This window comes from Marmota monax, unplaced genomic scaffold, assembly GCF_021218885.2.
Source record: "Marmota monax isolate L192 unplaced genomic scaffold, Marmota_monax_Labrador192_F-V1.1 WCK01_AAM20220418_F8-fsc00087, whole genome shotgun sequence".
Classification (NCBI taxonomy): Eukaryota; Metazoa; Chordata; class Mammalia; order Rodentia; family Sciuridae; genus Marmota; species Marmota monax.
The window spans coordinates 1-72,089 of record NW_026693476.1 but is presented as its reverse complement, the minus strand read 5'-3'; the positions used below and the strand labels follow the sequence as shown (position 1 = coordinate 72,089).

The window sequence follows — 72,089 nt, the reverse complement described above, 5'->3', positions numbered from 1 at the left end:
TAAGTTTTATTATTTTCTAAATCAATTTTGCATCATCTAAAGGAACAAATTATTTATTTCTCCAAAGATTAGTAGCTATCCGTCTCAGCAGTAACTCAATGATTTTTTTTCAAACCTTCACATCAGAAAGACTTAGATGGGAAGGAATAATTTGAGTCAAATCCAGGATGTACTAGTTGAAGTATGAAAGTTAAAACTTTATGCCATACACAGTAAATCTTTCTCATTAATTTCTTAAACCACCTTTGAATTGGGAGATATAATTGGAGCGATCATATAAAGAAATTTTAATTCCCACTTTCTGATTCTGTGTTTTTCTTTGTTCTTTCCATATTATTGCTTCTCATTAGTGGTATCAACTAGAAATTCTTAAATTATGATGGAAAGTGACCTTATTTCTAAAGCATTTAAAGTTATCACAGGTGAAATCTTTCTCAAGAGCTTTCAGTCTTTCATATACATGGATATATAATCTGAGTCAATAATGAATACTGAACATTAAATTGACCTCAATGATTGGAGCCCAAGTTTTTTTTTCCTCAATTTTGGCAAATTTCTGACATAAAACTTAGAATGTAAGAGTTGAAACAAACTATTAGAATAATGTACAGACTCTGAAAGTGTTTCCAGGTAGCAACATTTTTTTCTTTTCTAAATAAAATGGAAATTTCCAATAATTTTTACTGAAGAATAATTTGGCTTTCTGAATTTGGTAGTTTAAAAAAAAGATAAAATTGTTAGAGGAGCTGTAAGTAATTCAATAAAGGACTGAAGGCAAAACATCATGTGCTTGATAAATTTATGTAAAGTTTCTTCCCTAAGTTCATTCCAGCACCAAGATAAAATAGTCAGGGTCATAGGTTTACATTCTTCATGATTCAGGTAATTTACTTTGACTCTCTTCCTGACAACCATTGGACTAATCCTGCCCAGATATCCTATACATCTCAATACAACAGTGAATGAAACATGAAAGACAGATCAGAGCCAGTGCAGAGGCATCACAGATACAATATCTATAAGTGAATATATTAGTAGTGTGATAATATAGATGCATATTTATATATGCCCACGTTTGTGTGTGTTTATACACACACACACACACACATAGTATCACACATATATACATCTATCTACGTAGTAAAACAATTCTTTACAAAAAGGAGATCTCTGATGAATGACAATTATTTGTTTTCATTTTAGTTTTTAAAGCAGTAAACTTAAACCAGATCAACGTTCTGTTTGATCAGTTGTCAAGTTCACACATTTGTACTTTTATAGGACTATAAAAATGTTTGTTTCGAGGGAGCAAAAGTTTTTGGCAGTTTCCTAAAATGGGCAAAAGTTAAGCCTAAACTCCTCTTACTGTTTGGCAACTTAAGGTGCATTCTAAATTCATAATTTAAAATCTTTATGCTGTTTATCTCTCAGTAACAACAGAAGTGACAGGTTTCCTGTCTGAAATATAAATCATTTACCATTACTAATTCTCCTCTTTTGACTCCCAAGCATAATGCCCTCCCCAAAGCATTCATAGCAAAATGTTTGTTAAGGATATCTAGTCAGTTGTCTGTGGTAGAGGAAAAATGTTCCAAACTCTTGACCTACAATTACAATTTCTGGCAAACTTAAAAAGTACCATCTTTGACATTTATTTAGAATTTATGTCCCTGATTTCTATTGGCTCAGAGACACAACTGTTGATTGAGGACTTGTAAAACAATTTGTTTTGACCTCTGCTCTACTATTTGCCAAATTAATTTAAATTGAGCCAAAAAATTTCTATGTATTTTTATCAGTGCAATAACCAAAATTCTCAATTATCCCATTAGATTTTATTTCATCATTTCTCCCACATTGTGTCCATTAAGTTGTTTAAGATTGTATTGGCAAATTCCTCATTTTCCTGGAGTTTGTACTTGGAAGTTCACCAGGTAAACATGAAATCAATAATACTTAATTAAAAATAAGTACAGGTGCTCTATATATTTCACAATGCTTAATTAATCTCCCCCAATAAAATAGTTCAATTCTATTTTCACAATGGAAATAGTATTATGAGTCTCAAAATATCTTCTGTTGCAGTCAGTTATTAATTATGAAGCAAAACTTCATTCCTATTTCTCCCTTGGTGAGCGATCACACTACCTACTGTTTATCATGGCCTGAATTTTATGCCATGTAAATTGGTTTTATATACTATAATTGCATATAGTTCATGAAAATTCTAAAAGTTTTCCAAGATCTGCCTACACTATTTTTTAAATTATTTTAGAAACCATTTTATTCAAGTTCCTATGTCAAAATTGTCTTCTTAACATTCATGAAGTGGCTTAAGCCCAGACCATTTCTTTTGAGATATAACATGATTGCTAATGTCATTAAATAATATACAAAGACACATTGTGAACACAAGACCACAAAATAAAAGTATAAGAATGGATACAGTCCACACTTAATTCTTTTCAGGTTATCTAAAAATTTGATTTGTCATCATGTTAATTGATTATTTGGAACACTGAATCTAATTGATCTAGTCACTTTACCAAGGAAAGAAGATAGTATTAAACAAGGGCTTTGATAAGATTGCTAGGGAGCACTAAAAATAGATTAATTAGTTTGAGGCATGTTTTAATAAAAGTGGTGCTGTGTAACTTTCATAGATAAAATATATGTTCACATGTAGAACAATGTTTTGCTGACAAACTGTATTTTCAGTTCTTCAAAAAACAATAATCTTTGCATTCAGTGCATTCTAGTTTTGTGTGGATATTGTGCATTATATGTCTATGAGTTCTTCAAAGAAATATGAGAAATTATAAAACTGCCAGAAATCAAATATAGGAAAGTCATACTCAGTCATACAGATTCCTATATAATTCACCTTCTAAACATTAGAAATAATTAAAGTTAATCTAGCTGTTAACTAACCTATGTAAACACATTTTATGGACTTTTCCATGGATGCATATAGGGATGGAAAACCTAGTTAATAACATTAAGAGATTTCAGTGTAAAATCATCAGTGTCTTTTGATTTTAAAATGAGTATTATTAAAAAAATCCCATTGAAAAGCAACTAATTTTACATTTTCATTGGACATAAAACAATTAAATAGTAACACTTCCCCAAAATCTTAAACTAAAGCTTTTCTTTTTTATGAAAGCAAATGCAGATACATAAAATTGTCTTAAAGCAACTTGAGTCCTTTGTTTCCACATCTGTGGCTTCAATCAACTGTAGATCATTTACTGTGTATGTAGTCGGGCCTCTCATGGTTGCAGCTGTACTAAACATGTACAGGCTTATTTGTCATTCCATAAACAATACAGTATGCAAACTCTTTAGTTAACATTTACATTGTATTAGGTTTATGCAGAATCTATAGATGACTGAAAGTACCAGGAAGTGTGTGTGTGTATTATATGGAAATACTATACCATAAGTTTTATGTGTTCTTTCCAATGAGAAATAAAGAGTACACTTCCATTTTAAAAAATATTTATTTATTTTTTTAATTCTAGGTGGACACAACATCTTCACTTCATTTTTATGTGGTACTGAGAATCGAACCCAGTGCCTCATGCATGCTAGGCAAGCACACTACCACTTGACCACATCCCCAGCCCAGTACACTTCCATTTTTAACATCAAAATCTATAAAACAAAATTTGGCTTTAATTCATGTTTGAAAACTAAGTATAAAATATCATTTAAAATATAATACCTGTGTATTTGTGTGTATGTACATGGTCACACAAATGTATAAAGTAAGGGACACTGATTGAGTAATAAATGGAAGAAAGATACTGAATTATTACTTCTAATTTAAGAGCTAATTTCCAACAATTTGCTGTATTTTTCCTGCTCTTATTAGTTTCACCAAGTCTTTTTTTTTTTATGGCTGCAGCCCAAGTTATCCTCTTCAGCTTTAAAGTAACACACTAAACTCACCCATTTATTTGAGAAGCATTTCTTTTTGGGAACTGTCCTATGATGGGCTTCATGAGAGTAGGAATAATCAGCTTCATTAAAGTTTTTAAACTCAGAATCTATATCTACACTCTTGTATGGATAAATTAAGATTGAGATGTATATCTGGTTTATGCATGGTTGGCTGTAGCATATTGGCAGGGATTTCATACCAAGGAACCAGGAAAAAAATGAAAGCTATTCACAATATATAGAGAAAGAATCCTAGAATGCACAAAACCTCTTGGATTCTGCAATGTCTCAAGGGCATTGACTTCTGATATATGTATGAATCGATGCAATTTATAGAAAAGTTGGAGCCACTGTTGTGTTCTCTGTGCTGTGGGTCCTGCTTGTATCAGATAGGGAGCATTGAGAATCCATCTTCCTCAGCTCGTTTTCTTACTCAGTGCATCTTCTTTTATGTCCTGCCATGAAAGCAGCAGCACTCTGCCATTATCCTAGGTGGACCACTTTCTTTCTCTTAGAAGGTAGTTCCCCTGACCTTCTGTGACCACTCCCTTAGGCCTCTTGAGAACCACCTGGGACTCTTGCATCTGAATTTCTTGGTTTAATCATACACTTCATCACACCAGGCTGAAAAAGAGGGACAGGAGGAAAAGGAGGAAGTGGAAGAAGCCCTGAAGGACTCAGTCATGAGGCTCATAAGACATCCTCCATTTACTGTGAACTGCCTGATATCCACCAACCTCCCTGCCCAAGTGTTGACCTGTTGGGTGAGTATGAAGTCTCTACTCTTGATGCAGCTTGGGAGTAGTTCACTAAAAGAGAATTATACTGATATCAGTCATATTTCTGATGGGGTTCAGTGAAAATTCAGGATGGTGAACACAGGAATAACCAGAGTGGGGTGGTTGTGGAGACTGCACCAGTCCCACAGGCACCACTGATCCACGTGTGGAGCAGAGATCTGCATGGTCTCGTTCCTCCAAGCTGTAACAGGTGATCTCTCCTATAATGTCCTTGCTAATTTTTGATCCTGAACAGTAAGTCTACTTTGAGGATTGGTGAGTGTACAAATAGGTTAGTGTTCTTGATTGTATCATGGGAGATATTGTTTGTATGGTCCCTCATGAATGTGTTAGAATTATTCCTGAAGGCCTGGACTGGACCCTGACACACTCCACTCCCTTTAATAGAAATTATCCTGTTTTCTCAGTAGCACAAAAGATCTTTCCTCAAGGAAGGTCTATAGATCCCACACAGCATGTCAGTCCCTGTAAATAATCTCAAAGCTACAAAGAAACATCAGCTTCTGGAGTAAGGTCTGTGTCTTGAAGAAAGTGATCTAGAATCCAGTCTTCAAGTTTTTCTTGATCACTGGGATAATGAATAGTTTCAACTGATCACCAGATTCAGAAAATTGAGTATGATGCTATTAATTGACCAAACAAGGGATATCTGACCAGTGACTAAGGAAATGACACCTTTCCATTTCTCAGAAGATATACTCAAGTGTTCCTTGAGTGTCCTCCTCAGAGTTTCCTTTCATCACATAAAGAAAACACTCACTCTGTGAATAAATTGGTACAGGGTTGGTAACAGGACATAAGGATAAGTTTTTGTTGTGTCTGAATATATTTGCAGAAACTCAAGGCAATCTGAAGCAAAAGAGCCAGTGAACTCCAGGTAACTGTGAAAGTCATGGATAATGAATGTAATGGTGACATCTTGAGATTGCAGATCCCAAGGAAGAGCAAAACTGCAGAATGTACTTATTCCATCCATTCTGATAACCAGGAGGGGATCCTTTGTTTTCCCTGGTGTTTCTTTTCTTGGCTTCTACCTTCCATTAAGTTTTACCTTAGCAACCAAGAGACAGTCTTTTCCCTGGTGTTAAAGTCAAGTTTCCTTCATTCACAGTGAAAACTGCACTCTCCTGTGCAAGGTAGTTAGGAGGAGACACACATCATTTTCTGTGGGTTTGGCCTGAGTTTGTTGGCTTTGTTGAATTCCATAGCAAGAAATGTGACCAAACCACACCAAAGTCATATAAATCAAAATATTAAAGAACAAGGCCTGAATACCCAACATCTTTTGGAATCAATAATGCCTCAGGAACTTTGATTTGTCAGAACTGTTCAAGAAACATGGAGCAGAAGACACTGGGGTTGTACCATCTGTTCTGGCTGTCATCATGGTATGACAAGCCTGAACCACACAGGAAAAGATGAGTCTCCTTCTTCATCAGCAATGTTATCTAACCAGTGAACTGAGAGCACCTAAAGATCTCTCTCACACTCCACCCTCTTTCTTAAACTCCCATTAAAGTCACACTCTATAATCAAAGAGGTTTGATTTGTTCCTGTGCTTTGGAGGGATAACCACTCTGCCTTCTGGACTTTTTTTTTTTTTTGAAGGTTTTAATCAAGACCAGCTGAGTAGTTGTAAAGTCCGATCTTTCATATTTTAGTATTTTGCTTTCCTTACATACAGCTCTCTGCATGGAGCTGCAAGTGGAGGAGGATATGAATGAAGTGCTGATGGACTCATTGAATGAGGTGCTTTTGGCTCATTCCAGGTGTCATGACTTGTCTCACTTCCCTGGCCTCCCAAGCAAGAGTACAGCCTCCCTCCCTGAGGAACATGTGGTTTACTCTACTCTGGATGTGTCCAGTGAGTACACTGCTTCCATGAAAAAGGTGGTGGAATGGGGCTGTAGCTCGGTGGCAGAGTGCTTGGCTATGTGTGTGAGGCACTGGGTTCGATCCTTAGCACTGCATAAAAAACTAAACAGATTAAAGCATACAAATAAAACTGACCATCTACAATTATTTAAAAAAATTAAAAAGAAAAAGGTGGCTCCTGGTGGGTTCCCAGGTAGCCTCCCTATTCTTCAATTTCAACCCTCTGTATGGGTAGAGAGATCTTCCTGCAGGCAGGTCCCATAGTTACTCATTGGTATGAGTCAAACACTAGGACCAGGTCTGAAGTACAGGCATTGGGTGGGTCAGGTAGCTGCACTCTTCCTACTTTTAGCCCTCCTGGCACTCGCTGGCAAATGCAAGTTATGGAACATTGTGGGCAAGGATGAGGAGAGTGAATGTATTCAAAGAATCTCATTCAGTTCTTTAGCATGCAGATGCCTCATCATCTATCCAAAAGACTCTTTTGCAGTGGGTCCTCTTATCTCTCCTCTACTTGTCCTGTTAAAATGTCGATTCTCAGCAGTGTTTTTTGAACATTTGTGGCTATCCAAAAGGACCGCAAAATCGCTTATATGTTTAGAGATGGTACCATGTTTGCTTGGCTCTAAGCTCCAGTCCCAAATGCTCATTGCCCATGTATGACATTTTCCCTGAAGGGAAGGCTTCACCCTGTCACCTGCAAAATCCATTAATAGCCAAGGATACTGTGTCCATGGCACACCAATAACTCTTTCCTTTGTGACAGTTTGCATATTCCATCTAAATCTACTTTCAGTGTCTTTTCTAATCTGAACCAACATGAATCAAAGTGTCCGCTGAGGGAACTTACCCAAATGGGTAAGTTAGAAGGCAGCTAGACACTTTTACCAGAACCTCTCAGGGGAAAAAAAAAGTGCATGCTTGACTTTTTTCCAGAGTTAAGAAACAGGATGTGGGTCAACAATTTATCAGAACAGGACCGCCTACTCACTTGGTCTCCAAAACAAGGCCAGTTTTTATCCTAAGTGCAGGGTACCTACTTTTAAGTTCTCCTTCGGTATTCTTCTTAGGATATCCCAGTGTACCCAGAGAACATTTATATGCTTGTGTTTGCAATGTGTAAAGCAGGAGTGGCGTAATGTGGCTGGTCCAGTCTGGTTTTATTGGCAGGAAATAAATAACATAGTAAGGATGAAGGATAAGAGCCAAATGCCCCCAGGTAATTCTGATCATCCAGGGGTGCTGAGCTAACTAATGTGATGTGTTGATTGTATATCATCTTCCCTCCAGATCCAGGGAAAAATTGGTCTGCTGTATGTTTGTACCTATTGCACAGAGTTTCAAAGTGTGTTTTTAAAGGATATTGCTTGCTTTCTTCAATATTCCTGTATTAAATGCCAAAACTTATTATTTCTGAACTTACTGAAATAGAGTTCAAGTAAACTATGAATGCTCATAGGCTTCTGGCTTTAAATGAGTCAGAATTGCACTGAAGGACTCCTCATGATATCTTCAGAAACACCTCTCTCAAATCCTTATCACTTCTCAATGCTGCATCCATTCTGATGAATTCCTTTCTACCTGCATCAGGAAATTCTTTGTTCTAAGTCATGCTCAGGCTTGAGAGCTGTCACCCAGTTACCCCAGCAGTCACAGGAAGGGAGAGATGCCTAATTGTTCCTCAGTCAACATCTCAAGGACTTCCTCACAAGGAAGACTCTGGCAGTCCCCTGGGGAAGGTCCTCTGAGAGCAAATTGCTGATAGGAACAGGCTGGCACAGCACTTTGTCTCCAAGCTCAACCCAGGTGGAAGGACAGAGAGAAACACGATCATGTACACACAAGCTGCTGATTTTTACCAATTCCATTCACCCAAACAGCAATGCCATTGCCCACATAAGTTTGTTTTCCTTTTGGTACTTGTAGACTTACTCTGAATGAATCAGTCTCGGGATTTCCTGTATCCAGGTCCCATCCACCTTCTCATGTAGAGTCTAAATGCAGGGTTAAATTCAGACTTCCTTCCACATACTTCATCTTTTATAGTAGGGCTCTCAAAGCAAGGAATGCAGTTAGATATATATCTGTACTTATGTATGTTTTTATCTGTACATATGTACATGTGCCTGTGTATACATATACATTTATATGCCTAAATGTATAGATATATACACATGTACAAATGTATTTTTAATAGTATCAAAAGAAAAGTACCAAGAAAGTACATGAAGTACCAATGTTTGGTGTTTACTAGTCTGCAGGAGGTAAACTGGCAAGTGCAAGAATGTATGAACAATTGCTCAGAAAGTACCAGAATATTGGTTTGAAGGCTTCAAAGGGATATTGCCATAGAAATCTCTGTCCAAATCCTACTATCCCATCATTCATTGAGTTCTAGTTATAAATTTCCCCTTGTATCCTACCTTAGGGATTTTAATTTCCTGATTGAATTTCAGGCACCAGAATTGGCCCCCTGAAGCTGCAGGAAGATGAAGATGCTTCTTTTTTCCTCAACAGGCATATCAAGGACCTCCTCACCCAGCATGACCCTGAGGGCCATCGAGAGGAACTGGCTGAAGAGCACAAGTTGGCAGAGCACTTTGTAAGGTGCCCAGAGGCCCTGCTCACAGGAAGCTGCTCCAAGGTGCCCAGCTCATGAGAGATTCCATTAGGCAAGTGATATTGTACCTGCTCTCCTGGTATCTGCATTTTGTGTGTAGTCTTGAATGACGAGGACTGCCTCAGTGGGAGGACAGTAGATTCACCCACTAGGTAGAGGTCATACTATCCCAACTGTTCCTACCTGAACCAGGCATGTGCCTTTTAGATGGCAGGCAGCAACGACCTAGCATACTTTCAGGAAGGAGAGTGTGACAGGTGCAAGTTTGTGAAATTGAAAAGAGCGTGGCCTAAGAAAGAAAACTTTTAAGGAATTTGCAGGCTGATTTAATTGTGGGCCAAGGGAGATTTATCCTTTCTGGTTTATGTTTTCTCTTCTCAAAAATATTGCTTAAAATGCACATGGCATGATAGCTGTAGCATTGAAACAGGGAATGTTTATGAGTTTACTTTTTAAAATCACTCTCAGGGTTTGTTTTAGGGAGTTGAAGTAGTAAAATCTGAGGGTGGGATGTAGGGTACACTGGAATACTTAAGAAGTGACATGGAGAGAATTTTCCCTGGTTAAGTGATAGAAGCAGGCCTGGAGGGTCCTGTGTAGTTCCCAGTTGTATGGAGTATCATAGGACAGGGTTGTCTTTCTTCCCTGAAGAGGAATGAGTATGTTTTCTAGGAAAGTCATATGGGGAAGTAAATCACTGTGCTGGGGAAGCAGCCATGTAGCAGGAGGTAGGTACAGCTGGAGCTTCCCAAAGTTTATCAGTTTTCTCCAGTTTCTGTTCATGAGGGGGAAAAAGACTCTGCCCAGTTAAACAACTAGCATGCTGCTCAGGAGATCCATTTTATGGGGTCCACTTTGTTTCATGGATAAGAATACGTGGGCAGGCCATTTCTTTAAAGAAATGCATGAGATCTTTCTAAATTCATACCAATAATTTCTCTGTGTTTTTAATGGATGAGGAAGAACTGCCTAATGTCTAAAGGGGGTTTAATAAATTTGGTTGCAGGAAATAGCAAAGAGCATCATGATGAAGAAAAAGCATCACTTGAATCACTGGCCCCCAGGGACTCTTCACAGGAGGGTAATTATCAGACAAAAAGAGCACATAAACAGTCCAAAATAGCTGCAAGGGTAAAAACCATGTGCTGGTGTCACTGGTTTACTTTGCTAAACCACTCTGTATTGCCTGTTTTCTGTTGAGCATTTTTGTTATCTGTCTAAGGAGTCTTGGGGACTTTTTCCCTTAAAAAAGTCACTTGTTCCTTTGAAAGAACTAAAATGAGAATGACATGAGTAACTTCTTTCTGAAGTGTTATTCCAAGATCCTGGAGAGTTCCGCTGTAGCAAAAACAGCAGCTACACACACAGCAACATCATATCAAAATATTCTGTAGGTAGAAGGCACAAGTTCTGTGGGACTTTCCACATGCAGGAAGCTATATTCACTTGATAGGAGAGTGTAAAATTCAACTTTGGTTATGCATAAGGTTGACTCACTCCTGTGGTTTTCACTCTGAACTCTTTTCTGTTCCCAAAGCGGCTGTCCTGCTCTTCTCTGTAAGCACCACACTGAAGCAGAGCCAACTCAGTGTCCAAATATTATGAAAATTATCCTTCAAACACACGGTGCTGTTCCTGAAATCACACTTTGCAGGCTGTTTTGCCTTCTCTTCCCAGCTCCCTCAGCTCCACTGCCTCTTTCTCCTGGGAGGCATGGTCTTTTTAAATCACTGGCACATGGACGCTTTTCTAAGACCTATCATTTAGAATAAGAGTAAGTCCACGCGTAAGCCTTTTCTTCAGTCAACCTTTAACTTTCATACAAATTAACAATTTAAAAATTTAATAAAAAAATTTAAAACTGGCAAGAGCCCCAATTACAAACCCTAAAGTGCAATGTGGATTATAGGTGGGAAACAAACTGTTCTTAGGGCAGTTTTCTCTTCTTCACATCTGCAGAGTTATGTGCAGGACTCTGTATGTGGCACTTGTGGACTCATTGAAGGGGACACTAACTAGAAGGCTTCAGATGACACTGTAAAGGGACTTCATTGTAATAACAATGCAACCACTTTTATGCACTCATTGAGTGTATCCTGCCAGGTACCTCAGTGCTTGGTCTTCACTGGAAACTGTGAACACAGAGATGGGTAGAACATTATCTTAGCGTTTACAGAACTGTCATTCTGGTGAACAGCAAGTGAAAGAATTGATAGTGGCTAATTGGTGAATATAGCTAGTGCTGTATCAAAAAATGTTGGTAGTCAGGTTGATCCCCCTACTGGTTGTTTCCAACAGGTCCCAGCATAATGATGGGTGACTTCTCAGACCAACACCTGCTCTCCAGTTTGGCTTATAGAAATCTATACTCTCAAGGTCTGAAGATGATTCTGATGACATCAGTAGCTATTGAGTATGTTCTGGCCAGCTGGAGAAAGAAAGAGGCAAGTTAAGTAAGGCACATCAGTTCATCCTTGAGAAATTTTTCAGGATGTTTTCTCTCGACCTCAGCATTTTCTATCCACATCAAAACAAACTAATATTGGTCATTCCTCAGAGTGCAACTCTTGTTTTTACTCAAACTTCATTTCAAATGCAGAGGAAGAATTGAAGTAATTTTCAGGTTTGCAGTCCAAAGGGAGGAAGGTGGGGCTAAAAGCCTGGCTTTCTGAAGTTCAAGTGGATGACAGTCGATGATTTTTGTGTTCATAGAAGCAGAATAAACTAACTCCCCTGCTTTGCTCCTCAGTTTACCCTGTGATGTGTATAAAATGTAAAGTCTCCACGTATCTTGAGAACTTACATTGTAAGTGAGATAAGCCCAATACATGCATTTGCCGAGCTCCTACAGGTAAAGCATTGGGCTCGTTTCATTGGGGCACGCTAGGAAGGGTATCCAGTCCTTACTGAAAGGAGCTTAAAGTGTCTGCTCCACATTCAGCCATGGTTCTCAGTAGGTGAGAACATGGATAGCACACACCAGTAGCCTGACCTGGTGAAGGGAAGGTTGCCATGAAGAGCAGAGAAGTCACTGGACTTTATCTGCTGAGGACTTAGTAAGAGGGATCTGGGAAATCCCCACCAATGAGTTCCCACAGTTGAGGGTTCACAAATACTTAGCATGGCTCCCCTTCATGTTTCTATTCTCCCTTCCATTTTCCTATTGCCTGAGCCAATAGGAACATAAGTAATGGAAGTGAGGAATTCCTTCAGAGTCTGATACATTAACAGATGTTCCAGTGAGAAAAAAGAGGCCACAGTAAAAATGCAGTATAATAAAATAACATTGATCAAGTGCAGAAAACAATTTCAAACACTCATGGTTTACTTTTTAGTGGTTGAGAGTGCTCTTTGTTCTGTATTTTTAATGGATTTTGAAATAATGGCTGCATATTCAGAGAAGAACATTCTGACTATGTTACATTGGCAGTTTTGCATTGTTCCCTTGAGGAAAAGCCTTATGATCCACTTTAATATTAAGGAAATAATGAGGTGACCCACTGGGTACTCCTGGAGATAATTTTAACTTGTTGGGAAACCATTTTTACTTTGAGGATTCTCAACATATACCCTTAGGAGAAATGTGAAATATAGTACGTTTAGAGGAGGGAACAAAGAGAAGTTGGTAATATTGGCATGAGGGTACACAAGTCCTGAGACTGCCCAATGAGTGGTGGTCTACGTCTGTGGTGACCTTCTGTAGAAACCAGTGGATCAGCCAGCATGAGGCCATCGGAAGGCAGGGGCTCCCCACATTCCATGACATCTCCTAACTTCTGATTCTGTTAGACTGTTACCTAGCGCACTCGGCCCTACCTTCTCACTTCTGTCTTGGGTCTGTGCTTACAAGCTGAATTACAAGAACACAAACTGAATTTCCAAGATCTGGAAGAAAAATTCATCTTATGTCAATCTACCATGTATGCCCTAGCCAGCCAGTTCCAGAAATATCGTAAGTTGCAGGTAGGTTTATGGTCACTAAAGTGGGGTATGATTGTCTGTTTCCCCTCTGAGAAAAAGATTTTCTTCAAAATTTATTCTCCTCTTTTCTTTCATCAAAATGAAATCCATTGTTAGCACATTTCCAGAAGTAAAGATATTGGTATTTTGCCTTCAGTTAACTGGCAAGGGAATAATGAAACACAAAGTCTACACCAGCTTCTAGTTTACAGGGAAGTGTAGGGTGTGAATAGGGTTAATTCCCAGTTACTGATTTCTACTGGAGGCATGGAAATGCCTTTTCATCCTCAAGAATAGCTCAAACCTTTTTATTAGGATCCTGTCTGTACCATATCAGATCCACAGACATATAACAGCCGTGTTGGTAAAGGTCTGGGACTAATGACTCTCCATTCAGTTCAATCTTCCCCTGTGTTTGTAGTGAGTGATGTGACACTACTGATTGACTGACTGGGCATTTCTGAATTTGACATTTCAGGGAGTGGTGCAGAGGAGGAGAGGGGAAAAGAACAGGAATTACTGGCTCCCAGGTAACAATGAGTGTTAAGAGCCTGGAAGAGGGTGGGTTAAATATGAGGAGGGTCCCCGATGAGCAAACCAAGAGGGACAAAGTGTCCACACAATTCACATGCAAAGGAAACACAAGCTGCTGGTATGACTGCATTCCTCAACCAAGGAAGAAGTCCATCTTTTAAGGAGATGTTTTTTTTTTTTTTTTCTCTGTGGTTCCTGTCTGATTCCAACTAGAAGTAATCATACTAAACTTTTTTTACCTCACAGAATCTACATCTCCTGTCTTGTAAGGGTCCATTGAGTATGAGATATAAATCTGGTTTCCCTCTGGTTGATAGGACTTTTGGGCAGAAATGTCATAGCCTTGAATGGGGGGAATACACATACTCACACACATCTACAAATGCGCGTGCACACACTCACACACACACACACATACACACATACACACTTAAAATCCATTCTCTATGTATGCTGTGGGTCATGGTTGTATCACACAGGGAGAGTGGAGTCTCTGTCCTCAGCTCTTGTCTAGTCAGCAGACTGAGCCTCTCCTCCTAATCTCCTGCCATGAAGACATCTGCAACCTGCCCACATTCTATGAGAATCTTTTTCTTTCTCTTTCAAAGGAGTACCCTCTTGCCCTTCTGTGACCACTCCCTAGGCCTCTATTTAGACCACCTGGGACTCATATTTAATACTTCTGGTTTAATTGTACTCTTTATCCCCCCAGTATGAGACAAGCCACACAGGAGAAGAAAGATATCCTGCTGGACATATTGGATGAGGGCTGTAACACTTGCCCCAATCACCCTGAATCATCAGATAGCCACCAGCCCCCCTGATTCAGTGCTGATCTGTTGGGTGAGCATGAAGTCTCCCCTTCTGTAGATGCAGCTCATGACTACCCCATTAAAGCACAAATGCACTCCTAGCAATCATACTTCTGAGGGTGCAGTGACAAGTTCAGGATGGTAAACCTAGTACTAAGAAGAGTGGGGAAGTTGTAGAGGTTGTAACCTATTCACAGGCACCATCGATGCATGTGCATAACAGGCTCTGCATGACCTTATTCTTCCAACCTAGGACAACTGATCTCTCCTACAGGGTTCTTGCTCATGTTTGATCTTTGATTCTAGGCACAAGCCTATAATCCCAGGTGCTCAGGAGGTTGAGGCAGGAGGATCTCGAGTTTAAAGCCAGCCTCAGGAAAAAACAAGGTGCTAAACAACTCAGACCCCTATCTCTAAATAAAATATAAACTGTGATGCTGGATAACTTTGTGGGGCCAGGAATGAGGACTTTGAATGCAAGATGGGAGTTGGAATTATTCACGGGGATGTAGGAATACAGTTTTCACAAGCAGAATGGGAACATGTTGAGAGTAGGGCATTGAGTGAGAAGGCTAGTGAGGCTGGGCTCAGCAGCACACACAAGTGGTCCCAGCAGGAGGTTCTCTCATGGCCAGGAGTGTGAGGCCAGCGTAACACTGTGCAGCTTTATCTTAACAAAAGTGAACCTGAGGAGACAGTTGATCTTTGGGGAATTTCACAACCAGAGAAGGTAATGAGGAGAGTGGATGAATCTATAGACACCAGTGATGAGGGTCTGATGTGGTGTGCTCTCAGGGAGATGGAGCTGGTCACATGGAAGAAATTTAGAGAAAACTGAAGCAGACCGTGGTGAGAATGAGAAGTTTTTATGGAGACCGTGTGGAGAACACAGCAGTGAGCAGCCGGCCCTGTTATTCCCTTTCCTTTCTGAGCCTGATTTGGGTTGGCATGAGGCTGTTGGAAGACTTCAGTCAGCTCAGTTTCTGAGGGCATCTGTTCATTTTCCTACGGACATAGAACTCTAACAGGATGAATGTCCAAGATGCCTCTGTAGGATGTGGAAAATATAAGGATTATAGACCCAGCATCTCTTCACAGTTCCATACAATTTATTTACAATAAGGAGCCAGCTCCTCTGCTGCATTGCTTACAGCTGCTAACAGCCTCCAGGTGGCAATAGACTGTATATGTGTATGGACCAGTGGTACATAGGCCACAGGAGTCATAGGCTTCCAAAATCCAGAGAGGGTCCCATTACTAGAAATGTTATGTAGCCACTCGACACCCCTTTCCATGGTATCCTAGATTCTTTCCATGATCTTTCCTCCCTGGGGAGAGAGATCAATAACTCTTTTTATTTCAAACATGTCCTTGGGTCTCAATAGAATGTCCTCTCTACAAAAAGTGACTGAGTTTAATAATACTGGGAAAATAGCCTTGAACTCATTTTTCCCTTCAAAGCCATCTTAAGTGGATGATTTTTCTTTACTCTTTTCTGGGCACCTGCCTTTGTTGTTGTTGTTCTTGTTTAGTAACATATGACAGTAGAATGTATTTTGCAAATTATACATTATTAGAGTATAACTCATCCTATTTATGGTCCCACTCTCTCTGTACATGACGTGAATTAATCCTGGTCATGTATTCAAATACAAGGCTAAGAATGTTAGGTCCAGTTAATTCTACTGTCTTTCCTAGTCCTCTCTCCCCTCCCATCCCTTTATTTTCCTTTGTCCAATCTAGTGGATTTCTATTATTCCCTTCCACTACCTCCCTTGTTTCAGGTTAGCATCTACAAATCAGAACATATAGCCTTTGGTGTTTGGGATTGGCTTATTTCACTTAGCATGATATCTCCAGTTCCATCAATTTCCTGCAAATGCCATTGTTTTATTTTTCTTTATGGCTAGTAATATTCCATTCTCTGTATACATTACATTTTCTTTATCCATTCATCTGTTGATGATGTCAAATGTTGGTTTCATTTCAGGGTTTCTAAGGAGTCTCCATCCTGCTGTCTATAGTGGCTGCTCTAATTTTCAGTCCTACCCAAAATGTATGAGAGTACCTTTCTTGCTCCATCCCCACCAACATTTGTTGTTACTTGTATTCTTTATAATTGCCATTCTGATTCAAGCAAGATGGAATCTCTGTGCAGTTTTAATTTGCAGTTCTCTAATTGCTAGGGACGTTAAAGAGTTGTGCATATATCTTTTGGCTATTCCGATTTTTTCATCTGTGAAGTGTGTGTTCAGTCCTTTGCCCATTTATTTGTTGGGTTATTTGGGGGGGGGTTATTGTTTTGTTTTTGGTGTTAAGATTTTTGAGTTCTTAATATATCCTGAAGATTGAGTGCTCTTGTCTGAGGTGCATGTGGTAAAAATCTTTTCCCATTCTGTAGGTTCTCTCTTCACGTTATTAATTGTTTCCTTTACTGTGAAGAAGCTTTGCAGTTTGCCATCCCATTTATTGATTCTGGCTTCTTAGCATCCCAGGCACAGAAACCAAAGGTGACATATCCATCACACTCATGATCTCTGTCACTGTACCTGAGTCATTGGATGGTTTTTCCCACAGGCAGGGATATAAGAAATGGGCATTCTGGGGGTACTAAACAAAGAGAGCTGGGATAGTTACTGAACCCTCTTCTCCTTTTAGGTGTCACTGAGAAGGGCTGTTTCCAAGGGCCTTTGAGTGGGCATGTGAGCTCCAGTGTGTCAGAGATGCAAGCTTCAGATGCACACCTGGATGTAAATGCCCAAATGAGCAGTTGTCAGGGGACAATGTTGGGTCACCAGTTCAACTGGGGTGATGGTGGAGCCAGGCTGAGCCTTCCCTCTGCTATCAATAGCTGTGTAGCCAACACTGACCCTGGAAAACAGTGGATGCTCTTCCCAGGTCAAGAAGGAAAGGGAATTTGTAAGCTCTGATCCACGTATTGGTTGTTAGAATGTTGTGGGTGGCAGAGATGATGGGCCTCTCCATGTTCTCTCAGGGTCAGACTGAAAGCTGAGATTCTCTGACATAGTGATGTGAGCCGGAGCCTGGAGTCTAGGGTTAGATACACTCTCAGGTCCTGGGCTGACCTTGACCAAGTGGATATCTTAGGTACTTTTATCTCTTTCATGATTTTATTAGTTAAAATAATTTCCATGGTGCCAATTCAATAAAAATTAAAAAAAATTAATGCAAGCTTTGACTATGTAATCTCAAATCCTTAGATAACTTCTGGTGATTTGATAAATATGATTTCAAAAGATATTTTCATTTGATATAGAGCAATTTTTCAGTAATAGTTTAAATCCTGGGCCCACAATTCTATGTCCTGACAAACCCAGCACATTTTTGTCTTTTCCTTTTCTCTGAAATAAAGTGACACCTTCTCACAGAAAGTGCACAAATTGGTCTCCATGATGATTCCACACTGAGTCCATCCTCTCCATTCATCTGTCTCCATAGCCATTTAGCCAGTGTCCTCACAAGGACTCAATTCTGCTCAGATGTGAAGAGAGTTTCAGTCCCTCCTGCCCCCTTACTCTGGGTTGTGTTCATCTTTATTCTCTGTCTCCCTCAATATCAGCTTCTGGAGCCTCTGGTTCTCATGTCAGGTGCCACACTCATCTGACAGATGTGGGCACCCCAGCCCTCATTACAAACCTCTGAGGGTCATGCAAGAGAAGAAACACCTGTCCCTCATGTGGAGCACTCCCTGGCATGGGCTCAGTGTGTGTCACTGGTGTGTAGTTCTTGAAGCACATGTGAAAACTTGAGGTTGTTCACCTTCTTTTCATCCTGCTGGACTCTATTGGATGCTCCCACAATCCCAGTCAAGACAGCCTACAGGCTCAGTTGTGTGATTGTGTTCTGGTGTCTAACAGGGAATTTTTTAAACATCTGCTTTTCAAACATCTGGTTTTTTTCTCATGTTTCTAAATCATTTCCAACTTCTTGTGGCCAGCATTTCAATATTATACAATCCCTCATGTAAACGTTCATGATTTTGTATTCATCAGATGTATCCATCCTATGTTAGGTTATACAGTAGTTCAATTAGTAATAATGCCCGTATATAAAATAAGTCAGTCGTAAGTAAGATTTAAAATTTTCCAGGGACGATTCTTCCCCAGTTTTTTACTTTCATATAGTTTTTTCTTCTACTATGATTTTGCTTAACTTTGATAATCTCTTCCTGACTAAAAGCTCTGCCTATATCTCTAATGGTATTATTTCCTTATATACCAGGGAGCTATAGGTGTCTATAACTTCTGTATTAATTGAATATTTTCTAGAATTGGAAGCACACTTGCCTCCTGTAAAGTTTATCATTACTGGATATGTCAGAAGCATCAACAAAAGTATCAGTCTCTATAAGCTGCACATCAATCCTTAGACCCTCTTGTGCAAGGCTGCTTTCTTGATTTGGTGACCGTTTTGGGTCAATAGGTGTGTCACAGGATAATAGTTCCTCTTTTATTTTCAGATTTGAAGTTGGATACTTGCAATGAAGTGAAGAACCCTCCCAAACTTGATGTTGATGCCCTTGGAGGCTCAGCTGTCAAAACACCTGGGTGTGAGCTGCATGTCCTCATTGACACCATGACCCAGAAGATCATGAAAAGAAAACAGCTCTTCCGCAAGTGGAGAATGGCATGCAGATTCCCTGGACTTCAAGCTTCAGGTGGATTGGGGATGGCTCCTGTGGCTCTGGGATGCACTTTCCCATTTTAGCTCTCTATGAGGATGTAGCTCCTTCTGCTGTGATTTCTCTTCACCATTGGTTCTTTCCAACAGCAGAGGGAGACTGTCTGGTCTTATGTCTCTTTCTTATGGTCTCCCACCCTGAGAGGCCCTTCCATCTCCACCTCCTGTTTGCATTCTGAAGTCTTCTTTGTTCCTACATCTTCTGTCCTGATATTCCCTGTAACTGCCACAGGAAAGCCCAGCCTGATTGGGGGTTCCAATCCCATGAAGAGCATATTTCAGACACATGCCACCTTCCCTGGAATCACACGCTGTCTAGGCTTTTGATCTAACCACCTTCCTTGACTCCGCTGCCTCTTTATTCTGGGAACGTGGCCTTCATAAGTCACTGGCACACGGCTCCTTCTTGGACCCTCCTTGGCAAGCAGCACTAAGTCAACCTTGGATTCTTATCCTTTATGCACAAAGGAAAATTGTGAAAACTGATGAGAAAGATTATGACAGCTAAACTGCTTCTGGGCTGTAGGTGACAGACCCAGACAGGTCTGGAGTCATTTTGTCTTCACCCCTTAGCCCACTCCATTTTCCATGACTCCTTTTTCTGCTCATTCCTGACTTGCATTGCAATAACTTTCAAGATTTCCTGCACATTCTTATTCCTGTCTAGCCAAGGTGACTGAAGAACCCACATGGGCTTTGTGTTGAAATGGGTGAAATAGCACTATATAATGACTCCTGGATGTTTCTGAATTATTTGCAGAAAACTATGAAAATCATGATGAAAATGACCAAAATTCACTGAATTCCAGGTAACAACAAATAATCTGGGGATTGTAAGAAAGGGAAAATAAGGGGTTAAAGATGACCTGAAGGAGTAGATCATGAGGTCAAAAGTAGACACATTTGATGACCAAATGTAAAGAAAGACTACGGTTGGCAGGGGTGATGTTGACTAAGCCCAGTGTGATGGAGCCCATAGCAAGGTTATCTTTTATCTTTCTGGTGCTGGTACAGTGAGTGTGACTAAGAAGAACTGCACAGTCAGTCTTGGGCATTTTTTGCTTTTAATGAAATCACTTGTTAACTCTGTAAATTGCAAAATCAGGATTAGAGGTAAACCATCTTTCTACACTAATGGTCTGAGATTGTGGACAGGTGTGCCATAGCAAGAAAAGCAGAAATACGCTCTGTCCCTCCCCCTCCAAAAAATATTATGTTAGAAAAATGGATAGAAAAAGTTCTAGAAGGCACATATTCTCTGACTCTCTATCATGTACCAGGTTGTATTTGCTGGCCATCTTTATGTAAGTGTCAATGTCAGTCATGCCCTAGGTTCAGGCACAGCTTTGCTTCTCATTGTGTGCTTCTTATGTGACTGTGCCTTGTAGAAGGAGTCAAGCCTCCTTTCTCATCAGCTTGTTATCTGCCCAGTACACTGTACATGAGTGACTGTCCCTGTCTCTCATACCAGGGCACCTAAACTATGTCCATGAGTTGAAAATGGTTTTCTGGATCATTTTTGAAGGGAGGCACCTGTTAGGGGACTCCACTCTTCAACTTTGAATCAGGACCAACTGGGAGGCTGTAGCTTCTAAACCACCTTGATTTTATCTATTATTCTTCCTTGTCTCAGCAGTCTCAATGGTGACCTGCAGGAGGAGAAAGAGAATGACCTCCTGCTGGACAAAAAGTCTTTTCTACCCTCGGGTCATCCTGACTCAAAATTTGACTCACAAGAACTTGTCAAAAGCTCTGTCTTCCCATCTGATGAGCCTAAAGTCAGTTCTGCTGCGGATGAAGCCAGTGAGTACTCCTATCATACTTCAGATGAATCCAACTTGACTCCCTGGGAAAGCACAAATTCTCTGCACTCAACTCCACTGTCTAGGTTGAAATATATGCATGCAGAGGCAGGAGACCCATCTTGTTTCAGAGTAGGTACAGAGGTCAGGTGGATCTTCAGCTTTGCTATTTTCCTATGGTCTGGTCAGGTTTATTTCATTGTTGCCTTTGCTGTGCCAGCCATATATTTTCATGCAGGTTGCAGTAGGAGGGAGGGCATCAAGAGCACTTCATAGACTCTGACTGATTCTGTCTTTAAAGTATGTGCACTGTGCTGGGCACGGTGGGTCAGGCCTATAATCAGAGTGGCTTAGGAGGCTGAGACAGGAAAATCATGAATTCAAAGCCAGCCTCAGCAACAGCAGGGTGCTGAGAAACTCAGTGAAGCCCAATTTGTAAATGAAACACAAAATAGAGCTGGGGATGTGGCTCAGTGGTTGAGTGACTCTGAGTTCAATCCCCCTATCCCCACCTAAAAAAAAAATGATGTCCACAATTTCTATCCATGATCTTTTCTGCCTGTGGATCAAGATAAACAAATCCCCTTTTTCTGTCTCATGACCTGGTATCTTTGTAGAATGTTCTCTCCAGAAAAAGTAACTAAGATTAATCATATTGGGGTAATAAATATGAAATCCTTCTTACTTCAAAGTCCTCTTTGTCAATTGGATGACTTTACTTTAGGGACTTTTGTATGGGCACCACCCATCCAAGAATACCTAGGCACATATACAAAACATGACATGTCCATCAGACACATGATTTCTGTCACTGTGCCTGGGTCACTAGGTTGGGTCAATCGGCAGGGACATAAGAAATGGGTTTTCAGGAGTGGTTAGCAAAGGGAGAACTGGGATTGTTACTGAACCCTCTTCTCCTTTCAACTTCCTCAGAGAAGGCTCAAGGGCCTTTGATTGGATATGTGAGCCCATACATATCATAGATGCAAGTTTCCCATGCACAGGTGGAGTCAAGAGCCCCAAGGAGCAGTTGTCCATCAGATAAATATAGAGACCCCTCTTGTGTGTATTACACAAAGTTTATATATGTGTTTTATCATATATAATGGGTATACATGCAGTATATCATTATTATGTGCATTTTTAATTCCTTAGGATAAGTTTTCCTTTTCTTAATAATGTGTTTGTTTCTCTTTTGATTTTGCTTGATTTTTATTATCTCTTCCTTCCCTAAAGCACAACCTACTCCCACTGTGATTTCCTAGTATTTGTCAAATATATCTAGGAGTTATTGGATTTTACAATTGCTATCTTTGTTGTACATACTTACAGAGCATGTCCTCAATGATGCCACAGGTGTCTGCAAACAGAAGATAATTACAAGAAAAGTTCTGATGAGCAAGAGGAAACTAGCATGCAGATTCCCTGGCCTTCAAGCATCAGGTATGTTGGCTCTGGGATGCACTTGACTCCTTTTAACTCTGTAGAAGATTGTAGCTCCTACTTCTGCAGTGATTTCTCTTCACCTGTGCTTGTCTCCAACAGCAGATGGAGCCTCTGTTTGGTCTTATCTGTATTTTCCACAGCCTTGTAGCCCTGACCTGCCCTTCCATCTACATTTCCTGTTTTTATTCTGAACTCTGCTCTGTTCTCACACCTGCTCTCCTGATATTCCTGATAACTGCCGCAGGGAAGTCCAGTCAGATTAGGGTCCCAACCCTATGAAGAGCATCTTTCAGACACATGCTACCTTCCCTTAAATTCCATACTTTCTAGACTTTTTTGCCTTGGTTACCTGACTTCCTTGACAGCATTACCTCTTTCTGCTGGGAATATGGCCTTCCTAAGTTACTAGCACATGGATTTTTTTTCTGGGGATTTTCATGGGGAACAAGTCTAATTCAAGCCTAGATTATTATCTTAGACATGCAAATGAAAGTGTCATTTTTTATTATGGTTATTTTATTAGTTCTTTTTAATTATACATGAGAGTAGAGCCCATTTTGATATCATATACAAGCTTGGAATATATCTTATTCTAATTAGGACCCCAGGCTTGTGGATGTACACAATGGTGACATTCTCTGTGTTGTGTTCCTATATGTGCATAGCAAAATTATGTCACGTTCATTCCTTTTCTTACCATTCATTTCCTTTCCTTACCAGTTCCTCTTTTTCTTTCATTTACCTTTGTCTAATACCTGGAACTTGTATTCTTCCCCTCTTCCCTCCTTAGTGTAGATTAGCTTCCAAATGTCAGAGAAAACATTTGATCTTTGTGTTTTGGGGGATTGACGTATTTCACTTAGCATGGTAGTCTCCAGATCTATCCATTTACTGGCAAATGTCATAAAGTCATTCTTTATGGCAGAGAGTGTGTGTGTGTGTGTGTGTGTGTAATTTGACTCCACAGCTTAGCTATTGTGAATCATTCTGCTAAAAATATTGTTGTGACTGTGTCACTGTAGTATGCAGAGGATAGCCTCTTCAACAAATGGTGCTGGAAAACCACTCACCCCACTCAGAATGGTAGACATTAAAAATCAAAGCAACAATGAATGATGGCAAGGATGTGGGGAAAGAGATTCACTTAATACATTGCTGGAGGAACTGCAAATTGGTGAAACCACTCCAGAAAGCAGTGGGGAGAGTCCTCACAAAACTTGGAATTAAACCACTATTTGACCCCATCATCACACTTCTCACTTTATTCCCAAAGGACTTATAATCAGCATACTACAGTGACACAGCCACTTCAATATTCAATAGCAGCTCAATTCACAATAGTCAAGCTATGGAACCAACCTAGTTGCGATACATCAGATGAATAGATAAAGAATTTGGTATACATACACAATGGAATACTACTCAGCCATAAAGAAGACTGAAATTATATTATTTGCCAGTAAATGGATGGAAGTGGAGACTATCATGCTTTGTGAAATAAGCCAGTCCCCCAATCCAAAGGCAGAATGTGGATGCTAACTCACCACAAGGGAGTGAAAGATTAGAGGTTCAGTGGACTAGACAAAGGGGAATGAAGAGAAGGGAGGGAGCATGGTAATAGGAAAGACAGGAGAATGAATAGGACACATCTTTCCTATCTTCATCTGTTAGAGTCTGTAAACAAGTCAAAATAACACCTGGCATTTTGCCAGGGGAATGTTAGAGTTCGTAAACAAGTCTGGATGGTGCCTGACAAAATGCCAGAGGGAGTGGTTTGAGAAGTAACAAAAACAAGCCATTAAGTGTGGAGATTCCTTATTGGTTGACTGATGTATCTAGTTTATGCTAATTATATAAGCTGTGTGGAATGTATAAATACTGCTCCTGTCCTGCAATAAACGGCTCCTACTCCTGCTGTATCAATCTACACAAGTTGTTCGTCACCCCCCGGTTATTTTGCTGCGAACGAACTGCGGCATTCATCTATAAATACACGACCAATGTAGCTTCCCATCATGTACAACTACAATAATGAGGGAAACCTATTTTCAAAAAGTTATATATGTATAATATGTCAAAATATACTATCATGTCAAAATAATAATATTTTTAAAAGAAGTTGCAAAAAAATATTGTATTCCTAGATCTGAGGTTGTAGCTCAGTGGTGGAGCACTTGCCTAGCATGTGTGAGGGACTGGGTTGGAGCCTCAGCACCACATAAAAGAGAATTTAAGTAAAGGTATTAAACAAAAATAGCTCTACCAAAAGAAAAATACTGTATTCATATATGTTTGTGTGTGTGTGTGTGTGTGTGTGTGATTTATTTATTTATTTGATTCCCACTACTTCAAGTTGGGAAGTTCATATATTAGCCCACATATTTGACTCCTACTATCTAATTCTTGAACGCACGTTTTATTTCAGTTTGTTTTTTATTATTGGTACCATTGTTAAATATAAAACTCCAGACTATAAGTAATGCTGCAGAGCTCTAGTAATAAAAACAGCATGATATTGGCACCAAAAGATGCCCAAAATCCAATAGGACAGAAGAGAAGACAGAGACAAATCCACATACTTAGAGCCCTCTGATACTTAACAATTTGCAAAAAATATACACTAGATGAAAGAGCCTTTTTAATAAATGGTGCTGGGACAACTGGATAAATATATGTAGAAAAATAATACTAAAACCCTATTTTGCACCCTGCACAAAACTCAAATGAAAATGGATCAAACGCTTAGGAATTAGAGCAGAAACCTTACAACTGCTAGAAAAGAACGTAGGGCCAACATTCTATCATATAATTGCTGGCACCAGCTTCCTTAACAGGGCACTCAAAAGTACATAAACTGAAACTATGAATAAATAAGTGGGATGCCATCAAACTACAAACCTTCTTCCTAGCAAAGGAAATAAAGAAGAGCGTGAAGAGAGAGCCTACAGAATGGGAAAATAAATCTTGGCCAGAACTCATCTGATAAGGAATTTAATACCCAGAATATATAAATAACTCATAATATAAAATATATAAATATAAAATATAAAAATATCTCAAATAACCCAATCAATAAATAGTTAATAGAAAAACTAAATAGAAACTTCTTTACAAACAACAACAACAAAAAACCCACAAATAGCCAAATAGATGAGAAAATGTTCAACCTCTCTAGCAATCAGGGAAAAGCAAATGAAAACACTAAAATTTCATCTCACTCCAGAATTGCAATGTTCAAAAATACACATAAACAATATGTGGGGAAGGTTGTGAGGAAAAGGAACACTTGTACATTGTTAGTGGGACTGCAGCCTAGTACAACTCCAGAAATATCTTTATTTTTATTTATTTTTACCTGGTGCTGAGGATTTAGCACAGGGACTCAGATGTGTGAGGCAAGTGCTCTCTACTGGCTCAGACTTAGAGAAACCTGAGCAGAAGTGATTGAGGTCATGCAGGTGACTGGAGAGGGTGAATTAATTGGTGCCTCAAAAGGCAAAACAGAAGACACAGAGTGGAATGATGTGTCCAGAGAACCCCAGACTCAGGATAAATTCTTAAAATGTTGTTATGTGCACATATAAATATACCACAGGGAACTCCACCTTTATGCATAGGTAGAAAGAAGCAATCAAATATAAATTGATATAAATTAATAGATGATCAAAAGGAAGTCTAGTAGAGTAGATGAAGGAGATTTGGGAGACATTAGGCAGGATGGGAAGAAAAAGAGAGAAGGAAAGGGGCAAATCATGGATGGAAGTCAAGTTGCATGTGTGTATGATTTTGTCCAAATGAACCCACTACTATGTATAACTAGACACTTCTAATTTTAAAAAATAAATATATGTAAGAAAAACATTATAAAACCTAAAAGGCAAACACAAAAATTCTATGGAAGTTTGGCTATAGGTGGGAGACACATACTGGCCTGGAGCCTGTGTTTTCCAATGTCATTTATAGTAGGACAGGTTTTACTATATTTTTATATTTTACATGATCCAACTGACACAGGGGGCACTGAGACATTAATAGACAAGCTGGGTTTCCAGGGGTTAGAGACCAAATCAGGTGCTTGGCCTTTTAGTTGGTCTTCCTTCCACCTCACTAGGCTCTGTCTCAGTATCACAGACCTTCCACAGTCTCTAGAGTGGCTTCCTTTTCTTCACCTAGGGGGACCTCAGTATGTGGCACAATGCTCCTGTCCCTAAGGAAACCAGGGCTGTGGGAAAGTGCTGGGTGGCAGGCACATTTATTCCACGTGGTAGACATCCACTTGTGCCCCAGTCTCTTGCCTGCCTCTTCAGACAAGCATGTTCACCAGATTTCTCTGGCTCTCTTCAATATCCAGCCTCTGTCTTGCCTCCCTCGTTTTAATTTAAATGTTAACAGAGGCCCCACTCCCCAGCCTCTTGACACATCATTCCACTCTGTGTCTTCTGTTTTGCCTTTTTGGGGCACCAATTAATTCACCTTCTCCCATCACCTGCATGGCCATATCCTCAATCACTTCTGCTCAGGTTTCTCTAAGTCTGAGCCTTGACATTCTCATGCCAGATGTTCTTGGGTCACATTAATCCCTGGTTGTGCTGAATACTCATTTTTCAGATAATGACCTCAATTTTCAAATAAAAATGGACAATTTCTTTCAATTTTTATTGTGGCCTTTAAATAAGAACCATCTGTGAAGTGCTAAGCACAGTACCCAGCTGGCAGGAACTGCTCAGCATACATTAGGTTGCTGCCTTGCCCTCTTGGAGCTGCCATGGTGGGTGTGGTGTTGAGTCTCCTCTTCACTTCCTCCTGACAGGGCTTCCCTGTCACTGTTTTCCCATGTGCCAGCTGAGATGCAGCAGCATGGCTCAGTCCCTGCTCTTCCTCTTGTTCCCAGCCCCAGAGGCCTGAACTGGAACCTGGCTCTGACCCACTCTCCTCTTACCAGGAACTCCTTTTATTGATAGTTTACATTTTGATCAACTTTTGTAACACAGGGAATTTGAACCCAAGTCCTTCTGTGTGCCAAGCAAACACTCTACCACTGAACTGCACCCCAGCCCTTGATAAATATTTTAACATATACATATTTCACATATATGCATATGTGTGTGTATTTTTTATATGTATGTGATTTTGTGCATATTTAAGTTTCGCTGCAAGGCATTGTACTAGAAAGCACACAGGAAATTATACTCAAAGTTGGTTTATAAAATTGTCCCTAACAAGTTTTTACTGGATGTTACATTCATTTGGAATACCCATCCATCAAACATTTTTTGTTCTAAATAATAGAAACATATCAATCTGTTGACTTTTGATTTTCCATGTGGCATATGTATGCTAATGATATGAGAGAGAAATCCTGGTACCTTAGATCTAAGATTTTGTGTGCTGAAGGCTAGAGTGTGCATGATTTGGGGTGCAGGGTGTTTGTGGTGACCTAAATCCTGGTTGTTTTTACTCCCTAGATTCAGTTATTTCCTCTGTAGTTTGGGGTGTTGGCATGGATTTTCTAACTCTGGTCCTCCACAGCTCTTCTGTCTCTTCTCCTGGCTCAGATACTGTCATTGTCACCAGGACAAATGTTATAAATATGACAACTAAAGGGCTTGGACACAATGAAGGAAAATTATTAATGCAAATAACTGTTGGTCCTCTGTAAGTGTGTCATGTGAATTTAGAAAATTTTCTGTGTGCAACAAAGCCTTCAGTCCTGTTCCTTGAATCTTCTGTGGCTGCCTTTCTTCTCATTCTTCTTGCCAAGGTTGTCCTATTGCTCTGTTTGGGTCATTGCCCTGTACACGTTCTTATTCAATTGTCTGTGCCTATTCTATCCAGAAAACTTTCATGTTTATGCTATTTGTCCTGAATAGCCCACTTGTCAATGAAAACAAAATTTTTCTTCTGGAAAGTTTATCATTATGTAATGATGTAAGAAAGATTATAAAAATAAAGAAACCAAAGTCCCTATGGACTTGACCTACCCTGCATTTTTGAAGGCTGCCTTTCTTGATCGTAGGCTGTTTCACTTTTTTTGCACTGGTGGAAACTGAGGATATTATCATGAATATATTATCAGATCTTTTATTATTGTGAGTTTTTTTTTTCAGTGCTAGATTCGGAAGATGCTCCAGAAATGAAGAACTCTCTGACCCTAGAGAGTGATACTATGGATGGCTCCTTCACCAACAAGCATGGCTGTCACATTATAGGCTACATTGATGACTATACTCCTCTCAGAGAGCAGATTGGGGAGGAGAAACAGCTGGTTGAAAAGATCCAGTCTCTCCTGAGGCCCACATGCAACTTCCCAGGCCTTGAAGCTCAGAGCTCAGAGGTAGTCACACCTGCAGCTCCTGGGTTCACCCTTTCTTTGTGCCCTTTATCCTTAAATCTACTTTCTTCTCCACTATTTATTTTTGTGGCCTGCATTTCCCAATGACAGAGAAAGAATCTTCCAATTATTCTAGCCAGGCCCTTGCTTCCCTGTCTCCTGATTAATTCTAAATTCTACCCTGCAGTAGAGAAGGTCAACCAGATATTCTCCCTCAGAGCCACAGAGAAGTCCGTGCAGCATTGCCACCAACCTCAGTAAAGCATTTGTTAAGAGTTGATGCCCATATGATGTTGGAATCGGCACCCTCTGATAGTTTATTATTTGTTACAGTCATGCTGGCCCATGTGGACAGATTAAAATCAATCAGATGGACAGGTAGTGAGGGATTTGCATCCATAAAGGCCTTGTGTGTGGGAAGAGTAAGAACCTGGCCACCACAGCATTTCTTTTTTCCCATGGAGCAACTGGAGGGAGGCAATCTGCAATGTCTGAAAGACAACAAGGGCCAATGGCTGTGCTGTCTGAGCCCCCCAGAGACCCATGGATGGTAGACAGAGCCTTGCCTCCAGGGAACCCCCACTTCAGGGCAAGACACAGACCCCTATTTATAAACCAACTAAGGTGCCACAGGCCCAATGTGAGAAGTCACCTCTTGTGCCTCGAGTTCACTGTTGCAGAGGGGTCTTTTATTGTACGTGAAGAAGTAAAAATTTTGTAGAGGACATGACACGGGAATGAGCTTTGACAGCCTTATATAGGGTGTCCAGGTGGAGGAGTCATTCCAGGTAAGAGGAGCCACACTTCAGTCCTGCGACCTCAAAGGGATGAGCCAGGGTTTTCCAGGTTCAAGCAGCCCATGCTTTGTGCCTCATCAACAAAGGAAGCTTGAGTCTTGTGCAGGGCTGCAATGTCGTGAGCCCTGAGATGTCTCAACTTCAGTGATGTCCATGGCTCCCTCCCACCTTTCCACAGGCACCAGGCAGCAAATGTTTCCATGAGCTAAGAAGCAGCACCTGTGCCCTGCAGCACAACCTAGAGGAGTCAGCCTCCCTCCTGACCATGTTCTGGAGAGCAGCTTTACCAAGCTTCCACGGCCCTGGGCTGCCTGGCAAAGTGGTAAGAGGCCAGTGTTGTCTTCTGGTATAAGCCCTGCTCTTCTGCCCATGAGATTCTGTGTTCTCAGTTCCAGGACTTTCTGATGGTCAGGAGCTACATAGGTTGTTAGAATGTGCTGGACTTTAGTGCAGCATCCTGGAGGGAGACTCCTGGTCCTTGGTGGGTGCTTTCATTGAAGTTCTGATTACCTTACTTCATCCTCACACCCCAACCCCCAAGATAATAATTCAAAGAGAAGAAAATAAAATGGAGAAGCACAGACATAGACACCCTGGTAATCCATAAGTATCTACTTCCAATAATTCTGAAGTTTGAGCTGAAATTCATGGGCCTTTGAAACTTTTCCACCCCTCAGTGCTTCTTGGTCAAAAGATCAAAGGAAGTCACTGTGATCCTTCAGCTACTTTCAGTCATGCTCCTAGAATCCCAACACACCTTTTATCTCTGTTCCAGTCTTGGGAAAAGGTAGAGCCCCTAAGGAATTGTCCTGCTTTGGGTGGACTAGTTTCTGGATCCCCCCCACCCCTAGTTTTTAGCTCCATATTAATGTTACTGGTATGTTTTGGGATCAAAGAATGCTAATTCCAATGAGGTGCTTTACTATCTTCAGTTTTGTACAGACATTTTGAAATGTGAACACTGTCATCAGTGCAGTCCTGTGTCCCAGACATAGTATCTCTGAAATTCCAAGTCCTTCATGGATGGGAGAAGGGGGAGACAAAACTTCTTCAAGGACTGAGTTGGAGGTCTTGTTCACAGTTGTGAGTTGCTGTGGGTCTGGAGTCAGGTTCTCCTTGATCAGAGGAATGTAGGCCTGTGCTGGTCTGATTGGGGGCTTTCAGGTTCTCAACATTCCTACCTGTGGTATTTTTCTCAACTGTTCTGAACTGAGGGATTGAGAAGATATAATGGAAGAAACTGAGTCTGGAGGTGCTAAGAAGATTATAGAGTTGTGCTTCTGATTGGTAGGAACCACAAAAACTGGATGCATTTGGTTTCCACACTGTTGTCTGAGAGCCTGTTCTTCTTCCCCAGGATGAATCAATGAAAAGGGAGCTCCTGGATCTTCGAGCCCAAGTATCCAAACAGGAGAAGCTCCTTGAGAGCGCAGCTGAGCGTCTGAAGTCTGTTAACCAGCAGAAGGAGAACATGGAGCAGTTCATTGTCAGCCAGCCTAGGTGCCTCTGAGCTGTGGAGCAGCAGAGGAAAGGGGTGGTCTTGCAGATTCCCCACTTATGCTGCAGAAGAACAGTGACCACAGAGGCACTGGAATGTTGGGAAGGGAGAGTCTGGCACTGGGCCCAACCCTCCTGTGCCATGAGGAATTGTGGATGCAGAGGGAGGAGAGTAAGGGGTCAGCAATAGGCCATGATTGAGGGGTGAGAAGAAAGTGGTCTAGAAATGCATGCCCAGCAAGTAGGGCCCAGTTAGAAATTCCTTCTTTGTGGGGCTCTTTTCTTTTTTCAGTGACCAGGACACATGATGTTTTGAAGAAGGCAAGGACTAACTTGGAGCTAAGGAACCGGTTGCACCTTACACAGTCACAGAGCCAATTCAAATACGTCACTGTCTGTCATCAGATCTGTGAGTGACCCTGACCTCCTTTAAATTCTAGGAGGTATCTGGCCCACTACATAGGTCTTAGCTCCTGGAGAGCCTCCTCTCTTCACGCTCCTGCCCCCTCAGCTCCCTCCCCTGTTCTTGCTCTCCCCTAGTCACCATCTCTCCTCTTTACCCCAGTTTTTCCCCTTGATGTCAGTCAAGCAAGGAGCCAGGAGAAATGCAGTTCAGTTGGTCCTTGAGGGAAGAAACTTTCAAATTCTGTCTGTGAATTAGTTGTCTACCAAGAGATCTTGAGGCCATTTGTGCATTCTGGACTTTCCTGAACTACTTAATGAAAAACTAAATAAGGCATAATCTTATAAATTGACTTAAGTGCAGAAAATTAAGTTAAGGATAGTAATTTTATTTTGGCACCTCATTTTCTTTAAAAAACATGAAGGAAGATCCACTCAGTCTCCTTGATATAAAAGAAAAACTGATAATAAAAAAGACTGAACTTTAAGGGACAAGTTTTTAAAATATATATATATAGAGAGAGATATTCTCTACATTTACTTAAATGCTGTGCTAATAATTCCCTAGAAATCCTATGAAGAGAAACTTGATGTGTAACTGATTGTTTTAAACATAAGAAATTAAACCTTTAAACATATATGGTAAACATCAGAGCAGTTGAGCCTTCTAGGAATGTTCCTAAGTTGTACCCTGAGAGCCTTGACACCCATAGTGTGATCAAGGACGGGCCATGTTTTAACTAGCTCTTGTTTTCTAATTCCCTTTGGATCTTCTCTGAGGATTGCTTTCTTTCCTGAGCCTCTTATCACAACACTTAGAGGATTGCCTCTGTACAGCCTCCTCCTATCCCTGGCAAGTTAACCCACAGCCTCCAGTTCCTGCTGGCTCCCTCCAGTGTGCAGCCCACCCTCTCTTGTTCCTGATTTCTGGTCTCTAACTCCAGGCTTAATATTAACTGGTTGTATGCCTTTGGCTCTGTGAGCTACTGCCCCTCATCTGTTAAAGGTGGACCTAGACTTAGAGAATCTCTGAGGTTCCTGTCAATTTGTCTTCTTCTTAAGAAAACTGAGACACACACTTAACAGGGGAACTTTCCCCAACATGTCCTCTTCAGTACAGGCTGTTTTTACATGTGCATGTTTCATGCTCCATCCTTCTGTTCCCAGAATATGTCAAAGGCCTTTATTTTCCTTCAGACCACATAACCTGTAGCATGAACTGAGTAATAAAAGGAAAGTAGTAGGATCTGGCCATATGGCATGCAGTAGGGCTGTGGCTGGGGCACCAGGGATTTGGGTGCACAGGGAAGCTTATCCTCTAAACTGGAACCCTCCAGACCCAGTGCATCTCCTTGTCTCATTCTTTTAACCAAATCCCACCATGTTTCTGCCTTCCTGCATGCTTTGCCCTTATTCCAGGCTCTGGGCATCATAAATGGTGTCTAATAGTTCCATCTGAACAGGATTCTTTTGTTTGCTTGCAGGTGACATCCGTAAGGGCCCTGCTGTGTGCTCCAGCATTGACACCCTTGCCTTCCAGGAGCCACACAAGAAGCAAAGCAACCACCGGTCCCTAATGCATGAGGAAGCCTAGGCCTACCCCCCTCCCCACATCTGAACAACTGCCTATCTGCTAAGGAGCATCTGAGTCCTATTCCTTCAAAGCTGGTGCAGGTCTGAAGAGGTGATCAGAGATGTCTCCTACTAGGGTAGGAAGAAAGGCAGAATGACTTCCTGGCAGTGATGGAATACCAGTAGTCAAATACCACCAGACCCCCACTAGGCAGAGTTCACCTAAGATTGCATGGTAAACCTGTGACACTGCTTCTGAACAGCCTCAGTGACACAGCACCTGCTCAGCACTGTTCTCACCTTAGCAGCTCTCCTCTGATGATCAACTCTGGGGAAATGATTGCCTTCTACACATGGGTCATGTGGTTCCAATGTGGAGCTTGTTGACAGTTCTAGAAGCACCCTAGTGAGAAGCAGGCACTGCTGGACAGTGTCAGTGAAACTCAGCTAGCACCTTTCACAGATCCACACCTGACCAGGTAGCTCCTCTGGGATAAGCCAGGCTGGACTTTGCACGGCACCATGAGGTCTGACCTCTTTGAGTCCATGTGAGGAAGGACATTGGTGACCTCTCATTCATAGCCTAGCACAATCTGCTTCCTTTATTAACATGTTCTCCAAATTTTACTGCCTCCTCCTCCCCATTAAGTATGCTGTGCCATTTTACTAACTTAACATCCTTCGGGGGAATATGAGACTGATGTCCACACCAAGCCTATGCAAAGTCTTGCATATGGCAGCCTCTACTTGTTTCTTAGTGGTGTGGGCCAGGCCCCAATTGTACTGAAGCCTCCTATGTGTCTTTAGAGTGCTCCTAGGATGTGAGTAGGTGGGTATAAATGTAAGATAGAGGTTCATTTATATTGCTGTAACCATACGTTGAAGGCCAACATCACTCATTGCAGGCAGGGTAAAATAGTAATGTCTTTCTGGCTTTCTGTGGCTTATTTTTTTTAAAGCAAAGTTTGTATAAATAGTTTCTTTTCTTTCTTTTTTTTGTCTTTGTTTCCCATTTCTACAACAGACTAGAACAAGTGTTAGGAATAGAAAATAAAATAAGTCAAACCCAAAAAACCAAAGACTGAATGTTTTCTTTGATAAGCAGATGCTGATCCATAAAGCGAGGTGGAGGGGGGAATGAAAGAACTTTGGATTGGACAGAGGGGACAGAGGTAAAGCGAGGGGTGGGGAGGTGTGAAGGATTATGGAATGAGAGGGACTTTAATACCCTATATACATTTGTGACTACACTACTGGTGTTGACTCTGCACCACGTTCAGCCAGAGCAAGTGCTCCAATTGTGTACAATACTGTCATGTATAAGTAATTAGAATAAATTTAAAAATTAAAAAATATTAAAACAAGATAAGAATTTTTAAAAGAAAAGAAAACAAAACTGTCATGAAGAAATTTATTGGCTAATTCTGAGGTTTAAGTTTAAAAAAATGAGAATTTTTCCTCTTTGCCATTTTTCAAAAATCTCTAAGACAAGTGATTCTTAAACCTGATGTGCCTTTACAATTTCACAGGGAAGGACATATTTGCTGTTTGTTCTGCAGCATTAAAACTCAGGAGTAGGATGGCAATGGAGAATTGGTTTCTTTCCATCCTGGGTTTGAGCAAGATAGAGAAGAACATTTTCTTTGACAAGTCTTCATCTTTGATGACTGTGAGGCATGGAAAGCTTTTATAAAAACAGGTCACAGTGGGGGGAAAGGCAAGAAATGCCCAAGTGTGTATTTAGCTAGGCTGTGTTGATCAGGAACCCTTCCCAGTACATGTTTCCCTTTGCAGTGCCCATCAGAGCCAAGCAGTCCATCAGCCTCCATCATCAGTTTAAAGAAGATCAAAATTAAAACAAATTTGAAGATTTTCCTTTCAAAGGGGGTCTGTTTCACATTCAGCTATGGGGACTGTGGGAGCGACTCCCTGGGCTCCATATCAAGCGCTCTAGTGGGTGTGGGACTCTAATCAAGGATCTGCCTCTATATGTAAGTATCCCAGGTGATGCTGATGCAGACATAGTTTAACACATTGATGATTCTGATACAGGTGGGCTGTAGACTACAGTTTAACACACATTGTGCATGTCATTGAGTCACAATGAATTTATTTAAGAACCATAATTGATAATTATAATTTCATAAATTTATAAAAATGTATTAAAACAATCCTTCAGAAAATTCTTGTGTCCTTTCTCCTTGCAGAATTAAAATGAAGCTATTAGTCTATAGTTATTTCCTAGAAATAGTTAAAATGAACACAAACAATGACAGAACAAAAACTGTAATCATTATCAACAAAACTACCACCATTACCAGCAGCAACAACAAAATACCTTCAATAGACCTCCCTTAGTAGAGACATGGCCACTCCCTTGGAGAGAGATGAAATCAACCTGTGCTTTACAATTGAGTGTTTTAAGTATTTGCATGAGTGATTTTGGCTTTGAAATACAGAGAAATCTGCTGGCAGATTTAGCTGAATGTTTGGAAACTCCACAGACCCATTACTAAATCTAAAGATACAGCAGCCAATGGTATGGATGTACCTATACAATTTCACAGGAAAGGACATATTTTGCTGGTCAAGAGATACTATTATGTATTTTAAGTGCTACAATAGGTACATGTCTTCTTTTCTGGCCCTGAGTTTATTGCAGGAGCCTGAAAATTTTCTTCCTTTACTTCTGATCTTCAAGGGCTGGTAGCCTTGATAAAATAATCAATGGTCACAGGACAATTCAAATATTTCTACTTAGTAAGTCAGCTTCCTAGGAAGCAACTTGACGATGAGAACAACATATTACCTCTTGTAAGTCTGAGACTGGTGGATATATTTCCCCAGCTACTTTTGGAGAAAACTTTTGAAAGCTATTATATTTCCCCTTTTATGATTATAGAAATAATTCAAAATATCTGTTTGAATTAATAATTTTTTTAAAAGGTGACAGCAAAAGCTGGAGTTGTAGCTCAGTGGTAGAGCATTTGCCTTGCAAGTGTGAGGCACTGGGATTGATCCTTGTACCACATAAAAACAAAGGCATTGAGTCCATATACAACTGAAATAATTAAATAAAAGGTGACAGCAAAATATCCTTGAGGCACATTCTCCAGTATATAATTTTTTATATAAGTATATTATTTCCCTGTGTGTGGGAGAAACAGAGCTGTTTCTTATTCTGTAAGAATAACTGTTGGTGCAGTTCATATAGTTCAGTTCATGGAGTGCTTACCTTGCAAACACAAGCCCTGGGTTCAATCCCCAGCACCAGGAAATTAAAAGGGAAAAAGAAAAAGGAAAGGAAAGGGGAAAACCTCAGTCATATATGACTACCACTGTCTTCCAATTTTTTCTAATTCAAATAAAATCCATGGAGAATCCTATGAGAAAAATAGAGTGAAAGTCCATAAAGGGAGACAGAAAAGAAAAGAGGACAGGTACCTATTGTAGCACTTAAAATGCATAATAGTATCTCTTGACCTGCTGACCTAAGACCTTCAGAATTTACAGAGAATTCATCATAGGGTTAAGATTATGAAACAATACTCTAATAGTGAAGTAGAAGAACATGGAGAAGGAGGAGGAGAAGGAGAGAGAAAAAGAAGGAAGAGAAAGGAGAGAAAAAGATAAAGAATGAAGAAAGGACAGTGTGCTGTGTCCTTGGAAATCTTCCAGGGGCTCTATTGCCTTCCAAACTTCTCAATGATTCTAATAAATATAGTCATCTCCCCACTCAATACAATGGCAGCCCTTCCAGAACTAAGTCCAACCATCCATGCTCTCTGCCCTGAAATTACAATTCTGCATTTTTCTCTATCACTGGCTCCTTCACCAACAAGTCTTCTAATCTAATTCTGAACTTAGGGGAAAAAAACTCACGCTTCAAACTGTTTTAAAAAATAAATTTGGAGGTTATTAGACTGAAACCCCTCCAGTACTGTGGCATCCTATTGAAGTAAAACAAACCACAACTCAATGAAAACAGAAAAAGGAAACTCAAGATTACTCACTAGACACCAACAATTAACTTACAACTAAGAGCTTTACAGTTGAACCAATCAAATATTTTGTCTTATTTCATTAGCACCTTAAAATTTATTTCCCTGCCACCCGTTGAGCCCTGATCTCCTGCCAACTGAAGTATTAATTTGTGAATCAATGCTGGTCAAATAACTATTTAAAATTTTAATATGAACAACTTTTTCTTTGATTCAAATAGTAAAATCCTCATCTTCCTATTCCTTATGTTAGCCAGCATCTTTTTTTCCTGAATTTTCATTTCTTATAATCTGTGCTGTGAGGAAAAGAAACAAATGGCCCTGAAATACTACCAGGATGGACAAAGAAGGATATGCCCAGAAAACCCACATCTGGTGCTTTGAGAAATAGCCTTGAATCTGCATACGCACATGCACATTTTGTTCATGGAATATGGTACAACTGTCATACACTGTTCTACAGCCTTTGTCTTGCAAGTGTCAGATTGTTATAACACTTGAACTAGATTTCCTCCCCTTGGTGTATAATCAGGGAGAAAGGTTAAGAATCCAACCAAACAAGCAGGGAAGATTCACCAACTTTGCATTTTTTAAGTTAAACATAATATTTTATGGTTATTCATGGGGCACAAAATGATAATTTATAAAATGTGTAATGATCAAAATCAGGGCTGTTACCATTTCCATCCCCTAATAAACTCAACAAATTTTTGAAACACTAATTGTGATTACTGACCACAAAATTAAGTTATAATTAATAACATATCTATTAAATTCCCATATAAGAGAAAGACAAATAATATCTTCTTAAATAATACAAATCAAAGAAAAAAAATCACAAAAGAAAGTGGAAATTCTTCAGACTTCATGACAATGAAAGGATTGTATGCTAAAAGTTGCACCCAAAGTGGTACTGACAGGAAAATATAAAACTTCATGTCAATGTCAGAGAAGACAGTATAAAACCAATGATCTTAATTTCTATCTTAAGAATCTAAAAAAAGACAAGCAAATAAAATTCAAATAGGACAAAGAAATCATAAAGAGTAGAAAACAATCCATTAGAAAACAGATAAACTACAGAAAAAAACCAAGATTTTGAAAAGATTAATAAAACTGATAAATACCAAGCAAGAGTAATTGAGAAAAAAATGACAGAAAATACAGATTATCTTTAGGTGATATCCATAGATTCTATAAACATTAAAAGTAAGATAATCATGGACTATAGTGAACAACATTATGTCAAAAAATACAATAACTTAGGTGAAGTAGACAAATCTCTTGAAAAATAGATTTCTGAAGACAGCAAGATTATCCCTCTATGAAAAATTGCATTTATAATTTGAAAAGAAAATTAAATACTTTGGTTTTTTTAGTTGTACTTTTATTTTATTTGTTTATTTTATGTGGTGCTGAGGATTGTCCCTAGCACCTCACATGTGATAGGTGAGTACTCTCCCGCTGAGCCACAACCCCAACCCATAATTTGAAAATTTGACACAAATAAAATTCTAACTCTCAGAGATTTCACAGATTGAATTCTTTCATTTATTTAAGGAAAAAGTGATACAAATATTCACAAGTTAGAAAATAAAAGGAGAAAAAAAAAATCTCCCAACTCATTTCTTAGGTAGACATAACCCTGATACCAAAACCAAATGGAACATATCTGATACCAAAAGATCTGATAACAACAACAAAAAATATGCACAACTATTTCTAATAAACATATGTGCAAAAAAAAGCCTCTACAAAAGCAAGCCAAATCCAGATATATGTAAAGGAATAATACATCCCAAGTGTAGTTTGGGAATGTAAAGTTTGCTCAACATTTGAAAATTAATGAATGTAATTTACTTCACTAACAGAACAAGGAGTATATACAATAATTTCAATAAATTTTTAAAAAGTATTTGACAAAATCAAAACTCATTCCTAATTTTTTTTTGGTAAACTAGGAATGAGAATAAATTTTTCTCACCTGACACAATGTGTCTATGAAGAACAAACAACTGATATATTTAGTAGTGAAATGCTGAATGTTTCCCACCTAACTTCAGGAACAAGGCGAGGATTTCTCTCCATGTTCACTTACTCCAATGCTGGACATCTTAGTCCACAAAATAAGGAAAAATAAGGACAATCTGAGAGCAATAAGCGTGGAAATGAAAATAAGAAAGTGCTTTCATTTGAAAAAAAAAACCTAAAAAATCTGCTTCAAATTGTTATTGACAGGGTCAATATTGTGATATTGACAGGGTCATAGGATTAAAAGTTAATGAACAAACACACAAAAGTGTTGACAAAGGAAGAGACCCTGCACAGAGAAGAATCGGAAGACTTTGATGTTATCAAATAAGTTATTCTTCTCTTTACATCTGCTAAGTTTCCAGTGTTAGTTGAAAACTTCTCTCCAATGCCAATGCTATACAAATGCTTTTTAAAATTATCATGAAATTAGTGTTTAAGTTATTATTATTATTATTATTATTATTATTATTATTATTATTTTACATTTTGGGCTTACATTCATTTAGAATTTTTTTTTTTTTTTTTTTGTCTGATGAGTCAGTGCTCCAGCATTATTTCTTTCTAGGTGGACACCTAATTGGGCCAGAAGAGATTATTTTTTTTAAAGTCACCATTTTCTCCAATGACTTGATATATCATTAGTTATTTGTTTATATGCCAATATCACCATATTTTTCAAATTCAAGGAATAGAATTGTTTAGTCAGCTTTGTGTCACTGTGACCAAAATACTTAGCAAGAACACCTTAGTGGAAGGAAAGTGCCTGTGCAGCCAAATATAAATGGAATAGTTTGTCATACATTCTTTGCTATATGACTCCTTTTGCTCAGCATAATACTTCTGAGATTGTTTCATGCTGTTACTTGTATCACTAGTTTATGTTTTTATTGCTGAGTACTATTCCATTTCAAGGATTATGATAACTTGTTTTATCCAGGCACTTGTTCATGGACATTTTGATTGCTTCCATTTGGGTACTACTCTGAGCATAGCAGTTCTGAAGTTCATGGGAACATGTACTTTTCTAGTTTTGTGCTTTTTTTATATCTGGTGGCAGCATTGACAGGTCATATGATAAATGTATTCTTATCTTCATAAGCAGCCACCAAACTGTTTTTCAAAGTGATTGTAACATGAATGCCTCCCAACAACAGAGGATGGAGCTGCAGTTGTTCTAAATCTTTGCCAACACTTGGCATTGTCATTTGAATTTTAGACATTATGATGGATGTGAGTTGGTCTTCCTTTTTGTTTTCCTGATGACTCGTGCTCTTGAGCAAATTTTCAGTTGTTCATTGATGTTTACATTCTCCTTTGTGTAGTATCTTGTGAAATATTTGATCCTTCTTTAAGTTGTTTGTCTGACTATTCCCAAGTTTGAAGATTTCCAATGACCATAAATCTTGTAAGATACCTGAATACTGTTAATCTATAAAATATATTATTATTATTAATATTATAAATATTATATGTGACTTATCTTTTCATTTTCTTTTTCTTGATGGAATCTTTCAACAGCAGAAGTTTAAGATACCAAGGATGTTTAATTTATCTCTTTTTTACATTAATAGTTTGTCCTCTTTGTCTCAAATATAAGAAATCACTGCCAACATAAAAATTCAAGGCCAGAAATTTTTTCATCTTAGTTTTCTTCTCCAAGGTTAGAGCAGCTTTTATTTCTAATGCAGAAACAATGAATTAGCACACTGAGAGACCAAGCTGAAGTCTTTCTCTAAAGAGAGAACAAGGGGGTAACAGCATCTATAACAAGAAGATAAAGAAGTATAAAGAGAAGCTAAGGTAAATGAGTCCCAATCTGATTTCTAGAACAAAAACAAACAAACAAAAAACAAAGAACACATTGGAGGAGCACAGATATGAAAAAATAACATAAACATAAGAAAAATGTCCTGGCTTGTCTTCAGATCCAAAGACATACAATACATTAAAGTTTAACCACACATACATGCACACACATACACACACACACTAAGGCATACCCCAATGGAAATTTAAAGTGTTTAAATTTAAAGTGTTCCATAACCAGAGTAAAAACAGAAAGTGCAGATTCTGCACAAAATTACAGAGGAATTCACAATAGTAGTACATAATGAAAAATACAAAGTAAGATCTTATTATGTTATAAAATTACTAATAATATAACTGTGGATTTGACAGCAATTTTTAAAAGAGGTGCATAAAATAGAAGCATGAGATAATGTATGTTATTACTAATCTCTTAAAAAAGTTTCACTTGATGCTGACAAAATTGCAAGATATTGGAGAAAATAGTAACAAATTATTGTGTAGGAAAACTGTATTACCCAAGGCAATTTTTACTACCCCAGAAAGCATTTCAAATCATGTAAAAGGGAAATATGAACTGGCCAAGGCTCCAACTGTTCTTTTTCCCATGTGTCAAATTGAGAAATCACCAACTACACATTTCACTGTTGCTGTTTATTTATGTTACTATTTTCATGGCTGGTCCCTAAGATCTGAGATGGCAGAGGCAGAGGCTCTATGTATACAGACCAACTTCTCTAAAATATAGAAGAAAAGTGTATTTTCTCTTTTCTTATAGTAAACACAGAATTACATTTTTTTTTACCAAAATGTGTGTGGATATTTGATCCTCTAACAGTCAGTCAGTTCTCTAGTAGATACCTCTGGGGGTATCCTGACACTTCCTAGAGAATAGGGTTAGATTCCACAGTTTGAGGGTGAATCTTATGAGGCTGAAGTCCACTTTGGATGCCAAATGCAAGCATAAAACCTTATTTTAGGGGGTACTCCTATAAATTTATAGTTCACCAAAGAGGACCTGTGCTTCTATATATGTGGTGTGTGTATGTGTGTGTGTGTGTATTTATGTATATTTACATTTTATTTTATAAAATGTTTATTTATATGAATAAATAAATAAACATTTTATAAAAGAAACATATATAATATAATATAAATCAATATTTTATTATACACACACATATAACTGGTAGGCTATAAATTGGGGTTTCTAATCCCCTCCTTAGGTTTCTTTAATTTTCTAGAGCAGCTCAGGTATACACTTGTGTTTGTAAATTTATTGGTCTATCAACAAAAGATATTACAGAATAGATTGACATGAAGCCAGATGAAAGAGAGCACAGGTAAGGGAGAAGAGGGGCAGAGCTTCCGTGCCCTCTCCAGGAATGCCACTCTCCAGGAACCTCCCCATGTTCCACTACCTGAATGTTCATTGAAATCATGCGGTATTGCATTCCTATGAGTAAAACTGAAAATACTTTAGATGGAAGTATGTAGTGTGTCAATGTCTAGGTCAATCCTGACATGCCTGGTCATGTTACTGGAAAGCAGAAAACTGTTCTGTGCTGGGGCAGAGTATTATGAGTCCTTGACAGCCTGTGGATTTCCAGATTTGGGCATGTGGGGAGTGGTGCTTCTTGTAGTAGACTTGATCTGTGTTGGGGAATGAGTTGAAGTCAGAGCTCTAAATTAACAGTCGGCCTGAGAAGGGCAACTGCCAAGGCATTTGCAATAAGAAAAAACTGCCACTGTTCTATTGACTGGGTCCTACTTTCTGTGGGAAGCAGGCATTTTCAGGAAGTGTCCACAGTGGACCTGCAGGAGAGATGAGAGGACCTGTCCAAGAAAGAGCAATGCCCAGCCCATCCTTTTATTGGTTTCTTTCTCTTGCTGTTGTCTGCAATCCTTGTATTTTTCAGGGTAAGGATAGAAAAATATCTTCAATATGTAAAGATCAGAAAACCAAAAAAGACACCCCATGCTGAAAGTAAAAAAGACACCCAAGGTGAAAGTAAAACCTAATCAAAGAGATGTAAAAATAAAAAAGCTACCCCTATGTATTCTGTAACATCAGGTTCTATTCTAAACAGTGTGTCTTTAGGATAGTTACCTTTGCTTTACTCTTGACAATATTAGTGACTACTATTTTCTTTAGGGAAAGAATAGTGTAATCTACTTAGAAAATTTTAAACACACACACACACACACACATATATATATATATATATATATGTATAGTTCTAAATAAATCAATTGTGACAGTCGCTATCAAGAATATCACTCTATACTGACTAAACTAAAAGTAATTGTCCTTTGGGGCTGGTGTTGTGACTCTGTGGTGGAGAGCTTGCCTGACATGTGTGAGGCCCTGGTTTGATCCTCAGCAACACATAAAAATAAATAAGTAAAATAAAGGTATTGTGTCCATCTACTACTAAAAAGCTGTTTAAAAAAAGGAAAAAAAACACAATTGTCCTTGATGAAACCGTATTTTAGGTTTCATCCTATAAATTGGTAGTCCACCAAAGGTTTTGATTGTGTGGTTGTCATTCTCATTCACTTTTGTGTATCAATTCTTTTAAATATGAATTTGTCTTACAATTTCATTAGTAAGTAAATTTGCTTTTTCTTCAAATCTTTGTCAATCTGACTTTTTAAAATCAGCTTGTCTTGTTTTACAATTGAAGAAATCATGTTATTTCTGTTGAAATTATAGTCCCTTATGAATCTTGTAGGCAGAAGCGAAAATGAATGATACTGCGTCTTTCTAAGAAAAATCAATTCAAGTCTCTTTTGTGCATAACAGCATTTTAAATTATCCTTTCAATAGATCTTGCACAGCTTTCTAATGTTTTTTGTCTAAGTATTTGGTTTGTTGTTGCTATTACGAATGGATTCTTTCTTCCTTCACATCTTGTGGTAGTTGCTGTATGTGTAGCAGTAGTGATAATAATAGAAAAAATATACTGAATATTAACCATGGGCAAGTCAATTGTAAGGACCTAGAAGTATCCCCTAAAGAACTCAAGTATTAAACAAAGCAACCATGTTCAGAGGTGAAACAGTTGGATTACAACAACTGGATTGATCCATTTGATGAATTAAAAATTTGAATGAACTATTGGTTGGTAACTGTAAGCAGGTGAGTCATGATGGGAGGAAGAAGGTCAGAGGGAGCATGACCTTGGACTCTATAAGTCCTGGTCCCTTCCCCTCTCTCTGCTCCCCAGCTCCCATGTGCTGAGCAGCTTTCCTCCATCACATCCTTCCACCATAATATTTCTGCCTTGGAGCCATCCAATGATGATCTGAACACTCTGAAATTGTGAACCAAAATAAATCTCTCCTCTGAAAGTTATTCTTTCAGGTATTTTTCATCAAAGCTCATTAACATAGCAATGTTGTGTTTTAGGTCAATCAACTCAATCTTCACAAATAAGGCATCAGTCAGGTATTATATGTAGAGAGGAGAATTCACTCTAGTAATTATATTACATAATTAATTACATATAATTATATAATCTAATGTAATTATATTACATTAAGGGATATATTCAAGATATTTCCATAATTTATAAAATTTCTAGGAAGGATAGAGACCTCTGTTTGGATGCTGCAGAGCTAGAAAAAAAAATGGAGTGAGAATAAAGGTCCAAATACACCACAGAAATATTCCAGTGGACACTACTCCCCAACTTGTGCCACTTAACACCTTGCTGCCCGGAACCCAACTCCAGAGCTTGATCAGGATACTCACTGTTTTCACAAGAACATAAATTCCCTACATGCCACTCCTACCCTGAATCGTCCATATGCACATGTAGGTTTGTCTCACATGAATTCATCTCATTGAAGAATCAATGCCAACTGCAATCCTTACTCCAGATGAGACTGGGAAACTGCACTTATATATTATCAGTCTATGCAGTAGTAGAAGGTATGATAAATGGAGAAAAAGACATCTACCATAGTAGACATTAGACTCATTATATACTCTTGATACAAATTTATATATTGTTCAGTCCCACGGAGGCATCCATGGCAGCAACCTTAGTTTCAGGGGTTAGGTGAGTGGCTCTGAGTGCTGGGGGAGGTAAGGTTGGGGTTGTGCTGGTCTTGCAGTCTGCTGGGGGCTAATTGCACACCCAGGGAGATAGGGAAGCTGAAGACAAATTGTGAGGTAAGGGTGGGAGTGGGCTTGCAGCTCCCCTAAGGGGCCTGAAGGGCTGGTGGGCCTGGAGGGGCAGGATGTGGCCAGCACCTGGGACAGCTGCTCCATGCAGCTCAAGGCCTTCTCCAGCCTCAGCTGCTCCTTTGTCATCTGCTAAGCCAAGCAGATGGTAGCAGAGCACACGATGCCCTCCTAGCAGTGCGCCATCCCTGGACCACGGCAGTCCTTCACCGCACAGTCCTACTCCATGGCTTCCATGAACCAGGAGCCCATGTCGGAATTGTGGTTGTCTTCCACCAGATGTGTTTGTACTGGTAGCATCCTTCCATGTGGTTTGGGCATTTGGAGGAGACATTCAACAGGGCTGTGATCCCTAGGGCGTTCAGCATGTCTCTCCAGGCAGCGTGGAAGGCACCATGGAAGTAGAGGAACTGAAGAATCTCCAAGGGACCCCGCCGCCTGTGCAGAGCGGCTCCAGTGGAGCTGCAATGCAGGTGAAAGGACTCCATGGCACTGGGGAGAAGTCTGCCGGGGCGCTGGTTTTGGAACAGAATTCTGGGTAAGCAAAGAAAAACTTCTCACAGCCACGTTTCAGCAAGCGGATGTCGCTTCACTGGGGCTTAGGATGGAGTGTCTGCACTACTAGAGTCAAGGTGAGGTCCTCCCTGAGCCCCTGGCACCTGGGCTCCACTCAAAGTAGAGGATGACAGCCAAGTAGAGGCTAGAGCACAAGAGGGAGCACTTCCCCCTGAGCGTGCAGGATGGACTCCAGGATCTTGGAGCCCTTGGCCTACCTATTTTCCTGGGTGTTGTATCAAAGAAGGTGGACAGAACCTCTGATAGGAAAGGTGTGCAAAAAGTCGAGCAGCAAGCGCTTGCTGGCACTCCCCAGCCCCAGAGTTCGGGGGCTGCCACTGTTGTCAGCCCAGCTGCCGCCAGGCACTGCAGTCTGCACCCAGCCCCGCAACCCAGGGCAACCACCACCTCCCAACCTCTTTGCTTCTGCCGCTGCCACAGCTACAGTCTCTGCCTTAGGGGTTCTCGCTCAGCTTCATAGGCTTTTTGAGCACACTGCAGTCCATCTCTCCCAGTTAATCAATCGTCACCATGGAGTGTAGGAACTGGGGCGATAGATAGTCACCCAGGCCAGCCAGGCAACAGGAATGGGCAAAGAAGGGCTAGAGAGGGAGCCTTCAGAAGTGACCGCCAACTTGGTCCCCAGAGGCTTGGGCGGCCAGACCCCTATTGGGTCCTCTTCCTCCTGCAGCCTTCAGGTTACATAGCAGCTCTAGCAGCCTCAGGTGCCTTGCACATGCTGTGCTCTGACAAGGGGGTGGCAGTGCAAGTGTGTGTTGAAGGCAGAGAAGCACTGGCTCACCCCTGTCATTGCCTCAAACGTGTTTTGCTGCTCCTGCACCTTGGGCTGCAGCCTGCTCATTGCCGTTCTTACCCCAGCACTGCCAGAGCTCTGTGCACTGCCTCCACTTTTTCTTGGAGGAAGTTTGATAGCATGAATAACTAAGAAATAGTCCTTTCCCTTCCTTTCTCTTCCTACCCCATCCTGCCTCTCAGTGACAACAAAGTCAAGATCTTCAGCTGACCTGTGCACATCTTCAAGACTCCATTCAGCTCCTGGCCACTTGCACATTTGCCTGCTATGGTGCTATACTCTTTGTGATCGCACATTGGTATATGCAACATCCACTGGCCCTGGACTCCATGTACGAATCTACTCTAAGCAAATTCTTAATTATTATTAGAAATGAATTATTATTAGTGCTTCTCAAGTTGCATGATCAGAGTCAACACCGATTTTATCCCTGTGTCTTTTTCTAATGTAAGCAGGTGGAATTAGAAGCACTTCTTTATGAACTACTTCATCGGCCTTCTATTGCTTTTGGTTTGTTGAATCTTTGTTATCTGTCAGCTCAAAAGCATTTCCAATTTTCCTTATAATGCTTTTCTTTACCATATATATATATATATATATATATATATATATATATATATATTTTTTTTTATAAAAAGTCTTTGCTTTATTTGAAACTTCTGGTGACCTTTGAATTATTTTTTTATTGTTGACTGAAAATTTAATTTTATGTTCAAATTATCTATTCTCAATAAATCCTTGAGGAAATTTTGAGTCTTGCTTTATGATTGCATTTGTTATCTTGCCTTCACTGCTTCAAAATACCTGAGATAAACTTTTTTCCCCTTGTACTTTTCCTATTAATTATAGACAGTGTTTCCAACTGTATATAAGGCAGTTGATTTCCTTTAGTTATTGTCAACATTTCTCCATATAATGTTTTTTTAATAGGTCCCTGTTTATTTTTTGTATATGTTTTATACGTATTTTCACATGCATATTTTTGAATATTCATGTTTTTTGATATATATATATATATATTCATACCCTAACTCTAACCCTTACACTACACAATATTTAATAGTAACCCTAAATTTACCCCATTCCTAAACCTACATTAATACAAAAGCATATATAGTAATATGAATATTCTCACATACTTATATTCAAATATGCAATTGATAATCATATACATAAGTATTTATATATGTTCACATGTAATTTATCTGTGCATTTGGAAGTTAATAAATGTGTATTTATACATCTCACACCTTTTCCTATTTCAAAACACATATATTTCTGTGTATTGCAAATTTTTACATGTATATTCTTATGATTATTCATGTTTTTCAATATACCTATTCTTTTCCTAATGTTTATTTGTATTTTGACTTGCATTCAGTTATCAATGGTATATTTGCATATATATATATTTGCTTTCACAAATTAAAAATGTGTCTTCCTACATCTCACATTAAACCCTTCCCAGTTTCAAAACGTCAAAATTGCACATGCACTTTCTTAAAACATTCATATTTTTCAGTATAAATATTTATTCCCTAACTATATACCAAATTTAGTACTAACCATAGTTTTACCCCTGTAACTAACCTACATTCAGATAAAAGCATATATCCTTATATGAATATGCATATATATTTATACTTACATACACATCAATGTTATATTTGCAGAAGTGTTATTATATTTCATATATAAAATTTATCTTTGAATTTGCATATTAAAAATTTGTATTTTTGTCTCATATTAACCCTTCCCCATTTCAAAACATATATTTATATTATTTTTTATGCAAATGTTACTATGTACATTCCTAGGTATATTCATGTTTTCAATGAATATATTTATTCCTTAAAAATCAACCTAAATGTACACAAAAATTTGAAATCAATACTAACCATATATTTATTTGCATACCTAAACCTACCTTAAAATAAATGCATATATAGATTTTAATATCCATTTGTAAATAGTTATGTATACAATTATCAATTGTATATTTGAATATGTATGAGTATATATTCATATATATATAATTAATCTGTGCAGTCCTAGTTTTAAAAATCTGTATTCATATGTGTCACATTAAAACCTTTCTCAGTTCAGGGCTGTTACTGTGGCTCAATGGTAGTGCACTTTACTGGCATGTGTGAGGCACTGGGTTCGATTCTCGGCACTGTATATACATAAATAAAATAAAGGTCTATCAACAACTAAAGTTTTTTTTAAATAATAAAAAATAAAACCTTCCCTTTTTCAAAACATATTTATTTATATTTTCATACATGTATTCATGGGTTATTCTAATTAGTATTCTTGGTTTTCCATATGCATTTTTTTACTAACCCTAACCCTTACCCTACAGAAAATTTAACACTAAACCTAAATATAACTGTATACCTGAATCTACATTAATATAAAGCATACATAAAATTGTGAATATACACGTGTAATAAGACCTATATATTCAATTGTCACAAATATATTTGCATATATATTATATATGCATATTTATTTGTGCATTCACAAATTTAAAAATGGCTACTTTCATACAAGTTTACAAACACCCCCACTTCTGCTTTTGCTCATCTGATCCCATCCTCTCAAACTTGAAACCTATTGTCTACTTATTTTCCCTAAAATAACTCATGTCCACCTGTAGGTTTTTCCTGATAGATTATCTGCAGCTGAATATCAATGTGAACACACTGTTGACAAGCATGCAATTAAACATATCAACATCAGTCGAGATATGCTGAACACACAAAGGCTAGTACATAAATTCATACTTAGATTGGATATCCACTCTTCCAGACTTGTACTCTTCATATATTCACCCTCTCCATTCCTCTGCGTCCCATCACTCTTCTAAGGGAAACACAGAACTGCAACTTTTGTTTCCTTCAGAGAACAAGAAAACCTCACACTTCCCTGGTATTTACCACATAAGTATGAGCTTAATGAATGCTTGATTTTATACTTTGAAAAGCACTGGCTCACTAGTCTAGAAACTCGGTGGACAGGGCCCATATTTGTTTTGTGTCCAACACCCAACAGTATGCTCTCACTAGCATTTCAATAAAATGATAAATAAATGACTATATTATTATTTTTTAAAATATTTTTTTTAATGGGCCTGTATCTTGGTGCTGAGAATCGAACACAGTGCCTCACACATGCCAGGCAAGCGCTCTACCACTGAGCCACAACCCCAGCTCCAAAGATATTATTATTAAGCGCGATTCTGTCACTCAGTTGCTGCACCACTACCTTCTGTGTCTGATAGATAAGATGGAGGAGGCTGGGAGACGCTGAGTGGAGGGTGGGCGCAGAGGGTCGCTCCTAGCACTGTCCAGACTTAGAAGACCCCAGAGGAGGGCAGATGGACCTAAAATCGACCACACGTGGTAATGAACACACAGACATCTGCTTATTTGCATTTGTCAAAACACACCTTTGAGGGAGAATTAACCAGTGACAAACCACCAACTGCGCATACACAGTCAACGAAGAAGAAATCCAAAGGGGGAGATGAGTTTTCAGAGTTTGACTGAAGCAACTGATAAAACCACGGGGGCGAGGCCTGCAAAGGATGGGAACTTAAAAGTGCCATCGCACACCCTGGGGCATCACACCCTGCTGGTTCTGAAGCCTTGTGCTTCCCGCCCAAATTTGCAAGTTTCCCCGCCCACCTGCCTGCCTACCCCGGATGTGGCCCAGGCCTAGCTCCGCCCTCCACGCACACGCACGTGCTCCGCACTCTCCAGGACCCCGGAAGGCCCAGGCGCCTGCGGGGAAGACAGCCCTCAAGACCCGCCCCAAAGGGCAGTTCCCACGAGTTGGCTTCTGGGCGGTCCTTCACCAGGTGACTTCTCACTTTTCAAGCCCTACTGCTGTGAGTCCTGTTCCTGTGCCGGCGTCCGTACCTCTGAGGGTCTGCCGCTCACCTGGAGAGCTGGTAAGAAGCCCAACAGGTCGCCCTCCCTGTGGCTGCGAGAGCCTCCGCCCCGCGCAGCCTGGGTACACAGCCTCTCCTGTATGCTGCAGAGGACGGTGGCAGCGCCATGGAGGACCCTGGGAGCTCAGCGCAGGATCCTGGGAGTGCCACGCAGCTGCTAGGGGGCGCCTGCTGAGAGGACTTCTGCTGGGAGCTGCAGCTGGGTGTCATCCTCCAGGTGAGTCTGGGAATTCTTGGGTGGAGTCCTGGAATGGCTACTCTGTTCTCAGGAGTCAGCTCAATTCTGTTGACTCTAGTGATGAATTGGGTTAGACCCTGAAATCCCCTGACCTTTCCCTGTTAGCTGTAGGCCAAGTGAAAGCCTCTGAATATTAGTGAGTTGAAATGACCAAAGACTGAATGCCCCCAAGGATGTTTCAAGGAAACTATGGGGAGTAGGTGGAACCAATGTGTTAAGGGTGACTCAACGTCAGTTTTGAGTGATTTCATGATGTAGTATACCACTAACACAAATATTATAATAATAACAAAATAGAAGCATTTACTTTGTATTTCTATGTGCTACCCTAAGGAGTCTATACATATTTTCTTATATAACACAACAACTTTATTAGTAGGTCATGTATGCGGGAACTTAGAATGGTAATCAGCAAAACAGAGAACAGAAGTTGTATTATTTTCTAAGTAACATCATCAGAATATTATTTCCATGTAAGTTAATCCTGGTGCTTCCATTTTAGAAGTGTGCCCCCCTTCAGTGAATTCATTCTGAACTACAAAAAAATTGAGTTTGGGTTGTTTTTTTCATAGAAACTCCAACAAAGCGTGTTTTTATGAAGCTAATATTGTGTTTTGAGTCTTCATGAATACTGATTGAGCCACCTACTTTATGTGCCAATCACTCCTTACGCTACTGCAGATAGAGGCTTCTAATCTCATGGAGCTTATATTTTAAAAGAAAAAGATAGGCAATAGATAACAATCAGGTAGTGATCACTGCTAAGGCAGTGCAATGCTAAGATCAATGCTAAGACAGTAGAACAGTGTCACATCATAGGGCTTCATTGATTTTGCCCAGCACCTTTCCTGTTACCTAAGTCCTAGGCTAGAGGCCTAACTCTGTGGGTCCACAAAAATCAGAATTGACCACTTGCCCCAAAAACCAAATGGAGAATACAATGGGGAAAGAAGGAAATAAACTTTAATAATCATTGTACCTATATTCGGAAGACAAGTGATGTCAAGTGTCTCAATTCTGTCTTTCAGGAAACTGATGTGAGTTTTACCTTCAGAGGAAGAACGGGGGTGGGAAACAAGAAGTATGTGTAATAAGCAGTCTTGGTCAAACTGTGGTGTGTTTTATGATTTTTTTGAATTCTGATCATACCACATGTTATTGGTGTTGAGGAAATTGCCAGCTGATCAAGGGGCAATTTCCACTTGCTTCATAGGATACTTATCTATTAGATCTGTGATTCTGGGATGTCCCATTCAGTTCCCATGGGCCTATATTGCTTCTGCTGAGAGAAGGCAATCTCTTCAGGGTTGATCTGCCTCCAAGACTGACTGTGCTAAAAGTAGGGTAAAGACTGAAGACTTCTGGGCACCACTCCAGGTTCCTGGAACAGGACATAGTAAAAGAAATCGGTCTGTAGAAGATATCTTAGTTTTTCTGACCTTGATGTCTTCAGCCTTGAAGAAAGTAAATTATCAGATGTAGACAAATATTCCTTAAATGATTAATATGCTTATGCTTATGTAAATTAGTAGAGCAGTTATGGAAATAGTATGAGGCTCCTCAAAAAAACAAAAACAAAACAACAACAAACAAACAAAAAACACTGGGGATGTGAGTCAGTGATTGAGCTCCCCTGAATTCAATCCTCAGTACCAAAACAAACAAACAAAAAAGTATTGTTAAGTGTTTGAGGGCCTTTTGGAGCATTTTGAAAATCTAGGACCTGTGATTGTTAAAACCTTGGGGAAAAATGAGAGAACATTTAACAATGAGCAAACTAAGACACAGAACATTTAGGAAACTAGTTCAATATTTTCTAGTGAGTCAGCATTAACTTCCAGAATGAAGTCTAGCACAACTCTTTTTTCATTCCTTGCTTAGGTCATACAATCATGATGCTTTCATTAATTCTGTTTTATTCCTCTACAAAAGGGTAAGTCCTCTAACAACAGCAACCCAGTAACATTAACAGTAATCAAATCATGCCTTTGATAGTTCTTAGCATCTTCAACCCCAACCCAAATAAGCATGATTGAAGGACAGGTTAGTGAACAGATTGTGTGTGGTATCCACTATATCTTGGTTTACTGGGTTACAATAGAATACTAGCTGGCAGCATCTACTGAGTCAGATATGAAGCTTGAGTAAAAGATGTGACCATAAGGGAAAATGTGTAGTGAACTCTACTTGCATACATAAACTTAAACCTTTGGGCTAAGATTAGGATTAAGTCAGTGCCCTCCACTGAGTTGAAAGCAATTTGGGTTTTTATTTTCCAAGAACGAAAAACTACATTTGACTATGATATAATTATATTTCTGAGGCATTAAATTTACCTAATAAATGTAAAACCCAGAGAACCCAAGAGCCTGAGAAGATATACCAAGGAGAGTGTACATTCAAGTATAGCAAGAAGTGTTTTACAGCACTGTTGCCCAGTCACCTCTGAGAATTGTCATTCCCTTTCAATACTAAAGGTAAGGTCACACAATAAAATATTTTCAAATAAATCTTTGAGGACACAGGTCAGAGATCCATAGATGGCTCTGCACTGAAATTTGCCTATGTGTCTTGTTTGACAGGGCAGTTCTTGTTTTCCTTTTTTGTTCATTTGTGATACTTACTGGGATTGAACTCAAGATCTTGCACATATTAGGAAAGCACTCTCTTACTGAGCTACATCCTCATCCCTTTATATATTATTTTATTCTACTTTATTGAGTAGGGGTTAATGTGTTTAATTTGCAAGAGCTGGGCTTAAATTCATGATCTTGCTGCCTTAGCTTCTTTAGTAGCTGTGATAACAAGCATGTGCCACTGTGCCCAGGTTTTTTTAAAATTTTACTTTGTAATTGAATACTTTTGCAAATTAGTCACAGCAGTTTTACCTTTTGTTCTCTGTCCTGCCTGAAAACTTTTATATAATCCACCTTGCTAGTTCCTGGAGCTTTTGAGTTTACAAATGCTGGAATTTAACTTTTTGAGAGATTTTCACATAGGGAGTAGGTTATCTCAATAATAAAATTACACGAACCCAAAATGTTCCTCATGATTCAGCCTACATTGAAACCCTAGGAACTCTCTGTTACCGTCCACTTCCACTGTGTTGATGAGAACCCCAAGCCATCTCATACCCTAAGCTTACAAAGCCTGGGTCTTTGTTTATATTTTGTAGTTTATCTATCTTTTATTACGGCAGAAAGTCAGAGTAACTTCCATATTGCAGCTGAAGGATCAGATGGGTGCTTCTAGAAAGAGAGTAAGATGACACCAGGGTGCTCCTCAGCTCTGGGTCTTGTAGGCACAGGGCTTCCCCATCCTGTGCAGAGGATTTCTTCTAAAGCGGGCAGCCGCATCTGGCTTCCCCAGTCAGCTCTTGTTAACAGCATTTATTTGAGTGTCACGGCAGCTGTCATTCTTAAGAAGTGTTGACAGATTTGTACTTTCTGTTTCTTGTTCTTTCTTTAGGAAAAGTGACATTGCCCTAGCCAGGTGAAGATCCTTGAAGACCATGAACAAGAAAAGAATCTCTGTGATTGGGTGGAGCCTGTTGGCTCTGTTTTGTCAATGGCTGCCTGGATGAAGTCTTGGAAAACCTGTTTGCTTTGAAAGGACTGATGACATTGGAGAGCTCTGGAGGTATCAGGTCAGTCTTTTTGTCCCTTAGTACTTGAATCCCTCCCTGCACCTGGGCGCATGCAATATTTTATCTCATGTCAGGTAATATGAGAGCTTGATAGTGACTAAATCTGATAGAATTCTGCCTGTTGACTTCTTAGCAGCCCCTCACCCCACCTTTTATGGGGGTTTGACTTTCCCTCTGTTGGCTGCAAAATGCCACATAGATATGACCCTTTTTCCGTTTCTGCTGTCTATGTAAACCACAGAGAACATTTTCATTTCATTCGTTTTGCTGTTTTTCAGAAGATAGAAATAATCTGGAGAGGAAGGAAGGATGAGAAACAAAATCACATACATTAGAATGCACATAAGGATTAGAAAATGTAGAGTGGTTCCTTCTGATATCTCTTAAAGGTAAGTGAGGTAGAATTACCTGCTAACAACTCGTTCCAAGAACACCCACTCCCCTGCCCAATCTTTAACCTTATTTTTTCTATTAAAAATCCAGGTATTTCTCTGACAATTCTAGTCCTTGTAGAAAATATAAACTCTGATACTGTTATTTGTTTCAAATTTCTTGCATTGAGAAGTTCAAAGTTCTTTGTATTACAAAAAAGAGCAGAGGGCACCTGCAACTGCGTTTTCTTATTCTTTTAGGTACTCATTTTTAAAGTTAAATTGTTTTTAATATGCCTCCAATGCTGTAATTTGTTAGTAAGCATTTTAAATATCATCTACTTAAATGATAGTTATGCTTAATCAGTGCCCAAAAATATCCGATAGCTTCACTGATCTCTTAATTGGTTTTGCTTAAACTCACTTTCTGAACTGGTGAATGGAATTGATGTGCCAAAGAAGGTATATTTCCAACATCATAAAAACTAACACAGAGTTGGCCAACTACTTAAAAATGGCATTATGACATTTCTTAGTTTAACAGAATTATTATATTGTCTTTTGGCTCTGATTTGAGAAATCGTTCTACAGACAATTATCTTATTCAGATCTAGAATGGATCCCCTTAGCAAGTCCCTATATCTTTATCATAACTAGTCTTGGACGTGTGGTGAGAAAGCTGTTAATTTGTTTTTAGTAACAGAAAATTCTACACTTGAAAGTCAGCCACACCCAAGACAAAAAAATCAACAAATTGGAAAGGAATGAAAAGACACTTCACAGAAGAAGAAACCCAATAGATCAACATATGAATTTAAAAACGTACAATATCTGTATCCATTATAGAAATGCAAATCAAAATGACACTGAGATTCCATCTCTCTCCAGTCAGAATGGCAGTTGTCAAGGATATAAGCGACAGTAAATGGTGGTGAGGATGTGGGGGAAAAGGTACTCACATACATTGCTGGTGGGACTGCACATTTGTGCAAGCACTATAGAAAGCTTTATGGAGAGTCCTAAGAAAGCACAAGTGAGTGAAGGGAGTGGGGATGCAAGGGGTAAGAGCATAGTGAATGAATTAGAAACAGTACTGGCACCAAACCAGATATATGGAGGAATGTTAGGTTTCTTGAGTTCTTAATGTATTCTGGAGAATAATGCTTGATCTGAGGTACATGTGGTAAAGATTTTTTTCCAGTTGTGTAGGCTCTCTCTTCACGTTCTTGATTGTATCCTTTGCTGTGAAGAAGCTTTGTAGTTTGAATCCATCCCATTTATCCATTCTTGGTTTCACTTCTTGTACTTTAGGAGTCCGAGTAACAAAGTGTGTTCCTAAGCCGACATGGTGGAAATATGGGCCTACATGTACTAGGATCAGGCCCAGGGTCTCTGACCTAGTGCCTCCACCTTTGATCCGCTTCGAGTTGATTTTTATGCATGATGAGAGAGAGGCTTTTTATTTCTTTTTGGTAGGTATGGATTTCCAGTTTTCCCAGCACCACTTGTTTATGAGGCTGTCTTTTCTCCAGTGTATATTTTGGGTGCCTTTTTCTAGTGTGAGATAACTGTATTTTTGTCAAATTGTCTCTGTGTCCTTTCTTGTGTACCATTGGTCTCTGTATGTGTTTTGCTGCCAATATCATGCCATTTTCATTCTGTGCACCTCATGTGCAAAAAGACTGTACCTTGCTCCTTAGTCAGTGCATACTTTGCAGACAGTGACAGACCCAAAGGGTCCCCACTCTGTGTTCCTAAATGCTAGCTGAGCGAGAGCTGGTCCTACATTGAGGGTGTAGGTCAAAATCGGGGCACCATCCATATCTACAGAAGCTGGCATCCTTCATCAGCCAGAGCAGCCACCTCAGCAGTCACTTCAGCAGTGTTAGCTGGGCCTCTCAGCATTCAAGATTCTCAGATTTTCTTTATCCATTCATCTATTGAAGGACATCTAGCTATTTTGAATTGAGCTTCTGTAAACGTTGATGTGGCTGCATTACTGCAGTATGCTGATTTTATGTCCTTTGGTTATAAACCAAGGAGTGGGATAGCTGGGTCAAATGGTGACTGTCTCCACAGAAGAGGTCCAGAGTACCACAGAGCATGTGCTGCAAGTTAGATCCATTTCCATTAATGGAATGTGACAGATTTTACAAAACTGGGGCAGCAGGAGAGTTTGCTTTTCCACAGAGTCTCTTTTTTAAAATTTTTAATTTGTTTTAATTAGGTATACATGACAGTGGAATGCATTCATGCCCTTTGGTTATCATTTATAGATGGGATATAATTTCTCATTTTTCTGAGTATGCATGTTGTAGGATCACATTGGTCTTTCAGTCATATATACATCAAGTAGTAATGTCTGTTTTCTTCTGTTATCCTTCCTATCCTCATGTTCCCTCCCCTCCCTTCACTTCCCTCTGCCAAATACAAGGTAACTCCATTCTTCTCTAGTTCCCTGCCCTCCCCTTATTTTGAATTAAAATGCACATATTCCAGAAACCATTTTGCCTTTGGTTTATGGGGATTGACTTCTTTCTCTTATCATGATATTCTCCAACTCCATCCATGAACTGGCAAATGCCATAATTTCATTCTTCTTTAAAGCTGAGTAATATTCCATTGAATATCTATCTCAGATTTTCTTTATCCATTCATCTATTGAAGGACATCTAGCTATTTTGAATTGAGCTTCTGTAAACGTTGATGTGGCTGCATTACTGCAGTATGCTGATTTTATGTCCTTTGGGTATAAAGCGAGGAGTGGGATAGCTGGGTCAAATGGTGGTTCCATTCCATGTTTTCAGAATACTCTCCATACTGCTTTCCATAGTGGTTATACAGTTTGCAGTCCCAACAGCAATGTATGAGTGTACCTTTCCCCCCACATGGAATCTTAGTGTAGTTTTGATTTGCATTTCTTTAATTGCTAGAGATGTTGAACACTTTTTCTTACATTTGTTGATCGATTATATTTCTTCTTCTGTGAAGTGTATATTCATTTCCTTAGCTCCTTTATTGATTGGGTTATATGTGTTCTTGGTGTTAAGTTTTTTTTAGTTCTTTCTGTATCCTAGAGATCAATGCTTTGGAGAGGTACCTGTGGTAAAGATTTTCTCCCAGTCTCTAGGCTCTCTTCTCACATTATTGTTTCCTTTGCTGATAAGAATCTTTTTTATTTTAATCCATCCCATTTATTGATCCTTAATTTTACTTCTTGCACTTCAGGGGTCTTGTTACGGAAGTCTGATCCTAGGCTGACATGGTGAAGATTTGTTTCTACTTTTTCTTCTGTTAGGTACAGGGTCTCTGTTCTAGTGGCTAAGTCTTAGATGCACTTTGGGTTGATTTGGGGGCATGGTGTGAGAGAGAGAGGTTTAATTTCATTTTCCTGCATGTGAATTCCCAGTTTTGCCAGCAGTATTGGTTGAATAGGCTATTTTTTCCTCCAGTGAAAGTTTTTGGCACCTTTGTCTAGTGTGAGATAATGTATTTATGTGGGTTTGTCTCTGTGTCCTCTTGTAGGGCATGACATGTGAACTTGCTCCACCCCTCTGACCTTTATCCTGATTGGCTCCTGCACATTATATTACCTGTGTGTACTTCCTCAATAAATGAGATCCTGCTTTGACTGGTCTCCCTGGTGCTTCTGATTGTCCTCCAGTGGGGAGGACTGGGTGGGTGACCTGCCGACCCTCACGTTTCTTGATTCGTCCAGTTTGGGGCCTGTTCTCCTAAGCCTCTCTGTGGGACGGAGTGGATAGAAGAAGCTAAAAACCCCAACATCCTCTATTCTGTACCATTGGTCTACAAGTCTGTTTTGGTGCCAATACCATGTTGTTTTTGTTACTATAGCTCTGTGCTATGGTTTTACATCTGGTATGGTGATGCCTCCTGCTTTACTTTTCATGCTAAAGATTGCTTTGCCTATTCTGGGTCTCTTATTTTTCCAAATAAATTTCATGGTTGTTTTTTATATTTCTATGAAGAATGTCATTGGGATTTTAATAGAAATTGCTTTAAATCTATATAGTGCTTTTGGTAGTAGAGCACATTTGACAATAATAATTGTGCCTATCCAGGATCATGGGAGATCTTTCCATCTTCTGAGTTTTCTTGACTTTCTTTAATGTTCTCTACTTTTCATTATAGAGGCATTTCACCTCTTCTGTTTGATTGATTCCCAGGTATTTTATTTTATTTTATTTTGAGGCTGTTGTGAATGGGGTAGTTTTCCTAATTTCTCATTCAGTGGATTCATCACTGATGTATCAGAATGCATTTGATTTATGGGTGGTGATTTTACATCCTTCCACTTTGCTGAATTCGTCTGGTAGTTTCAGAAGTTTTCTCGTGGAATTTTTTGGATCTTTTAGATACAGAATCATGTCATCAGCAAATAGGGATAGTTTGGGTTCTTCTATACCTACTTGTATTCCTTTAACTTCTTTCTTGCAATTGCTCTGGCTAGAGTTTCAAGGATGATGTTGAATAGAAGTGGTGAAAGAGGACATCCTTGTCTTGTTCCAGTGTTTAGAGGGGATGCTTTCAAATTTTCTCCATTTAGAATGATGCTGGCCTTGGGTTTAGCATAGATAGCTTTTACAATGTTGAGGTATGTTTCTACTATTCCTAATTTTTCTCGTGTTTTGAACATGAGAGTGTGCTGTATTTTGTCACATGCTGTTTTTTGCATCTATTGAGATCATATGATTCTCGTTTTCTAATCTAGTCATATGATGATTTACATTTATTGATTTCTGCATGTTAAACCAACCTTGGATGCTTGGGATGAACCCCACTTGATCATTGTGAACTATGTTTTTAATATTTTTTGTATGCAATTTGTCAGAATTTTATTGAGAATTTTTACATGTATGTTCATCAGGGATATTGGTCTGAAGTTTTCTTTTCTTAAAGGGTCTTTGTCTGGTTTTGGTATCAGGGTGATGTTAGTCTCATAGAATGAGTTTAGAAGGCTTCCCTCTTTTCCTGTTTCATGGAATACTATGAGGAGTATGGTATTAATTCTTCTTTGAAAGTCTCGTTGAATTTAGCAAAGAATATGTCTGGTCCTGGACTTTTCTTGGTTGGTAGGCTTTTTTAATATATTTTCATTAGTTTTAGATAGGCACAATGCCTTTAGTTTATTTTTTATGTGATGCTGATAATCAAACCCAGTGCCTCACACATGCCAGGCAAGCACTCTACCACACAACCCCAGACTGGTTGGTAGGCTTTAGATGGTGTTTTCTATTTCATTACTTGCAGTTAATCTATTTAAATTGTGTATGAGCTCCTCATTCAGTTTGAATAGGTCTTATGACTCTAGGAATTTGTTTATGTATTCTATATTTTCTATTTTTTTGGAGTACAAATTGTCAAAGTAGTTTCTAATTTCCTTCAGCATTTTAGACATGTCTGTTGTGATATTACCTGCTTCATCTTCTTTTTTAGTAATCTTAGTTTTCTTTTTCTCTTCGTTAGCATGGCCAAGGGTTTATGTATTTTATTTATTGTTTCAAAGAATCAACTTTGTGTTTTGTCAATTTTTCATTTTTTTTCCTTTAGAGTTCATTGATTTCAACTCTGATTTTATTTTATTTTTTTTATTTGTTGCTCAAAACACTACAATGATCTTGACATATCATATTTCATACATTTGATTCAAGTGGGTTATAAATTCTTATTTTTACCACGTGTACAGATTGCAGAATCACATTGGTTATACATCCACGTTTATACATACTTCCATACTAGTGTCTGTTGTATTCTGCTGCCTTTCCTGATTTTCATTAGTTTCTGTTTTCTATTGCCTTTGGTATTGATTTGTTTTTCTTTTTCTCAGGCTTTGAGATGTAGTGTTAGGTCCTTTATTCGTGCACAGTGCAGTAAACTTTCCTCTTAGTACTGCCTTCCTAGTGTCCCAGAGATTTTGATATGTTTTATCAGCGTTCTCATTTACCTTTAACAATTTTTTTTTATTTCTTCCTTGATTTATTTGACTATCCATTCCTCATTAATTAATGTATTATGTAGTCTCCCTTTGGTAGAGTAGCTTCTGTTTTTTACTTGAGCGCTGATTTCTAATTTCTTCCATTTTAATATGATAGAATGCAGGGTAATTTCTTTGCTTTTTTTGTATTTACTAAGAATTGCTTTGCAGTGTAAGATATGGTCTATTTTAGAGAAGAAGACAAGTGCTGCTGAAAAGAAAGTATATTTACTCGTTAATGGATACAATATTCTATATATTTCTATTAAGTATAAATTATTGATTGTATTATTGTATGGTTTCTTTTTAAAAAATATTTATTTTTACTTCTTAGAACTTTATTTATTTTATTTTATTTTATATGCTGTGCTGAGAATTGATCCCAGTTCCTCATACATGCTAGGCAAGTGCTGTACCATGGAGCCACAACCCAAGCCCCTCTATAGTTTTTTCATTTAGTTTTTGTTTAGAATGACTGTCTAATAGTGAGAGAGGTGTGTTAAAGTCACCCAGTATTATTGTGTTATGGTCTATTTTACTATTGAAATAGAGAAGGATTTGTTTGATACATGCAGACGTCCATTGTTTGGGACACAAATGTTTATAATTGTTATGTCCTCCTCATATATACTTCTCTTAAGAAGTATGAAATATCCTTCTTTGTCTCTTCCAATTAAATTTGGCTTGAAGTCTACTTTATCTGAGATGAGCATGGAAACACCAGCTTGTTTACACAATTAATGTGATGTTTTTTCCCATCTTTTCACCCTCAGCCTGTGGATGTCTTTCCCCATGAAATGAATCTGCCAGTCTGCATATTCTGATTGATGAGTTCAGGCTGTTAATATTCAAGTTTATTATTGAGAAATGATCTGGGTTCCCACTCTTTTTGAATTATATCTGGTTATTAATGTGACTTAGTTTCTAGTTTGGTTGACTATTTATTTAGTGTAGAGCCTCCCTTTCCTGTTTTTTTTTTTTTAATTCATCCTCATGAAATATTTTGTTGAGAATGTTGTGTGGTGTGGGCATTCTAGTTGTAAATTATTTAGTTTTTGTTTATCACGGGGAACATATATCTGGCAGGGCTCTGAATGACATTCGTTGATGTACTTCTCCCACCGAGGTGCCCTATGTCCCTCAGGATCCTCGCAGTGGAAGCTGCTGTCCGTGTTCACACACAGGCCTGCGTGCACACAAGGATTGCTGTTGGCTTCAAGACACGAGCACCTGTGACCAGGACCCACGCACCAACCAGAATTTCCACACATGCAGACAGCAGAGGAGCATCTGCTACTTACACCAGCCCCAGAACTTTGGTAAGCTTGCTTTCTGCTTTTTAATTTGTTCAAATATATTCTTCTTTGTTCTGATCAGTTACACATGACAGTATGAGTGCATTTGATCTTTAAGAACCATTTTAAATGACATTTCTAAATTAAGTATTAAAGTAGAAGAAGTCTTAAAGGCAAGTAAATTGGATATGCCTGAAAATGTACCCACTATGCACTCAAAGCAGGTACTCCCAAATCAAAAACAAACAATTTAACATAAAAATGTTTTGAATAAAACTGTTAATTATTACTTCTATGGTTATTAAAGCTTTACTTCAAACTAGACCACTTAACATTAAATTTGTCTTTACAACAGAGGCCAATTTAATAAACAAAATAGTAACAAAATATTAAGCTTTTACATAAAAAGTAAGAGACACAATTAGAAACAAAGAATATACCACAGCCTTGTATTGTTTGTAGTGTCTGGAGCTTCCAAAGCATATCATCAGTCATTATAACTTAGAAATGTAAAAATAAAAAGTTACTTGGATTTTGTTTGTTCAAAGCATGCTTTGTTAAAGCTGCAGATTACCTTTCCAATACGTTGGTGTTACAATAGTATATGTGAATGATTAATTAAAAGTTCAATACCTGATTACCAAAAAAAGAAAAACACAGCTTTAAAAAAAATTGAAAAAAAGACACTATGGGGTTAGAAACGATGGTAGAGGGGCTGGGGTTGTGTCACAGTGGTAGAGCACTCGCCTCGAATGTGCGAAGCCCTCGGTTCGATCCTCAGCACCACATATAAATAAATAAATTAAATAAAGATATTGTGTCCAAGTATAACCAAAAAAATAAATATTTACAAAAAAAGAAAAAGAAACAATGGTAGAATGATTTGGCCATTACTAATGCATGGGCCCACATGATTACATGATTTGTGTAAATCTGCTTCACGGACAACCAGACGAAGGAGAAATTACACTTCACTGATTTGGGATGTGACAAAGCTTCTGTTAGTTGAGTGCCATACTCTGAGACCAACTGGTCCCATTATTAGAAACTCTAGGTTTGAATATAGGACTCCTCACTTTACTACCTGTGACTAGAGGGATTTAAATTATCTGGATCTTGATTGTTTATTTGGTAAACTCAACTTTCAACTACCTGTTCTACTTATTTTATAAGACTTTTGTGAGAATGAAATGAAAATAAAGTATATGCAAACTAAAAAAAGGTCAAATGCACTCATTATTTTGGTAGCTGTGATGTTTTAAAAATCCTCATATGTATTTATTGCTGACTAAGAGTATCAATTAGCTGATGTTCAACATTGATCATCAGTGTCAGAGAGTGTGTTTGTCAACATTTCATTTTCACTATAAGGATTTCTTGAAATCAATAGATACTGTAGAAAATGATGTGCCTAATAAATATAGGAGTTAAATTTGAGTTTTTAAGACTTCACAACTAAGTCTGTAAGTGCTACAGTACTTAGAAATAAAATTTTAATTGAATTTGAGTAAACAAAATTTAAGCCTTTTTCCAACCTCAGAAAACAATCTTTAAAAATATTAGCAGTCCTCAGGCAACATAGAGGTCTTTTATTAAAGGAATAAAAAATGAGGTTGAGAATAAAATTTTAAAAATTACTAAGTCTACTAATTTTCTGATTATTATGAACACTGACTACATATGCTTTTTTGTAATTGACATGCTATTGTTTTAATTAAATAACATGTACAGAATTAATTCTAATTAAATCTTAGAGAATTAAATCTAATTAAATCTCTTATTCTCAAAATTATGATTTTTTCATGTTAAATTTTCTAATTGAACTTCTGATTTTAATACCTTATTTTTCTTGGTTCCATAGCCTTTAAAGGAATTAACTGTTGGATTCTGATAATAGAGTTTTGATATGTATACCTGTTGTAGAAAATGGAGAAATAAAAGTGCATGTTCTCAAAGAGTAATTGGAGGTTACGTTGCTATGTTGCATATTTCATCAGACTTTATCTGTTTTGGAATTTGATTTTTCACTCACATGAAAAGGAAGTTTATTCCTCAAAATTTTTTAACAAAAATGGGTTGACTTTGACTTGACATCATGATAAAGGGCAGTACTTCCCATATTACTTAGAATACAGACATCTTGTATTTATCAGTAAACCAATGTGGATCTAAAGTGAAGGTATCTATGTTTTAGAGGTATCTATGTTATAGCTCTGAAATGAGATTAAACGTTTAGTAGAAGAAAAATGCTGGAAGAATTGTGTATCTTATCAAAAGGAAAAGCCTAGGCAAATTATAGTAGAAGATTTGTAGTAGAGATATTCTCCTTGCCCATAAGGACTCTAATAATTATCTGTCTGTGTATCATTGAACCATTGCTTTCTGAAACCATGCATGTTAAAGGAAGACTAATAAATGATTGGCACCATTGGCACTTTCAGCTAGAATTATGTCATATAAGTTGCCACTTGAAATCGAAGAGTCTTAGATGGGGCCTAGATTTACAGTAGTATTTTTTTTTACTTTCACGTTCTTTTTTTGTACTTTTTAAATTTTAATTTGTTATATATGACAGCAGAATGCATTATGACTCATATTCCACATATAGAGCACAAATTTTCATATCTATGGTTGTACACAAAGTAGAGTCACACCATTTGTGTCTTCATACATGTACTTATGGTAATGATGTCCATCTCATTCCACTGTCTTTATGTTTGTCCTCTTCTTGAGAATATTAATTATGTGACAGCAAATGCAGAAGAAAAATTGGCTATGTTTTCTTAAGCTTTCAAAGACTACTGCTTCTCTGTCAAGTTTTGAGGATATATATTTTTAGTTGCTAAATATCCACAACAATGCAAGTATTATTGTTAGGGAGAAAAGAATAAATAAAATAGATGACCTTTCCATATGTAAGTTCAAATTAATGAAATTTCCATCTTTCCCTTTTTTCCTCTACTCATTCTTATTCTCTGTGTTATGTCTATTTTACCTACATAGCAAAGTAACCTACAGTAGGAAAGAAGAAAAAAATCCTTTATTAATTACATATTAGATGACACTGTAAAGGGACTTCATTGTAATAACTGTGGTATGCAACCACTTTTATGCATTCATTGAGTGTAACCTGCCTCAGTGCTTGGGCCTCACTGGAAACTGTGAACACAGAGATGGATCGAACATAATCTTAGCTTATATAGAAATGTCATTCTTGTGAACAGCAAGTGAAAGAATTGATAGTGGACTCATTGGTGAGTGTAGCCAGTGCTGTATCAAAAAATGTTGGTAGTCAGGTTGATCCCCCTACTGGTTGTTTCCAACAGGTCCCAGCATAATGATGAATGACTTCTCAGACCAACACCTGCTCTCCAGTTTGGCTCATAGAAATCCATATTCTCAAGGTCTGAAGATGATTTTGATGACATCAGTAGATACTGAGTATGCTCTGGCCAGCTGGCGAAAGAGGCAGGATAAGTAAGACACATAAGTTCTTCCTTGCGAAGATTATCGTGATGTTTTCTCTAGACCTCAGCATTTTCTATCCACTTCAGAACAAACTAATATCGTCATTCCTCAAAGTTCAACTCTTGTTTTTACTCAAACTTCATTTCAAATGCAGGTAAATAATTGAAGTAATTTTCAGGTTTGCAGTCCAAAGGGAGGAAGGTGGGGCTAAAAGCCTGGCTTTCTGATATTCAAGTGGATGAGAGTCTATGACTCTTGTGTTGATAGAAGCAGAATAAACTAACTCCCCTGCTTTGCTCATCAGTTTACCCTGTGATGTGTATAAAATGTAAAATCTCCATGTATATAGAGAACTTACATTATAAGTGAGTTAAAGCAAACGAATGCATTTGCTGAGCTTGGACAGGTAAAGCACTGGGCTCATTTCCCTGCAGCATGCTAGGAAGAAGGGTATCCAATCCTTACTGAAAAGAGCTTAACGTATGTGCTTCAGATTCAGCCATGGTTCTCAGTAGGTGAGAACATTGATTGCAGACACCAGTAGCCTGACCTAGTGAAGGGAAGATTGCCATGAAGAGCAGAGTCAGCACTGGACATTATCTGCTTTGGACTTAGTAAGAGGGATCTGGAAAATTTCTTCCAATGAGCGTCCCACAGTTGAGGGTTCACAAGACTTAGCATGGCTCCCCTCCATGTTTCTGTTCTCCTTTCCATATTCCTATTGCCTGAGCCAATTGTAACTTTTGTAATAAGTGAGGAATTCCTTCAGAGTCCTATACACCAACAGATGTCCCAGTGAGAGAAAAGAGGCCACAATAAAAATGGAGTATAACAAAATAATATTGATAGAGTGCAGAAAACAATTTCAAACACTCATGGTTTACTCTTTGTTCTGTATTTTTAGTGGATTTTGAAATAATGGCTGCATATTCAGAGAAGAACATTATGACTATGTTATGTTGACAGTTTTGCATTGATCCCTTGAGGAAAAGCCTTATGATCCACTTTATTATTAAGGAAATAATGAGGTGACCACTGGGTAGTCCCGTAGATAATTTTAACTTGTTGGGAAACCATTTTTACTTTGAGGATTCTCAACATATACCGTTAGGAGTAATGTGAAATATGGTGTTTGGAGAAGGGAACAAAGAAAAGTTGGTAACATTGGCATGAGGGTACACAAGTACTGAGACTGCCCAGTGAGTGGCGGTCTACGTCTGTAGTGACCTTCTGAAGAAACCAGTAGATCAGCCAGCATGAGGCCATTGGAAGGCAGAGGCTCCCGCATTCCATGACATCTCCTACCTTCTGATTCTGTTAGACTGTTGCCTAGCGCACTCAGCCCTACCTCCTCATTTCTGTCTTGAGTCCATGCTATAGACTCAGGTGTGTGAATCCTTGTTTGAGAGGTGAAGGAGTTTCAAGTGTTGTGGACTGCTGAGTACTTGTTTCTCAACAGTAAGTGAATCATGACAGCTGCTGTCTTCCCTTAGTCCTGATGAATTCTCCTCTGGTTATTTTATTTTTTAAAAAATATTTGGGTCAGAAGCAGTCAAACACTGAGCCACATATGCAGCCCTTTTTTGTATTTTATTAAGAGACAGGGTCTCACTGAGTGGCTTAGCACCTTGCCATTACTCAAGCTGACTTCTAACTCTAGATCCTTCTGTCTCACCTTCTGAGCCTCTGAGATTATAGGCGTTTGCCACTGCAGCCAGCTCTTGGATTCACTTGTTTTTAACCCATGACATGTTTGGGTTTCTTCTTTGCAGGTCCTGGCTGTACATTTACTGTACAAACATGGCAGTATTCTTCAGCCCTTCCCCTGATGGGGGGGCTGAAATGAACCTTGACGGAGAGCCTCAGATGAAACTTAAAGAAATCATACGGGGACTACAAGCTGAACTACAAGAACACAAACTGAATTTCCGTGATCTGGAAGAAAAGTTCATCTTATGTCAAACTACCTTGTATACCCTTGCCAACCAGTTCCAAAAATATCGTAAGTTGCAGATGGTCACTAAAGTGGGGTATGATTGTCTGTTTCCCCTCTGAGAAAAAGATTTTCTCCAAAATTTTTTCTCGTCTTTTCTTTCATCAAAAGGAAATCCATCATTTCCAGAAGTAAAGATATTGTTATTTTGCCTTCAGTTTACTAACAATGGAATAATGAAACACAAAGACTATAGCAACTTTAAGTTTACAGGGAAGTGTAGGGTGGGCATAGGTTAATTCCCAGTTACTGATTTCTACTAGAGACATGAAAATGCCTTTTCATCCTCAAGAATAGCTCAAACCTTTTTTAACAGTATTCTGTTGTACCATATCAGATCCACAGACATATAACAGCCATGTTGGTAAAGGTCTGGGAATAATGATTCTCCATTGAGTTTGTAGTGAGTGATGTAGAAACTACTCACTGATTGACTGGACATTTCTGAATTTGATTTCAGGGAGTGGTGCAGAGGAGGAGAGTGGAAAAGAACAGGAATTACTGGCTCCCAGGTAACAATGAGTGTTAAGAGCCTGGAAGAGGGTGGGTTAAATATGAGGAGGGTCCCCAGTTGAGCAAACCAAGAGGTACAAAGTGTCCACACAATTCACATGCAAAGGCAAACACAAGCTGCTGGTATGACTGCATTCCTCAACCATGGAAGAAGTCCATCTTTTAAGGAGGTGTTTTTCTTTTCTCTGTGGTTCCTGTCTGTATCCAACTAGAAGTAATCAAACTAACTAAATGTTTTTTTACCTCACAGAATCTACATCTCCTGTCTTGTATGGGTCCTTTGAGTATGAGATATAAATCTGGTTTCTTTCTGGTTGATAAGACTTTTTGGCAGGAATGTCATAGCCTTGGGTGGGGGGAATACACATACACACACACATATACAAATGTGCGTGCGCACACACACACACACAAAGTCCATTTTCTGTGTATGCTGTGGCTCATGGTTGTATCACACAGGGAGAGTGGAGTCTCTGTCCTCAGCTCTTTTCTAGTCAGTAGGTTGAGCCCCTCTTCCTATCTCCTGTCGTAAAGACATGTGCACCCTGCCCACATCCTATGAGGATCATTTTCTTTCTCTTTGAAAGGAGTACCCTCTTGCCCTTCTGTGACCACTCCCTTAGGCCTCTATTTAGACCAACTGGGACTCATATTTACTACTCTCATTTAATCGTACTCTTTATCCCTCCAGTCTGAGACAAGCCCCACAGGAGGAGAAAGAAATCCTGCAGGACGTATTGAATGAGGGCTGTAACACTTGCCCCAGTCACTCTGAATCATCAGATATCCACCAGCCCCCCTGCTTCAGTGCTGATCTCTTGGGTGAGCATGAAGTCTCCCTTTGTCTAGCTGCAGCTCATGACTACCCCATTAAAACACAAATGCACTCCTATTAATTATACTTCTGAGGGTCCAGTGACAAATTCATGATGGTAAACCTAGAACTCACAAGAGCAGGGAAGTTGTAGAGACTGTAACCTACTCACAGGTACCATTTATGTGTGTGCATATCAGGGCTCTGCATGACCTTATTCTTACAACCTAGGACAACTGATCTCTCCTACAGTGTTCTTGCTCATGTTTGATCCTTTGATTACAAGCACATGCCTATAATCCCAGCTGCTCAGGAGGTTGAGGCAGGAGGATCTTGGGTTTAAAGCCAACTCAGAGGGCATGGGATGTGGCTCAAGTGGTAGGACAGTCATCTAGCATGCATGAGGCACTGGGTTCAACTCTCGCCACCATAAAAAAATAAAAAAATAAAGATATTGTGTATCCACCTAAAACTAAAAAAAATTAAAAAAAATTTAAAAAGCCAGCCTCAGGAAAAAGCAAGGCAGTAAACCACTCAGACCCTATCGCTAAATAAAATACAAAATAGACCTGGGGATGTAGTGCAGTGGTCATGTGCTCCTAAGTTCAATCGCTGGTACCAAAAACAAAAAAAGAGAGAACATTGAAATGGTTAATTTTGCTTCCATTAAAATGCTAGAATCAGGTGGTGGAAATATTGGTTTATACCAGAAAAGTTCTGAAATATGAATTTCCTTCTAGTACACTGCCAAAGTCAACTTTGAGATCCTTAAAAAAAAATCCCTAGTATTGAGAAAAATGAGGCTCAAGGATTTTAATCCTCTTCATAGAGAATGAAACTGGTTCTATTTGAGAATTGTGAGGGGGCCCAGAGCCACTAAATCTTGGAATGAGCTTTGTGGAAGGAAGGAAGGTGCAGTTAGTGAAATCCAGAAGAACCTGGACGAGTATCCAGGGATCAGGAGACCAAAATGCATTTTGACTTTGTCTAACTACATGAAGAGCATTCCATAATAATGATCCACCCAGTCAGAGACGTTGTGCATGATGGATCAGCATAGCATCCCAGACCATTTCTTTAAACTCAACATGTGAGTTCTGCCAGGTTAAGTCCCTTAGTTGCTCCCTGAATTATATATACATAAATTATGTCTTTTTCTGAGGGAGGTGTCTGTATTGGAATGAGTGAAGTAGAGTTATTTAATGACCTCTACATTTCTGAATATGTTTACAGAACACCATGACAATGAGGACAATGATAAAGAAGAGTCACTTTATTTCAGGTAACAATGAATGACCAGGGGCTAGAAAAAAATGGGTAAAACAAAAGGGGTGCAGGAATCCTAAAAGTACAGAGCATGAGGTCAAATGTAGTCAAAGTTTCTTAAAGGCACAGTAGGAGTGCTGATTGCAGTGAAGTTGTTGATTCAATCCAAGATGATGGAACCCATTAGCAAAGTTCTCTGTCTTCTTTATGGTATTGTAAGAGTGAGTCTGCTCAAGAAGAACTGAGCAGCCTTGGGCACTTCTAGATCTTAAATAAATCATATGTTCCCTTTGTAAAGGTCAAACTCAGGATGAGATCCAAAAATCATTTCTGTACTGTTAGCCTGAGCTCATCAACAGGTATTCCATAGCAAGAAAAGTAGATAGAACAAAAATGATATCATGTCATAATATGGATGTGCAAAGAAGGCAAAACATCTCTGAGACTCTTCAATTCAAGAGACTATTGATCAGACACTTGTGTCTAAAATTCACCATGCTTTATGCACAAGCTTGGCCCCTGCTATGCTTCTCATTGTGTGATCCTTCTGTGACTGTACCTTATAGGCAGAGCTGTGCCCTCTTCCTCTTGAGCTTGTTATCTTGTTATCAGTACACTGAGCAATGGTGGACCTTGGTCTGTCTCTCATACCATGGCACCTAAACTATGTCCTTGAGATGAAAATCATTTTCTGGGTCATTTTTGAAGGGAGGCACCTGTTTGGGACTCCACCCTTCAGCTTTAAATCGGGACCAGCTGGGAGAGTGTAACTTCTAAACCACCATGATTTCATCTTTTGTTCTTCCCTGCCTCAGCTGGCTCAGCAGTCTCAGCAGTGACCTGCAGGAAGAGGAAGAGAATGACCTCCAGCTGGATGAAAAACATTTTCGGTACTCTGGTCATCCTGATTCATGTGACACACAAGAACTTGTCAGAAGCTCTGTGTTCCCATCACATGAGCCAAAAGTCAGCTGTACTGTGGATGGAACCAGTGAGTACTTTTATCCTAATTCAGTTGAATGCAACTTGTCTCCCTGGTAAATCACAAATTCTCTGCACTCAACTCCACTATCTAGGCTGAGACATATGCCTGCAGAGCCAGGAGACCCATTTTGTTTCCCAGCAGGTGTAGAGGTCAGGTGGATCTGAAGCTTTGTTATTTTTCTTGCCAGGTCAGTTTTTTTTTTTTTTTTTTTTTTTTTTAACCCTGGTCTGCAATGTGCCAGCCATAGTTGCAGGTAGACTGGAGTTAGGAGGAGGGGATTAGAAGCACCTCACAGACACTACTGCAACTTGTTCCAGGAGGGATTGGTCAGACCTCAGTCTTTAAAGGGGTTAAATCATTCCTTCTGCAGTGTCCTTGGAAATTGCATTTATTTTCTAATGATTTCCTCTCTTCTTTTCATGAGATAGAATATTCAAAAATCATATGGAAGTCTCTTATGGTTCTTGAGCGTTGACTTAGTTTCTCAACTTCCTCTGAGAAGGCTATCCTTCAATCAATCATTCCTGTTTCTGTTTCACCATACATTGCTGTAGGTTTCAACACAAAGGAGCACTAATGATTCTTTCCTTCATAGATTACATGTTGAATCATATGTTCAGTCTGAGAGTTATGTTCTCATGTAAATTGTCAATGGCCAGTGTACATGATGGGGAACTGACCCAGTTATTCAGACAGCAGAGAGCATTTCTCTCCACAATTTCCAGGAATGTCACTCTTGTTGAACAAGAGCCCTGAGTGATAGTAGCTTTATAGAGTATATAGAGAAAAAAAATATTCTTCTTTCCTCTCATTCAAGGTGGAGTTCAACTTTTCCTCAGATAAACTTTTGAAATCCTTGGGAGTCTTTACTCATTAAATCAGTTTTTAAGAAGAGCAGAAGTCTATGATGTCTCACTGTATCAGAATGTTTTATAGTAAAATTAACTGACTAAATTTATTTCCCAACCCTTGCTTTAGTCAGTGCCTTTTCAGGTGTGACCATCTTTTTCTTTTTCCAATTTCCACTGAGGTGCAATGATGCAAAGGTTTA

The 72,089-nt window shown here is 39.0% G+C and overlaps 1 protein-coding gene, 3 long non-coding RNA genes and 1 pseudogene across 5 annotated transcripts; 4 read left to right on the top strand and 1 right to left on the bottom strand.

Annotated features, from left to right (window-relative positions):
• The first annotated feature begins 4,330 nt into the window (after positions 1-4,330).
• Positions 4,331-9,290, top strand: LOC131424684 (uncharacterized). Its single transcript, XR_009228093.1, has 3 exons — positions 4,331-4,709; positions 6,515-6,609; positions 9,138-9,290. It is a non-coding gene; the product is annotated as an uncharacterized LOC131424684 (long non-coding RNA).
• A 20,533-nt stretch (positions 9,291-29,823) lies between these two features.
• Positions 29,824-34,068, top strand: LOC124101974 (uncharacterized). The gene is made up of 3 exons (XR_009228092.1): positions 29,824-29,945; positions 30,981-31,529; positions 33,007-34,068. It is a non-coding gene; the product is annotated as an uncharacterized LOC124101974 (long non-coding RNA).
• Positions 34,069-44,991: 10,923 nt separating this feature from the next.
• Positions 44,992-46,544, bottom strand: LOC124101973 (dual specificity protein phosphatase 4-like; annotated as a pseudogene).
• A 3,737-nt stretch (positions 46,545-50,281) lies between these two features.
• LOC124101947 (uncharacterized) lies at positions 50,282-54,734 on the top strand. Of its 2 annotated transcripts, XR_006854751.2 has the most exons (4): positions 50,282-50,454; positions 50,544-50,671; positions 54,161-54,338; positions 54,617-54,734. It is a non-coding gene; the product is annotated as an uncharacterized LOC124101947 (long non-coding RNA). The 2 variants fall into 2 exon arrangements; XR_006854750.2 differs by having other exon boundaries at positions 50,282-50,671.
• Positions 54,735-61,895: 7,161 nt separating this feature from the next.
• On the top strand, positions 61,896-71,162 carry LOC124101972 (neuroblastoma breakpoint family member 6-like protein). The gene is made up of 7 exons (XM_046458209.2): positions 61,896-62,023; positions 65,326-65,476; positions 67,240-67,469; positions 67,921-67,972; positions 68,665-68,795; positions 70,021-70,069; positions 70,869-71,162. The coding sequence occupies exons 2-7, from the start codon at positions 65,337-65,339 to the stop codon at positions 71,092-71,094; spliced, it is 828 nt and encodes a 275-aa protein (XP_046314165.2). The 5' UTR covers positions 61,896-62,023; positions 65,326-65,336; the 3' UTR covers positions 71,095-71,162.
• The last annotated feature ends 927 nt before the right edge of the window (positions 71,163-72,089 follow it).

Bases quoted from the DNA above. Each gene is read 5' to 3' on its own strand.
- LOC124101972 (XM_046458209.2), top strand. From the start codon at position 65,337: ATGATGAATGACTTCTCAGACCAACACCTGCTCTCCAGTTTGGCTCAT. The intron at 67,470-67,920 runs GTAAGTTGCAGA...ATTTGATTTCAG, and splicing joins CAACCAGTTCCAAAAATATC to GGAGTGGTGCAGAGGAGGAG. The intron at 68,796-70,020 runs GTGAGCATGAAG...ATATGTTTACAG, and splicing joins CTTCAGTGCTGATCTCTTGG to AACACCATGACAATGAGGAC.